This window comes from Anguilla rostrata, chromosome 5, assembly GCF_018555375.3.
Source record: "Anguilla rostrata isolate EN2019 chromosome 5, ASM1855537v3, whole genome shotgun sequence".
NCBI classification, from domain to species: Eukaryota; Metazoa; Chordata; class Actinopteri; order Anguilliformes; family Anguillidae; genus Anguilla; species Anguilla rostrata.
This window is the reverse complement of record NC_057937.1, coordinates 13,630,838-13,691,785: the sequence shown is the minus strand read 5'-3', so window position 1 is coordinate 13,691,785 and position 60,948 is coordinate 13,630,838. Positions and strand designations below refer to the sequence as shown.

General features: G+C 43.5%; 2 protein-coding genes across 7 annotated transcripts; one reads left to right on the top strand and one right to left on the bottom strand.

Annotated features, from left to right (window-relative positions):
• Positions 1-1,297: 1,297 nt before the first annotated feature.
• On the bottom strand, positions 1,298-22,689 carry alms1 (ALMS1 centrosome and basal body associated protein). Of its 3 annotated transcripts, none has more exons than XM_064335232.1 (20): positions 22,547-22,689; positions 21,653-21,799; positions 20,372-20,573; positions 20,001-20,121; positions 17,505-19,725; positions 17,074-17,233; positions 15,698-16,843; positions 15,075-15,196; positions 11,123-12,461; positions 10,889-10,996; positions 10,312-10,458; positions 8,629-9,623; positions 7,619-7,727; positions 6,395-6,601; positions 5,573-5,835; positions 4,888-5,053; positions 4,456-4,516; positions 3,903-3,968; positions 3,193-3,292; positions 1,298-1,602 (listed from the first exon to the last, which is right to left on the bottom strand). In XM_064335232.1, exons 1-20 carry the CDS (start codon positions 22,586-22,588, stop codon positions 1,558-1,560), a joined length of 7,767 nt encoding a protein of 2,588 aa, XP_064191302.1. In that variant the 5' UTR covers positions 22,589-22,689; the 3' UTR covers positions 1,298-1,557. The 3 variants fall into 3 exon arrangements, with proteins under 3 accessions (XP_064191302.1, XP_064191303.1, XP_064191304.1); XM_064335233.1 differs by having other exon boundaries at positions 15,698-16,840; XM_064335234.1 differs by lacking the exon at positions 3,903-3,968.
• Positions 22,690-24,887: 2,198 nt separating this feature from the next.
• Positions 24,888-41,465, top strand: LOC135254764 (uncharacterized abhydrolase domain-containing protein DDB_G0269086-like). Of its 4 annotated transcripts, none has more exons than XM_064335229.1 (18): positions 24,888-25,057; positions 26,830-26,873; positions 27,944-28,019; positions 29,093-29,292; positions 30,631-30,714; positions 32,538-32,606; positions 32,770-33,024; positions 33,156-33,374; positions 33,962-34,016; positions 34,176-34,266; positions 34,823-34,964; positions 35,252-35,356; positions 35,602-35,692; positions 36,053-36,272; positions 36,692-36,766; positions 37,121-37,223; positions 37,355-37,485; positions 38,397-41,465. In XM_064335229.1, the coding sequence occupies exons 1-18, from the start codon at positions 25,036-25,038 to the stop codon at positions 38,515-38,517; spliced, it is 2,103 nt and encodes a 700-aa protein (XP_064191299.1). In that variant the 5' UTR covers positions 24,888-25,035; the 3' UTR covers positions 38,518-41,465. The 4 variants fall into 4 exon arrangements, with proteins under 4 accessions (XP_064191299.1, XP_064191298.1, XP_064191297.1 ...); XM_064335228.1 differs by lacking the exon at positions 24,888-25,057 and adding an exon at positions 25,269-26,038 and having other exon boundaries at positions 30,634-30,714; XM_064335227.1 differs by lacking the exon at positions 24,888-25,057 and adding an exon at positions 25,278-26,038.
• Positions 41,466-60,948: the final 19,483 nt, after the last annotated feature.

The following is a 60,948-nucleotide window of genomic DNA, read 5'->3' as shown; positions in this document are numbered from 1 at the left end:
TGTTGTTGTAAAACAGGAGATAAGCCATGCCCTGATAGGATCCGAGACAATATAACACGCAAAGCCTGGACATCATGGTTTAAGCTAGATTTTTCAAGATTATTAGCCATGTACTTCATACTTGTGATGTGGTATTATTACACACAATCTTACCAAATGGTCTTGCCTAATCCTGAAATCAGATAGCTGCCTAAAATATTGCTCATTTTGAGTCATACTCATGATGTCATGTGTTTATATTACATACTGTGCAATGGAGCTCAGTACCCACTATAGTAGGAATTATGATTAGAAATATGGGTCTCTTGCACAGCAAGGCTGTTGTACATTATGGTGTGTTGTGAAAAAGGTGTGGGTAGCAGATGAAGCCCCCGCAGGTCAACTACTTCAGTTACATGCGCAAAAATTTAATTGGACACGCAAGCCATCCTATGAAGAGTTATACGGGGAGTTTGGATAGCCACCCACAAGGAGTCACTGAGAGACAAGTACACACAAAAACTCTATTAGAATTAGCATAATGCAAAGAAAAGTGCATGATATGCAAATGAGGACACTAGAACTAGCAATACGTTGAACACGTCAAAAAATTTATTAAGATGAGTGTATTTAATTTGCCTTTTGCTAGTATGTTCTGGGTAATTGATGGCTAAATGAAGCATGAGAATGTTATGTATTTGATGCTGCACTTTTTTTCTTCAGTTTGGCCCTTCATTTTCAATTTGTCACATAAAGCTTTCACACTGAAGTGGCAATCTGATATAAATGGAAAATAAGGCTCCAAGTGCCCCCTTGTGCTGATATGAGGTACTGATGATAACGGACAGGCATGCATGTGTACGGCCTTTTGCTGATGAACACAAATACCATGTGAAAGATGATGAAGTCAAAGGTACTATTCATTACTTAACTAAAACACCAGCCATGCCCATTGAAATGGTCAGCATTGTAAAATTTTGCCAGGTTTCAATTCCAGGTGTACAAGCCATGAACCGCTCAACTAAAGGCCATAATTAAGCACTGAGAACTTAATTAAGACCAGGGCTGTCCAACCTTGTACCTGGGGATCTACTGTCCTGTAAATTTTCATTTCAACCCAAATATGGCACACCTGATTCTACTAAATAGCAGCTCAATGCGATCTCTAGCCGTTGAATGACGTGTGCTTTGGTAGGGTTGGAATGAAAACGTACAGGATGGTACATCTCCAGGAAAAAGGTTGGCCAGCCTTGATTAAGACCCTACTGCACATGATGTGTTCATGGTTCAGGTTTCAACAGAACGAAGGTGTAAGCTCTTAAACCTTTGTCACTCAGTCAATTTATTAAATCATTATTACAACATCATTTATAAACATCATTAAAACATAATATAAAACTTTTTTTTATTAAAAAGCCACATCATTTCAGTAAAAACACACAACATTCAGTACAAAACATGGGTACATTAAGAGTAGGAATGCAACACACAAAAGAAAGAAAGAAAAAAGGAATAAAAAACTTTTCCCCTCCGCTGCACAGAAATTGCTTGACCTGTTGTGCAGCCTCATCCTCCTGCTCACTGCCATGGTGTCTTTCTCCCCAAGATGCGGTTGGTGATTTTCTGCGAGAAAGGGCGATTTTTTCCATTAGCTGTGCCCTTCTAACTTTCAGGCCGTGGATGCGGCAACCCCTCCTGCAGGAGAGGAACGCTGGCCGGTGGACCGCGGCTCAGCGAATGGGCATTACTCTGAAAAGACCAATTCTTAAAAACCTGACCCTGTCGCACGGGGCAGGTATGGGGTCACAAGTGCACTGAGTAATACTCCTGAGATAGACTACAGCTTCCTGCTCAAGAAGAGCTGACATTACATTCGATTGTGATGATGCTGCCAGTGCTACGTGTGCTCTAGAGTGACTGACCATTCCATAGGATGTGCAGAAGCAATGTTTGCGTGAAGTACAGCCCTGCCCTGATGCACAACACTATAACTGCTTATTAATGCGGTTTTGGTAACGTGCTGAGGTTTTCACAATGTAACCGTTACGTAGTGGGAATGGAGGCAGGTGAAGCTCACTTCCTTTTTTCTTTTTGATCAGCTGGTAATAAACCAATTACATCTTTGTGACCACTGTACTAAAATAGTGGCAGCTTTTTCATACCGTAAGTAGTGGCTTTTAGTTGACAATACCACTCATATTTTTTGTACCAAATACCCACACTAATGCACATACTAATTCACATATGTCAGTTTTTAAAAACCCTACACAATCAATTTTTTAGGTTGAAAGTGTCAATGAAACCAGAAGATAAATATTTTTTCTAATTTCTTGCAAAAGTATATCCAGGAAATTTAAAAGTATCATATTTCTAAAAACAAGACTGCAGGTCGGAAATGGTCTATCTCAGGGATCTCAAACTCAAATCCTGGAGGGCCGCTGTGTCTGCTGGTTTTTGATGTGTTCCTGCACCTAAGTGCTTAGTTTAAGTCATTGGTTGGCTAAAGAGTCTGCACACCTTGTTTCCAAGGCCATGATTGACTGCTGATTGAAAGGAAATCACGAAAACCAGAGACTGTGGCTCGCTGGGACTGGAGTTTGAGACCCCTGGCCTATCTAGTCACACAGTTGATTGGTTCAATGGTATATTGCTATGCTTCTTATACAAGAAACATATTTCCCCAATTGACCAACACCAAATCCTCCAGTATAAGAATTGTGTTGCTTTCTAAATAAAAAATCCTCAACTGAATAAAATACGCTCAATAATTCTGCAGTACAACATGTATTACCTCACACCCCTGGGGAATTAGTGGTGCTGGAAAGTAGAAAATTCTGGATTGAAGAACATGCCCCAAAGATAACATAGGAGCCGTATTAGTATAGTATTTCTGTAGTTTAAACTAATAAAATGTATTATTTTATTGCTCTAGGGCCCCACCTACTGGCTCTGGGACTTTACAGCACCTGCTACTTTCAATAATAATAATAATAATAATAATAATAAAAAATAGACATTTCATGTCTTCACAAATCTACAAGAAAAGAAAGGTACGACATCCTGCATTCAGTGTCAAGCTTGTGGCGTATTTGTTTAATGAGTTCCCAAAAAAAAACCAGCATTAGTAGCCATTCCAAATGGCAGTGTCACATCGTAGTATTTGCTTTCTATGGTATAGCGTAACTTTTGGTTGGTGTCTTTAAAGACGCTCACCTTCTTGTAGAGCTGGGCGTTAAGCCTGTAGGAGCGATACTCGGCCTTCCTCTTCTCCTCCTCTATCCTCTGCTGTACTTCAGGCAGCTGGGAGTATATCCTGCCATTGAGAGGAGGGGTGAACTCAGAGAAAAGGCCTGCGCATCCAGGGCCTTTAATACCTGATCTCCGTGCCAGCACTGCTCTTTAGCAACACCGCCGTTACTAGGATACAACTCTGCCACTTTATGCTGATAATGCACACCCCACACACTGGCGAATGATGAAATTGTAGGCTATTTTGGTCAACAGTAAGCAATGACGGTGTGGTTTCAATGCCTTATCTCACTTTTACCCAAAAGAAATCTCCCAGAGAGCCATCATTCTCAGTGCTGATGTACAAACACAACACGTGAACGCTACATGCTAGCTGCCAACAGCTCTTATCTTTCACATTTCAAGGTCTCATTGGATAGACCTTTACCCACAAATTGCTGATCACCAACCTGATACTATGACCGGACAAAAGCTACAAGCTATTCCAATTTTGGGTTCTTTTAAAATATACTGTTTTTATGGTAGATTAATCTCTCAGTATCGTATGTACTTGCAGACTTTGTATTTATGTCATGGATATAGTACACTTCCTTACATATAGAGGAAAATTAGGCTCACCTGGCTTGCAAGAGCTACTACCTACAGTGCACTACTGTGTCTCTTCTGAAACCCACCTCATAGCCTTCCTCTGACTGGCTACCTTGTCAGATCTTAACTCCTTTTTCTCATGATTAGACAGTCTGACAGATGGCATGCAAGGATGGAGGGAAAGATTGGAAAATGGGAGAAGAAAACATTCTGGTCATTGGTACCCTTAGGATCTGTGATATTCTGCTCATACACCAAGCTTTCCAAAGCTCAAAGCTGCAGCTTATCCAAAGAGCCTGCTTCGCTCAGAAATCTCAACAGACTGCGTTTGAAAGCTTTTTCTGTCCAAGGACAAGGTTTAGCTACAGTTTGTAGTGGGGGTTCATAGATCACCAACAGGCAGGTAAGTACTGACTTTGGGCAATCCTAGTTCTCTTTAAATCAATAATTCAATTACAAATGTTCATCATTTCTGCCAGTCACTTATCCGTGTACTCTATCAAAACTGTTTATAAAGGATGCACAGAATCCAATGGCAGGAAAACATTACTTAACTGAAAACCATAAAGAAAACTGAAACACCAGAGTAACAGCTGAAAGGATGAGGCTGACTCAAGAGGCAGAGATTATGAGACTTACTGCTTGGATCTCTTGAACATCTCTTTCCTGGGAACGACTCTCTTCCTGTGAGCTGAAAAATCTGAGGGAGACAAAAAAAAAAGGGGAGAATCATTCCACACAAACAGAAACTTAGTCAGGTTGCTTTAATAACTGTAACTCATTTTTCTTACTATTCCTACAGGATTACATGGGTAAGGAACTGGACCTGTAACCTAAAGGTTACACACACAGGTTTGATTCCCCGGTCGTTGTACCCTTGAGCAAGGTACTTAACCTGCATTGCTTCAGTATATACCCAGCTGTATAAATGGATGCAGTATAAATGCTATGTAAAAAGTTGTGTAAGTCGCTCTGGATAAGAGTATCTGCTAAACTGCTATGAAACCAGCGCAAACTGCAGTGCTCCAGCCAGTTTCCGTGTCGGTGAATGGGGACAGAGACGGCGGGTACCTGCGGGCTGGCTGAGCTGCCCTCGGCCCCCGGGCCGGTTGAAGAGCTGCTCCCTCTCCTGCTGGAAGACGGCCTGCAGCCTGCGCTCCTCCACCTGCAGCTCCAGCCTCTTCACCCGCTCCCGCGAGCGCGACAGGAAGTCCGGCCGCCGCATCTCCAGGGCCTCCTGGGAGCCAGAGGCAGGGCCGTCACGCTAACCCGCCCACACGCTACCATCCCGGGGAGCGCAACAGACGCGTATACGCAAGCGCAATAATTGGTACTTTACATGATTTGTGGGGGAACTAGTTAGTTTAACTAGTTTTGTTAGTTAAAAATAGTTCTGACAAACTGAAAAAAATAGATAATTCGGAAAAGAAGTTTGGTGACTTTTTTGTGTGCATACCTTTAGGAGATGTATAAAAATGATACACATTTCAGTCATAAGTGCAAGCAGCTCTGGTTGATTTCCTCCTTTCTCCTTTTAGCACAGCTCAGAAATGTTCAGCTACTGTACATTTTTGCCAGGATATGCTTCCCGAATGGCATTCATTAGAAAGTGCAGGAGAGTGTAAACATAGAGGTTGTGCAGTGGCTCCCGCTAAGTCTAGATAAGTTGTGTAGTAAAATATTTACGAGTTGTTTTCAGAGCCTCTGTGCAGTCCAACGCTCACAGATAACAGCGTAATGACCCAGAGAAACGAACCTGAAGTGTAATGCGAGCCAGGGCGGGAGGGGCTTTGCCGTCTGTGTCCGTTTCGGCGCTGCCGATTGGCTGACCCGGGCTCCTCCTCTTGATGCTCACTGGCTCCTCCTGTAGCTGCCTCTCTCTCAGGGGCTCCCTCCAGGGCTTGGTTTTGGTGTAGGGTTCGAACCACACCTGGCCCCGCCCAGGCAATGCCCCGGGCCCCGGCTGGTTCTCCTTGGCATTGCCTTTCAGGCTGTCCGCAGGGACGAACCAAGACACACCTGGCAGTTGGGAGAGATCACAGCAAAACCTGGCAGATAAGAAGCAGGTTTCACATGGCCTAAATTGTCCACTTATTGCTGCAAATGTAATTTTTTTTCTAATCTGTTTTATAGCTAGAACTCTTCTCTTATTGATATGTAATATAACTAGCTTGCAAGCTAATGCTACAGGTTTACATGTTCAGAACCCATTGTAAAAAATCTATTTCTTAATTACACATTGGTGCAGTCAAAACAAAACTGGAGTAGTGTGGAGAGAAGAGTAAATAGCTAAGCTCACTAGTGAAAAAGCAAGCATAGTGGTATGACTGAGTACGCAAGGCTTTGTGCATCCTACTGTTAGCCTGAAGAAACTGTACTGGCTCTTTGCAAAGGCACTATGACCTGGATTCAAGTAATGCTAATCTTAACTTTAACTGGCAAATAACCACTATTTGTGAAGAAAACAACTAACACAGAAATGTATTCAACACGTGCATTTAACTGAGTTAATGTTGATTGAATCCAGATCTTTATCTACCTACAACCGTTCAGTGCCTCAAACTCCCACGTCACACACCTTGCGGGTAGCGCTCTATTTGGGCCTTCCTGCTCCTCTTCTCGTTCATGAAGCTCTGCGTTTTAGGGGGGCTCCTCTCTCCACCCTGGCCTCCCCTGCTGCCGGCCGCCGCGCGCCCCGCCTCCCTGGCAGGGATGGGCGAGGGGAAGACGGTGCCCACGTCTCGCGTGTGCTTCCTGGTCCCGTTCACCACAATCTCCACATCACCTACGGATGGGGCAGAGGACGGTTACCGCACAATCCACCATATTTATTATTCCACTTTATTCAGACTGAGGGAAAGCATACAGGGTTACAAACTGAGATTGGCTCACAGTACAGGAAGTGCCACAGCAGGGAGACAAACCCTCGCCCATATATGGGCATTCATATACAGGTTGAGTGCGCTATGCCTTACAAACTGCACCACACGGTCTCTCCTGATATCTCAAATTTATAATAATGTCAGAGTTCATATCTTGCAATGTAATTTAATTTACAGTCTAACTAGTGCTGTATAGTTATTTATCAAATGTGGGAAAAATGTCAAGACCAATACTATGCCACGATGGTGTTGAATGTATTGAATGTGTTTTGTGTTGAAAGTTCAAGCGCTTATTTTGGACTGTATTCCGATCTCATAAAAAGGTTCTGTCTAAGCATTTGTGTAACACACTGGCTGGACAATTTTCCTTTCACCAAAAAAAAAATCAAATTTAAGTACTTGAATTAAGCACATTCTACAAAAGCAGATGATTAATACATCCGGGTATTGTGAAACAGGAGCGTCTGACAGCTACATAAATAATGAATGGAGAGTCAGAGGTGGCCTTTGTTGAAGGTAAGCTGATATAGAGCCAAAGATGACAATGCGCAAAGTGATATCACACAATGCACTAGCACATTTTTACAGAGTCTACTCGTTAAGTGTGGCAGAATAATGCATCTTACTTCTCCTCAAGGTTGTGTTGACCCATCTACAGCTCATGAATTCTGATTGTACACTTTTGTGGGTTCTTAAAAAATGAGTGCAATGAAAGCCATAGCATTCATTCATCAAATAATGAAGAAAAAAAAACCTACTCTATCTATCAGTGAAAGTTAATTCTTTATATTTAACTGTACTTGCGATTCAAGGACAGTGCTCATAGAGAAAAGCAATTTACAGTCACAAACTATTTTTTAGTGTCATCTACTACAGCGATGGGGTCATTTCCCGTCTCCTCTAAGCAGGGTTTCACTAACCTGCCTGGACTCCTTTGTTGACCAGCTTGACCGCCTTCTTCGCCACGAGGACGTCCGGCGGGCCCCGGGGCAGGTCGCCGTCCGACGACACGGACTCGCCCGGGGCCACCTGAGGGGAACGAGACAAAGCCGCGAGGTTCAACCGGGCCCGACGGCATCGAGAGTGCAGAGAGTGTTTAAGGGGAACAAAAAAGCACAGCTATCCTCCCTTTCCTGATGAAGGTGTTCAGTTTGCTATTTGGGGGCTTCAGTCCTGGTTCTTGCTCTATTTTCTGATGCCGTAAAGTGTCTTTGTGACAGTTTCATGTAAAAAGTGCTACACAAATAAAACTGATTTGATTTGAAAAACCTGATTTGACGTTTACGGGGCCGTTCGTGTGAGAAATGAACCAGCTGGCGCGTCCGCCAGGAAGAGGCGTTTCATTTCTAAACATCACGGAGGCCGAGTTGCCGGAAGGGCGGTGAACCCGCGGCGTTCTGGGTCGCTCAGGAAGAGCCCCCGCTTCTCTTGCCTTAACGACGTCAAAAGGACGATATTAACTCGCCGACGTTTATCTCAGTCAGCTGGAGGCGCTCTGCAGAACAACGTCTCAGGGCCACTTAAATCATGACTCATCATCTGATTCGCCACTTCCGACTTTCTAAAGCCAAAGAGAGCATCCCAGTTAAGCGGCCTCTGTTCTTTCAGATAAAGCCGGTGGGCGAACAGAGGGGGAAAAGAGGACCGGCACAAATTTCATTTGACCGACTGCTAACTTCCTGTTTTTTAGAGGCGGGGGGAAACACAGCCGGTAGAACCTAGCCCTCCGCTTCTTACATTTCAGCCGAAGATTAGGTCTGAGCTCTAATGTCAGAAATGAGCCTTCGGCTGTGAACTCTACACATAACATCTGATGCGTTCAGCAGCGCAACGGTGCTTTCTGCTTCGTCCCGAACACAATCACTTTCTGTGCAACAGGAAGTGTCCTCGGGGGCTAAGAGGGGTTTAATGGCGGAAGCCGCGCTCTTACGGTGCTGAGGGTGGAGCTGTCCGTGCTGTTGGTCTCGGAGGGGGCTGGGGGCGGGGCCGGGGGTTTGGGCCCGCCTCTCTTCCTCCCTCTCCTCTGCTCCGTGCCCTCCCTCTGCCTGCCGATGGCGCTGTAGAGCCTGTTGAGGCCGGGGTTGGCCTGGACCCGGCCCCGGCCGAAGGCGCGGATGAGGCGGGCGGTGTCGATGGTGGACGCGGTGCTGGCCGAGTCGCCGGCGTCCGTATCGCCGGACCGGCTCGCCGACCCGTCCTTCTCCGCCGGGCAGCGGTGTCGGCCGAACGAGCCCTCGGTGAGGGTGGAGCTGCTCAGAGACTCCTCCTCCTGCTCCGCCCCTGGCTCCGCCCAGGCCTCCCGGACCGAGCGCTGCTCTCCGTTCCCCCTCCTCCGGTCCGCCTCTCTCTGCTCCTCCTCCTCTCTCCTCTTCTCCTCCTTCTCCCCCTGCTTCCTCCTCCTCTCCTCCCGTCTCTTGGCGGGGGCGCTCGCTTCCCTCCCCCCCAGGGGCGTGGCGTTGCGGCTGCTGTGGATCAGCCGAGACAGACGCTCCAGCCTGTCCAGTAAAGGCGTTTCCCCCTCCCCGGGGGGGCCGGACTCCCTCTGGCTCCGCCTCTCGTTGAACCTCTGCCACAGCTCGTTCAGGTTGCCGCCGCTGCTCTGAGAGGACACGCCCCTGGCGGTGAAGTCCCGCCAACTGTGGGCGGGCTCCTCCCTGTCTGACCCTCCCAGAGGGCGGGGCTCTCGGACAGCGCGACTGTAAGAACGGAGGTCCTCCGTGCTGTAGGCCTCCTCCCCCTGTAGGGGTACAAACTCCACCTCCTCTTGGCCTCTGCTGGGGGGGTCCACGCCCCTGACATTCGGCCATGCCTCAGAACTCCTGGGTGGGTCACCAGAGTCGCCTGTCCTGACAGAGAGGGGGTACGGCCTGCCACTCTGCCGGACTTCATTAGTCTGAAGACCGCCAACCGTGTCCATTCTGAGACCTAGCAAAGGGAGGAAATAACACACGTTTTACATTCAGCTAGGAGGAAAGATATATTACAGCAGGGCTGCCCACCCCCGCTCCTGTAGGCTTTCACTCCAATCCTAATAAAGCACACCCCGTTCAACAGCTAGAGATTGCATTGTGCTGCTATTTAGTAGAATCAGGTGTGCCAAACTAGTGTAGAAATGAGAACCTCTGTTGGAAGATCTCCTGGGACAAGAACAGGCAGTCCTGTTTTAGGGGTTTACAATGCTCTCTTCACAACCAAATGGCACAACCATCAGAAAACTGGGACCCTTTTCAACTACCATCAACCCACTACCCACCATTGCAAGGATCACTAATGATAAATGAGCAAGCAAACCATTTCTTTTCCCATATCCTATCCCCTTGCATTTAACATACTGCAATACAACTGACATTTTGTAATTGTATGCCGACATGCATTTGTATTTTTTTTCTCAATTACAAATAATTTAACAATGTAAAATGTACAATAAGGTTTCTGAACCGTGCTATTTTTAAGGTTAAAACAGGAAAAGCACTCCCTGTATCACCCTCAGCTGAATTCCTAGTTTAAATAAGCTAGCTGGACTTTGAGCGTAGGGTAACTAAGTGGGCTTGTGATCTGAAAGCAGCCCTGAAGCCTAAAGCCTCTGTAGGCCCGGCCCTGCAGGCCGCCTCACCTCCGTGTCCTGGGCGCGCTCTGTAAGCCGCGGGCCTCTTGCTGTAGATCCCTTCGGCGTGTCTGCCGCTGACCGCCGCCCCTGCCTCCCGGTCTCTGGAGCCCAGCACCTCGGAGCTGAACCGCGGCGGAACGGCGTCGTCAGAGCCTGCGGGGGGGAGGGGGGAGGGGGGGGGAGAGAGGGCGGACCGTCAGGCCCGGCGCCACACTGAGGAGAGCTCCCCACGGCTCTGTCTCGCTTCCTGACTGCAGCGTGCGTGAATTATTCAGGGCGTTCAGCGAGGTGTACGTTTCACTAGAACACGACCAGTGCGTGGGTGTCTGAACGTGTGTGTGTGTGTGTGTGTGAGCGTGTGTATGTGTGTGCACATATGTGCATTTATGTGTGTGTGCACGTGCGTGCGTCCGTGCATGTGTCTGTGCCTATCGGTGCGTGGATGCATGTGTGTGTGTGCAAATGTGTGTGTGTATATGTGTGCGTTCACGTGTGTGCGTGAGCCTGTACGTGTGATGCCATATGGTGGGCCTGGGTGCCTTCATGCTTGTAATGTAATGTGATGTGGGTGCAGCAGTAAGACCTGGATGGGAGCTCTCTACGGTGGTGTCGGAGAGCGGTGCCTCGCTCTTGGGGATGTAGAACAGCTCTGGGCTCCCATGCGGTTTGTACGGAAGCAAAACAGGCACAGCTGCAAGGGAGGGACAAGACTGCATCACTGGCATACTGAACACCATGGGCAAATACAGGCATTAGGATAAAAAATATACAGCAAACCAAACAAACACAAATGAAACAGACTAACCAACGCTCTTACCTGGTGTGTGAATAGCTAAGGGCTCAGACAGACCCGACACTCTTGGCTGAGCAGTGAAGGATTGTGGGAAGCTTGTGACAGGCTCTGCCCTCCATGGTACCTCCTGGGACAAATGGGTGGTGATCTGGACGGACGCGTCAGCGGTCTCACGATTCTCCCTTCCGATTGGCCGAATAGGGACCCCCTGTGAACTCGCCCCATCCAATAACAAAGGTGTAGACCTCGGTTCCTGGCGCGCATCGGTCCAGCCGGTTACCCTGGGAGCAGGGAAATACGAACTCCGGTTCACCGGAGGACGACCGTCAGGGAACAGCTGCTCGCGAGCCGAAAATTCCGGAAGATTCCGTGAGGTCAGCCTGGTGGAAAAGTCAGGAGGTAGGCCAGCTGTGCTCTCCGTACCTCCAGCTCTCCTCTCCGAAGCCCAGTCCTGCCGAACAGGTGGCTCCACGGCGGACTCCTCAGACTTTCCTTTGGGCAATTTCGGGGACAGGGTGAGGTGGACGTGGGAGAGAACCTTCTTGTTTGGGGAGAGAATGGCGCAGGAGCCGGACGCGAACGTGGAGTTGTGTAAAGGGGCTGCCGCGGGCTCCAGGCTGGAGGTGGAGCTTATGTTGGGGTCTGACCTCGACCCCTGCCGGTACGAGGTGGGGTTCAGGTGGAAGGGAGACCTGGACCTCCCGCCGCCCGTCCGGCTCCCCTCTCCAGCCGTGGAGCTGGTGTCGAACCCGTATGACGTGGAGTACCGTGTCCCGAGGGTCTCAGTTTTTGACTGGGTTACCGCTTCTAAAGGAGAAGGAGACTCGGGGCGGTTGTCGGGGTGGTCAGGTCCCGGTCCCGACGCAGGAACGAGATCAGTGGGAGAACCGCGAACGTGAGCGACGCTCAGCGTTCCACCAGCCGACTCTGCTTCCAGAGAAATCTGAACCGCTGTATCCTCCTTGGTCTGAAGAGCAGGTTCCCGGCTCTCCGAGGTGCGCACCCCGGTGGCCGGCATGGGAACACCGTCTGTGGCGAGGTGAGCCAGACTGAGGGGCGTGGGCGTGGGGCTGCGTGGAGGGGCGGGGGACGGGCTGCGGCGGCAGGAGGCGATGGTGATGGACGTGATTGGCGGGGGGCTGGTCCTCTGGGCCGCGTCTCGGACCCGTGCCTCCGGGTCCTGGCGCACGGGAGGGTGCAGCTGCACGCTGGAGTCGAAGGCGTTGTGGTTGAGCCGCTGCAGCTGGTGGGACAGCTGGTGCTCTGCTGACTTCAGGGCGTCGAACTGGCCCGCGTGGGAAGGGGGCTGCCCCCAGGGGGCGCCGGAGTGCGTGCTGGAATCGGTGTCGGTGCTCAGCTGGCTCTGATGGCAGAGAAAACAGACATATATAAAAAGCTGGCTACGTCTGTGTCCAGTGTAAACTTTCCATTGGAATAAATTGCTTCTCACTAGGGTAAATAGCAGACTGACTGTTCCAGACAGTTCCCTTCCATTTTGGTTCAACAGGTATTGCTAGACCGTGCAATCCATTAAAATAACTGATCAAACACAAACGTTTTGTACAACAAAAAGTGTCGATCCTGCTAACTTGTTCCAATTGAGTTTGTTATTTGAATTCAGACATAGTCATTTAAATTTCATTCTTGCAAAATCCTTGCCTCCCTTCAACTTCCTTGTGGGGATATCACAACGAAGTGTGACATCCCCATTAATTCCATTATTTTCACCTGCACCACCAATCCAATCTGGAAGCATCCAATCTGTAAAACATCCAATAACAACTTAAGGAATTTCAGTGTGCATTATCCACCAACATTCCAGAAATTGTTTTGATTTAGAGCTGATAGCACTGCAGCTACAAAACAACATGAAAGATGGGAACAGTTTAATCCAAAGTTTTACAACATTCAAAATTGCAGCAGTATGGTTCCACGCTAGGGATGCAATTGCATTTCGGAATACGCCGATACTCGTATATCAGAAGAATATACAAGTTTTATCTTTAAAATTCTTATTCCAGTGGAAGTTTAATGTTCTGTCATTTCTGCTTGATAAATACAGAGCACTCCAAAGAAATCCAAACCCACACCGTTTCCATCTGAAAGGTTAAGTTTTTATCAGTTTTATTATTAGATTTCATTTTAAAGGTCATAAAAAATGATGTATTCTGACCCATTGAACACTGCTTGTTATCTTCTGTCCGATAAGGCCCGTCTGCTTACGCATGTGAATCAGACACCGATATATCACAGGCCAGAATCATCCACTCCCACAGACCTTGAGCAAACAGCCAAGAGGGAGTATCTGCAGCTGTGCAGTGGGGAACCGAGCTTTACTTTTATACCTAATGAGGTGGTTGTCCTTGGTACTGGCACGCACACAGTTGCAGTCTCTCTTTGAGGGTAACAAAGGATGGCTGTAAAAAACGCTTTTTTTTTTTTAAGTACGGCGTTTACTCTGTCAGCAGACGTGCGCTTTCTTCAGATATAAGGACCCTTACAAATGAATCAAGTGTGAAGTGTTTTTCTGACTGCCTCTCTATTACAAGAAAAGGGTGGACTTGTCCTTCTTAAACCAATACTTCCCTGAATTATCTTATGAATGACTGTGAACATTTCACCCAATTACAGGTTGTTCTACTAATTACTTCCATAATATCAGATTAGGCCAGAGATGACTAAAATGTTACAATAAGATGCTGCTTCCACTGGTAAGACTGCATGCGTCACGCGTCTTAAGTGGTAGCCTAATCGTACCGAGAAAGTCTCTACACGAGTCACCATATTACAGTTTCAGGGAAGGAGCAGAAATGAAATGCATTTCAATATGAGGCACCATCAGAGGTTTGAAAGCACACAAAGTCAAGGAATCCACTGCACACCCATGCTTTCATTAACAAAAAAGATAAAACAGTGACTAGTCAGCAGGGTAGCACCACTGCACTCAACACACCATGCTGATTTAAATCTTCATCATTACCTTCAGCAGACAACTAACCCAGTCCAGAAAGCGTTGACTTTCTACATCAAAAATGTCAGATTGTTGTTATGTTTATGATCTTATACCTCATGGACAGCAATCAATACCTTTTAACTGTGAACATTAGGACAGTTTGGACATTGGAGATTTAAAAAAATGAATAACATAATCTCAAAAGTTGACAAAAATGCAAAGATCCTAGATTGACTGCTTTTAAAACTTCAAATATTTCAATATGAAGCTAATTTTGTTCAGAGTAAACATTTGACAACAGAATAAAACATTTTTGCCAAATAACTAAGGCATGAGAACATGCATGTTCACAACCACCTGCTGTAAATCAGAACTACCAGTATGTTTCAGGTGACATGGCAAGCTTTGAGATGACAGTTGGTCTGTTTCTTGGGAAAGAAGCATACAGGCATGCCGAGACATATCTCTTTGTCCACACTGCCAATCAGCCTGGGGGTGCCAGGCAAACACAGCCGGTACGTTATGACTCACTGAAAAGGCTGTAAAGGATGTAAACTAGGACAGTGGTAACTAGGCTTCAATAAGAGCATCACACGTGAAGCTGGCTGCTTCAGCTCTGTGAGTTGTGGAAAGATGTGCTTTCCCAATTCGGTACTTAGACTGAGCGAATTTGAGTGGTGTGAGGCTTTCCACCTTGGTTAAGTGGTACGTGGTTACTGAGCTAGTATGAGTTTGTGAGAAGTGAAGATTTTTTTTAAACCATGATTAAATGTTTGATATTCAGCTTGGATTTATAAAAAAAAAATAATAATTCTATAGTGGTGTTTGTTTTTGAGATTGTGTGAATTCGGGAGAAAGAGGGTCTTCTAATTTGCTTACGCTTTTGGAATAGTACGTTTGGGGAAAATGAGGGTTTTCTGCCTTGGCTAAGTGTTCAATACCGAGCTTGTATGACTTTAGGAGAAGTGAGTAAGTGTTTGGTATTGAGCTTGCACGAGTTTGTGAGAAGTAAGGGTTCTGTACCTTTGTCATGCGTTTGGTGTTATGAAGGAGATCTCTCTTGATCTCTTCAATGCGCTGCCTGTCCTCCACATTCAGCTGCAGCTTTTCACACTGCTGCCCAGTGACCTTCAACTTGATCCACTCTGGGAATGAAATAAGAAAAAACTGTGTTAATGAACCAGTCTTTTTAAAGCCATGCAGCCACCGTGCTAATTAACAACATTACCTAACATTAGTCTAACAATTGCACTACTTGTTGCTGTTTTTGTTTCTAATATCAAGTTGTCTAGCATCCCAGCAAATAACAACAATAAGAATTATAGTATGTAGTAATACATTTTGTGATATTCAACCCAGTGAACATAGCATTTTAAAACTATTTTTCTAAAGTAATACACTACTTGACAACTACAACAGTTCGAAAACTAAACACATTTAACAGTTTTACACTGTTTTTACAGTTTTATAAGAACAGATCATATTCTACTTGCTCTTTAATGCTATAAATATCGTCACGATATTACAACTTCACAACAGCATTTTAGGATACTGTGAGATAGCTTAAGTACTTTTTATCATTAAATAGCTCTAGAATTATAAAAAACTTCAAGTCCTATGGTGCCTCTGTCACAGCTGGGAATTACCCCGTGCTTTGCGTTCCTCCTCATCTGCAGTGCTGCAGCTACTTGATGCCATGGTTGCTGGTGACTCATTCCTTAGCAGGGCGGCCACTCTTGTTGTCAGTGTGTCCGCACTGCTGCTGTCACTCTCCACTGCTCTCTCAGCCTCCCTAAGGCTGGGGGCCTGCATATTCTCTGCTGGGCCGCTCACCAAGCTCTCTGTTGGTGACATCACTTCCTGTGCCGGGCCCTGCTGCACACCTCCACTGGGAGTCGGTGGGTTTACCTGCATTATTGAAACAAACACTGGGGCCGCTCGGTCAGGAGCGGTCGCACTGCACCCTTCAGGCTCGGATCGCCTCACTGACTTAGTTGGGAAAGACTCAGACGCCTGGTTCGAAATTCTGTCCAAGGACCTCAGAAGCACACCTTTGCCTTGCGCAAAGTTGTGACCGGACGCTCGAGGAGACCTGCCGAGCTCGCCAGAGGCGCGTTCTTTCATCCCGTCTGAAGTCAGCGCAGACTCTGAGGAGGACCTGCCCCACAGGAGGGAGGAGGGCATCTCCTGGTTTCCCGTAGAGGAGGCGAAAGAGTCCTGGAAGCCCTCCAGCTTCCTTTTTAGACAGAGAAGGGAATCATCGGAGTCCCGCAGCGAAGGAGGAGAGGATGAGACGGAGGACTTCCCTGACACAATGCTTTCTGCCCTGCCCAGGAGTTTCCGTATCTCCTGCAGGGTTTTTGACCCCACGAAGGAGTCGGCACCAGGATCCATGCTGCTGTCCGAAGTCTCACTGGGTTTGGCCTCCAGAGGGGAGTCCCTGGCTTGCTGCTGTCTGGCTTCTGTTGAAGGCAGGCTGTCAGGCGTAACAAACACTTTCCCGGACTGGAACTTCTCGATTAGCTCCCGTACTCGCACGGCGGTCGGGTCGTCAGCGCTGTCGCTCAGGTTGTGGCCAGTATCCGGGCCAGGGGGCTGTGGCGAGCCCTGTGGGAGGGGGCCCAGAGGGTGGAAGGCGGTCTGCAGGCAGCGCTCATTTAGAGGTCTGTCTTTGGCATGTTGGGAGAGGGGCATTTTGGGCTGGAGGCTGTCTACACTCAGCGAGATAGACACACTCGAGCCAACAGACAGGAGGCTGCATCTCGAGAACTCTCCTTTGGCAGGACTGCCTGCTAATGAAAACACAGAAAGAAAACACCCAGTCATGTGTGCCACATAAGTCAGGTTTCATCAAAAAAAACTACCATGTACACTCTGACAATACCTTGCATTCCCTTACTTTTTCTTGGTCAGTATGTTTTTTTTATCTCCAAGAGCAAAATCACCATTAAAACACTGCAAACTTTTAATATGCATTACATCAGGCTATTCACCTGAAGAAAGAATATTTTAGAATGCTTACCCTCAGATGGCTGTGTGCTTTTTGTTGGTGTCCCTGTGGAACCTTTCAATGTGCAAAGATCAGTTGGGGAGAATTCCGGTTCTCTGATGGGTCCTCGTGGTACAAAAGGAGTAAGGATAGCTGATGGGGACTGGTCAATGCCAAGGTTATGGAGGTACATCTGCAAAATAAAGATTCGATACATGTAACATACTTATGCTTTTACTTATATACTTAACACATATACCTATTTCCAAGGGCAACCTGGTGAGTCTGATAAACAACAACCTAAAAAAATGTCTGCAGCACATTAAGAGACTACATTTTTGTGATGATAACCTTCATCCAAGCACTTTCCCCTTTTTCACTTCATGTTTTCACCATACTCAAAAAGACCATTTAGACATGCTACTATAAACTAAATTATTATTAATTATGACAATTATCCTTACCGGAATTCTTGCCTCAATATTTAGCTCTGCATCCTTTGCAGGTGACGGAGGACTGGGAGTCCAGTAGGGGACGTAGTTGTCCACTTCTAGACTGCCCACAGAGGACACTGCCCCGATGGAGGCTGCCAGCCTTTGTTCAACATGGTAGCTATCCTGAGAACAGGTCAGAGTGTTGCTGAGGTCTCTATTTGAGGAGACGTCGCTGAATCGGTCCAAGCCAAGGCGAGTTGTTAGTTGAGCTGTACTTTGCAGCTCCTCGGCACTTCCTCTCCCAGCACCGCTCTGATCTTTGTCAGTCACTACCCCCTGTTGACCGGCTGGCTCTGTGCGATCTAACTGTTGGCCAGTGTCTTGCTTATTCTGTCCAGGCTCCCTTTGTGGAGGGTCCATCTTGGGCATTCCTGAGAGGCACAAGGATTCAGGGCTTGCCAGGTCATTGCCTGGTTTCTCCCTCGGTTGAATTTCCCCAGTATCCGCACAAAGGGTTGGCTGGTTCCCAGGCCTGTCCAGAGGGGATGCTACAAAGCTCCCACCTCTAGAATCTGATCCAAATGCCGTTGTTCCAGAGAAGGAGGCAGCCAGGTTCCTCCTTGGACTGTGGATGGTGGGGCCCGGTGCAGATGCTGCCACAAACTGTTTGCTGCCCCCCTCCTGGGACAGCATGCGGTTCAGTGAGTCGGAGATGGCATCAAAGGCCTTCTTCTTAGGCGAGACTCCAGTGAAACCGCGAAGAGCTAAGTTGTCAAAATATGTCGTCCCTGATGTCTGAGTCATATTCCAGGCGCCGACTTTCTCCATGAAGTTCAGACTTGGTAGGGATTGTATCTTTCCAGTGCTCTTGAGTGATGCATCCCGAAAAGATCCCATCCCAGTACCAAGTCCACTTGGGTTTGTGACACTGATGTCAAACGTGGGAGCAAGAAACGGTTTTGAGGAGCTGCTTTGGACTGCCCTGGAGGAGGATGGCTGAGACACCTCGAGGTTGGACTCAATGGGAGACAGCTTGCCGATGGGTGGCTGCACACTGGCTCTGGGTGGCCCTGAGAACACACCTGGGGTGGACTGGGAAACCGGCTGGGAGAAGGTCCCCAGGAAAGATCCATCCACGGCCATCTGATTCCCGGAGGATGAGAGCTCTCTCTCTGTATGCCCTCTTTCAAAGCTGAAACCTGGTGACAACCGTCCCTCGGTCTTGTCAAAGTCTGTGGATACCTCTATGATGGTACTACCCCTTCCACTGTGTGTTCCTAAGGAACATGTGTTTGGGGTGGCTGACTGACTGCTCGGGGGCTTGGGCTGACCAGGTGCTTGGGGACTATCAACCTCTTGGGCTTTGGGCCTAGACTCAGACTGACGAGCCCTCTCAATTTCAGCACAAAGCTGCTCACGGAGTGCATCAGAATCATCATCTTGCTGGGTGCGGGAAGCCCGAGTGGTGATGTTGGATACCTCGGACCTCCCAGACGTGTCTAAAGCTGCTGTACCCCTGGATGTTTTCACCTGTGTCAGAGATGAGCAAGAGGCTACCCCCAGTGGTCCTTCTCTTTGCTCAGCTGAGGGTTCCCATTCTAAAGAGCTTCTGGAGTGATCCAGTTTTAGTCCAACCACTTCCTCCAGCTCTGATGTTTTCTGTTCAGTCACTTCTTTCAATCTGGGAGATGGAGCTGCTTCTGGCTTGATTGCTTTATAACCAGTGGAACCTCTTGAGGAAGACCCCTTGTTCATGGAGGTCGCAGAGGCAGAGGACACCACACTGCTGCTGCTTGACAAGTTAGCGTTCCTTTGGGGGAGCTCACGTAATAGAGGCACAGTGATGTCTCCACTTCGAAAGGAGCTGCTGACTTGGGACATTTTCTTCATGGGTTTCTCTTGGGGCCTAGTGGCGAGAGAGATTTGATCCTTCCCATCAGAATTATCGGTGCGTTGGTCTGCCACTCCATAGCATGGTTCCCTTTCCACCTGCATTTCCTCCAGGATCCCATGAATGTGCTCTACATCCTGTCCCCCATCTTCAGAGAAAGGGGACAGAGTGTGCTGAGAGAGGGAGCAGCAGCTGACCTCTTCCACCGAAGCCACTGTAAGACCCAAATGTTCCTGAAGCAGCACAGACTGGTCAGCAGGCAGGTCTTTGGACACCTTGGAGGAGCAAATTTGAGAGGCATCGCTGACCTGGTGTGGCATGGGAAACCTTTCTGACGCAACAGAAATATCTGGAGATCCCCTAAAGAAACAGCAAGACAAATAAAGCGCTAGCATCACATCAAGGTCAAATATTTATATCCTGTTCATGCATGAAATTGAATGAACAGGATACTAAATTTTGTGTTACTGTTTAAATATTCAAATGGAAAGCAATTTACATAAATATGTTGTACAGTCCGTTTTTTATGACTAAAAGCCATCATTTTTCACAGGTAGACCTGTGTAATTGTCTAAGAATTAAATCACATATATGGATTTTTATCAAATCAAAAAAAAAAAAAAAAAGCAACCTACCTGAGAGCGACAAACTCTAAATCAGTCTGATGAAAAAGGGTGTCTTCTGCAAGGCTGTGCAGTTTTCCAGATTTGTCAGGCAATAAAGGCAGAGCGGGCGAAAGACGGCTATCCTGAAATTCTGGAACCAAATGGCAGACTTCAGTCTCTCAGACGCCATTCAATTCAGATGTCCTCACTTTTATTTCAAACAAATATTAATTTAATTAATTCATTCATGTGACAGTTGTTTGTGAAATGTGCTATGAAAATACATTTTGATTTGATCTGTAAACTGGGTAAAATTATTTTCCAACACCCTTTAAATAACTGACTGTTCTGAAATTTTCCTAAACTAAACAGAAAATATGTGGTTAGTTTAGAATCAGTACCAAGCGTGAAAGAGCAGGTTCTTCCTTCATGTCGTTGTACTGTGGCGTCTTCAGCAACAGTGACCAGCCTCTCTTGGATTGGGTCATGGTGGATGTGGACCTCTTCTGGCCAGGATGATGTCTGGCCCAATCTGCTCACTGAAGCCATGGTCAGCTGACTCGCATCCTCTTCCATAGGCAGCTGCCCCCATGACTCCACCCCCTGCCACAACATGAACAGACATTTGAGGGCCTAATATTCCTCTAAACCTCAATTCATATTTTATTCTACAGCTTCGGGGCATCATGGACACATGCATACATGACCAGGCAATATATGACATATATGAGGTGCATATATGACCAGGCAAGGTGGTAGGACTAGATTTGGATGCAGTACAATAGCTTCTCACAGCCGGGTGTGCTGGACTGGTGTCACTTTGCCTTAATCATGCTTGCAACCACACCATCATCATACACATCCGAAAGGTGCCTATGTCCGCATTGGACTATATGTCAGTGCTGTCAACTTTGTCTTTGATTCACTGCTTCCAAATTTGACTGAATTATCCCTGATAATTCCATTTTCTACCAAAGATTTTGGAAGTTTAAAGCCATCAGGCATTTTGCTCAAAATCCCAAAATGCAAGCTAACAAAACAAACCAAGTTAAAACAGCAAGATGGCCTCATCCCTGAGTAGAAATACAAAGACAATATGTGGTCAGAATAGAATAGAGTGGCATTTATTGTCCACTTCTGTGAAAATTATTTGTTGGCCACACCAGAAGAACATACGCTACTTCAAAAATTAGAAATAACAATACACAATTCAGGATCATACATCTGCAAAGCACTTAACAATGTATGTGTAAAACAATCTACACCTTTTCTTTGTCAAAAGTTTTTTTAAAAGGCCCGGTAGAGGTTTGGTAAATCAATATTAACAGGGCACTGCACAGTGTGCATATGCTGAAAATCTGGTGGAGCCTTTTTTGTGTACAAGCGGTGGGGGAGTTGGAGTGTGATCACAAAAGAAAAAACATTGCTGCAGCCTAAAGGGCACTTTTACTGTCTCAGGGCAGTGGGTATATCTTTGCACATACCAGAATGTTTAGGATATTGGTTTTTATACTGTTTAGTAGTGTTGGTGGTGTGCATAAATTACACAGAGGGCCATCTCACTTGGAGAAAAGTTGCTTAGCGTGACATGAAACCTTCAAGATGAATAAAAAAACAATTTGTGAATAAAAAATACAAAATCATATGACAGAGAGGAGCATGCTTGTGTGACACACACGTACCTGTTTGGCCCGGTGCGCGATTGCCTCCCCCAGAGAAACGGCGCTGGTGCTGGAGGAGATGTGAGTTCCGCTCCCAGGGCTACTGCTCACGCTCCGTAGCTCGTCTGCTCTGCTCTGTCGGGAGATGGGTGGTGTTGTGACGATTGGCTGTGGATGCACAAGAGACAAGATAGCAGGCTCATAGTCGTGACACGTAACGTCTCGTGCAATGCCATTCAGCTGGCTTACTGACGTTACACCATGTTATCAATAGCTAAAGTCATACTGAATTAACGCAATTCAGCTGTAGTCTTCTACAGTTATCTAGTAAATTAGCTATCATAATGGAGTAACTTAGCGGAACGCTAGCTATATAATGAACAATTGTGTGCAGTATGTATTGCTTTAGTCGCAATTACATAACGTTAACACCAACAGCCACAGACATGCAGGCGTTTAAAACGGACTGCTGTGTTTTAACATTCGGTTATACTTTTTTCTTCCCCCAAGTGAATGTCACCTGAAAATTTAGCTATCCTAGTTTACTAGCCAAATATCTATGACGATTTAAGCCGTGTTTTGACAGCAGCCACTTGACATCTGGCAAGTCAATTTGAATGCATGTTGCATTATTAGCTATGCTTTTATAACGTTAACTTTAGGTGTATACCCACATGTAATTAACCAGGTAGTCTAACTTATTGTTGTAGCCAAGCTAACGTTGGCTAGCTAACTCGACATCTACAGTATGCGGACAATGTATAGCTATTATAGCAGCATTAGCTAGCAGGAAGCTGTCTATCTGGCCCACGTTAATTGCCAAATAGACCGACAGACTGATTGCACTATACAAGTTTAAAGCTTCTGTTCTTCTTTAAATGCTAACTGATATATTGCATCGTTATTTAAACTTACTCTAATGACAGCCTCCTCATCTTGTACTTCAACAGTCTCCATGTTGTGGCTCTGTAAAAACAAGCGCCTGCGCTTTCGACTCGCAGTTCGTATCTAGGCAAGGTTGCTAAGGATGCCAGTAAAAGCCCGGAAACTAGCGCGGGAGATTCAAAAATACAACGGGACATTGAATATTACAACGGGACATAACAATATTTGTGACATCTGCTGGTTTGGAGTAGCCACAGCTTTCAGAAGGAATCAACACAATGGGCCTCATTCACGAAACATGTGTACATCACGTTTGATCGTAAACTGCGTGTAATAACGTTGCCAAGAACAGCGTTGGAATATGCACAAAAACAAACGTCTGCACATGTGTCATGAATCTCATATTGTTTTAAAGAACAAAATTAAGAATAATTTTTAAAAAAGTTTTGTGAATGAGGCTCAGTGTCTGTACCTTGGTCTGTACACATTTATAGAGCCTAACTGAAAGGTGTTTGGATGCTCAAAATTTTTATTTCTTTGGCTTTTTATTTTTCCCTTTCTTTTTTTCCTTCATAAAATCATGTTTTACAGATTTGTTTGGAAGGATGAACCACACATCAACATTACTTGTTTTCACAATTTCCCTTAAATGTAAAAAAAAAAAAAAAACAAGTTTTGCTATCTGGGATAACTGATCACAATGGTATCTGTTTTGTTTTGTTTTTTTTTTTGTTAAGATTATCTTGAAATGATGGATTTATTGCACAACAGAGAACCATGGAAGAACAGAGAAAGAAGTGAAGGAACAGGGGATACTAGCTAGCTATAGTATCAACCTTTCCATTAGCTGACATCCTTCAACCACACCATCATTCACCTCTAACCTACGCATCTGTTGATAGTAGTCCTCACCCCCATTTATTTTACTTTGTGTTTAGTTTTTGGCTGGACTGCAACAGCGAGGCCAGCCCTATAAACGCGAATGTCTGTGACTGAGTGATGAAGTCACACCATTGGTCGGCCGAGTTATGAAGTTACACCATTGGTCGGCCGGTCCAGCCATATACTAGGTTTTTGACCAGGTCTTGTTTGTGCAGTTTCTAAAGCTGATAGTTTCACAGTCAACCTTCTGTTGCCGTTCCAGATGCTGTGTTCCGAGTCTAGATTCTGTTGCAAGGCCCCCTGTCTCAGTCTGCTTTTGAAGGCTATTTTTCTTTGGTTCTTTCTTGTCATTTCTGACAATGTAATCTTTCTAAACTAAATCTTCTGCTTCATATTCTGTCTTTAACAATTTATGCAAACAGTCCCTCGGTCCGATCACCATACAAACCCATAAAAACCTGATTCTGTCTGCTTTTCTATGGGGTCCTAAGTTGAACCATTCAGTTAAAAAATAAATAAATAAATAAATAAATAACACAAGATTGAAATTGAACATAAGGAACCTGCCTGGTTAATACACAGATTGAATGCTGTTTAAAAAAAGTCATAATGCCAAGAAAAAACATTTCAAATTTGGTGTTAGACAGCTAAAAATAATATCAACATACATACATACATAATAACTGAACTGGTAAGCATAACATAGGCAGTTGGCAGATGCTCTTATCCAGAGCAACTTATAACTGACACTCTTACATACAATCCATTTATGCAACTGGATATACTTAGTGAAATGATTCAGGTTAAGCACATTGCTCAGTAGCAGCACCCCACCTGAGAACTACAAACCTGCAACCTCAGTCACTAGGCCATACACGGACACTCCCATTTCATCATGCACCAAGCTGATTAGCTGCATATTTTGAGCTGTGTAAATAATAAAATGCAATAACATACAACTAAGCCAGGAATACCCCTTTTGTTTTCATAACTTGAAAAAAAAGTCTGTTTTACCTTTCTTTTCACCCATCAAAGGTTTGTCTTGCTTAAACCACTTAATTCCCATATAAATATTTTTGTATATCGCCAAATTAAAACTGGTGCAGATACAGGCATTGTATATGCCTGATCATGTGATAATAGAAATATGAATGTATGTGCGTGTGTGAAGCTGCGCCACGATGGCGCTGTGTGTGTACACGTGTATGCTTATGTAATTCATTTATTTATTTTATTTTATTTTTATTTATTTATTTTTTTTGGGGGGGGGGGGGGGGTACTTGAAGCGTTTTTCCATCCTAATGCATGCCTCTGATTAAAATTTAGACTGTAATATTTATTGTAATGTACCCATGGATGTTAGATGTAGCCTGATGGAGTCTGATTCCAAAAGTTTTGGAACAAATGTGGAAAGAAAAGACAGTGCTTACTGGAATTAACAGAAAAACTGGAAAAGCACCCAATGAAAAGTCCAGCCCATCTATTTAGCATAAGTATGCCGTCCTACAGAAATTGAGAGGATTTGACCCGCCATCCGATTACTTGGTCATGCTTTGTCTGATCCCATGTGGAAAAGAACTGGACAAGACAGGCTCTTCGCTTTCACTTGATGATTTTCACTTGAGATTTCCGAAGCTATGAACCAACAACTTCAAATACGTAAGTAGGCTAATTTTGCAGGATTGCATCAATGTTGAATGCAATACAGAATTTGACTCAAAAAAATATGGTAGTTATTTAGACAAGCACACTAGGAATGTGCTGTAGTTACAACGACCTTGAATTGGATAGCCCTAAATGGTTAAAGTGCATTTAATGTCTGAGCAATATTTGTGTTAGTTTAAAGCTAATTTCGTGTAAAAAAAACAAAAAAACAAAAAAAAACAAAGAAACGCTAAATTCTACATTTCCGATCGCTGGCCTACTGGTTACCAGACGAGTGTAGACAAATAAAGTGGCGGTACATTCTACAAATCGCATTATGAAGCTCGCGGCATTTAGAACATTTACAGGGGCAAAATGCATTAACATAATTTAAGAAGGAAACGTAAATACGCGGTTTCCGCGAACTGCGGATAAGACTGTAACTTCAGAAAGTCGACGTGCGGTAAGATTTTGGTTAGCACATTTGAGGACGACGCGTCATCATTTACGGCGTGTTTCTTTCCTTGAATGACCCCGGATTATATCATAGGCAGGGTATCAGTGCATTTAACTTTTTTCTTCGTTGATACAGTTTGTTTTCTACACATAAGCTGGTTTGCCATGTTTATTATTGTTGTTTATTATTGTTTACGTCCTATGCATAGTTATTGACTTCTGGTAGAGTTCTAAAATCGGTTTATTATTCTAAAGTTAGTTCGCACCATGCCCGCTTTAGATTCCAATAATGTATACTAGTGCTGTGGTTTGGGTTTAACTTGTCTGTGACATTTTACGCAAAAATGAGTGTTCACGCATGCGTGTTTTGTGCGGTCAGGTCATAGAGGAAGTAGTGAAAGCAAATTAGTAGCTGCGGTTGAAACTGCGCGATTGAAGTGAACTGTGTTTTATTATTTAAGATTATTGAAAATAGGTCTTCTTAAGTTAACGGTATAAGGACCAGAGGACAGATGTCTAACAGAAGGGAGTGGGAATCGGGTAAGGCTGTACATTATTGAATTCCAAACTCTTTTTCTGTAGCTAAAAGACACGTATCGATAACTGTTCTTTAATTTGTTTTAGCTGGGTAAGTATATACCCGCTTTCGCAGTATGAAACCGAATACTTCTATGATGCTAAAATGTCAGTGTTTGCTTGATTTCAGCTATTCTCTTGGCTGCAAGCTAGCTGACGTTAATTAGCTCGTGATGTCCAATATTATTTTGTTTTTGTACCGATTCAGTGGTCTTTGTACTGTAATATGTAATGTTAAATAGCTAAGTGACTGGCTTTGCACACGCAGATTCGCCAGTAAATCTCATTTATTCACGCGGTGACCCCGATTTTTGGGCATACAACAATTTGTGAACTAGGTGGCTACCAGGAAGTTCATTCTCGAAATATCTATCAAACTAGCTGCTAGCTGCTCACCATATGCAAAGTTCATGGCGTACAGAAAATCATTACCGCACCCCGCCGACTGTATGTGTATCAGTCGACTTTCTTCGCAGTATGATTTTGCTGAGAGGTAGTAAAAGGCGCAATTGGTAAATTGCGTATCGTATGCTTTTATTATATATATATATATATTATAATAAGCGACAACTCCGTGGTTTCCAAAACTCATGAACTGGGGCTTCATTGATATAAGCCTGCAGTACCTGGAAAAACCATAAGTTTCACTTTTGAATTCCTGGCATCTGTAACAGGCAGCTGTTCGGTAAACAGTTTAGACTAGGTAGTCGGCAGACATGCATCTTAAGCATCTTTTTTTCTCCTTAATTTTTCAGTTATGTTCCAGCTACATCAGGAACGTCAGCTCATGCAAGTCCATGTAAGTATTGATAATTTAACTTTCAGCAGTACTTAAAGGAGTACCATGGTGGTTGAACGTGACACTTCCCAGTTGTCTTCAGGCAACAACAAAACAAATGTGCATAATTTTTTTATTCTTCAGTCATTTCAATATACTTTAAAACGTATTTTTCTAAGCCTAAATTTCCCACTATAAAAATTCACCCGAACCGTCTGGGCGTGGTAATGAGAACTGTCAGTTAGCTATGATTGACAGACCGTGCCCGGTTACCATAGCTACCCCCATGATATGCGCTCTCTTTGGGAGACTGAATTTTCACAAGCTAGCTAGCTTAGTAGTATATCAAGTATCGATAGATAGCTAAGGTAAGAACGTTGACTTATATCCAGTTATAATTTTTGCTATCTAGCTAGCCAAGTTAAGATGAAAGCACAACTATAACGTCCTCATAAAAGCAAACTAGCAAGCTAACGTTATCGATAGCATTGCCTTATGAAAGCAAACCTCCTAGCTAGCTAACGTTAGCTAGCTAGCTAAATGAATATAACCAGAAATAATCTAAAGGCACTCTAATTTAAGTGAACCTAACGTTAGTCAAATATTTACATTGTCTGAACAGCAGGACGGTGTGTCCTGTCAGATTTCTTTATGGGGCGTGGAAATAGGAGTGGTTACTGTATTCGTGACGTAGAAAAATGACAACTTTCTCAACCGGTTGAAAATAGGATGATGAATTTAAAACGCACATTTCTCCAAAAATACAGAACGGACATATTTAATACTTTGCTCATTGTGTTTCTTCAATGCCTCTTGTGCAAATAGCACATAAAACCGAGAAAGTGTGAAAATCACCATGGTACTCCTTTAATGCCAGCAGTGCAGATTCCAGCTGTCTATATACTATATTCCGTGAGACCTTCTGTATGACTCCATACTATGTCAACTGGAAGTGTGATTTCGAATGATTCTAATATTACTGTATGTTTTATGAAATGATGTTCTTAGAATCTGCACTTAAACTTGTAAATGCAAAATAAATGAAACTGATGCACTGTTGAAGAGTTCAAACGCATTTTTCCTGTCTTTAGGGCACATTTGTGGATTTAATAAGTGGACATGCTTCCAGATATAATGGATTAGACCCTTTTAACCATGGTTTTTTTGGTAAGTCTTTTAGCAACCTGTATCTAGTAGATTTGTATGTGCTCTAGGGAAACATGAATTTTGACTGCATTTCTGTATTTCCTTGGCTAAGGTTATAGTTTTAATTGAATCTAGAATAGGATGTCCAATACGAATGATTTACATTTGGTTTAGATTTTTGTAAAGTGAGGCAATGTTGCCCTCAAGATACTACAATGTGTTGTACAGCTGTTCTATTTAAGTGCTAATTATTTTTTAGATTTAGGGTGTGAATAGTGCCTTAATGTTAAAGGTCCAGGCGACTAGATTCAAATTGTGGTGATATTCCCCGGAAGTGACAATTGATTGTCTTAATATTTTTTCAGTATTTTTCCAATTATAACCATTGAATTGTACCCACTGAAAACATGGAGTTGCATTTAGCCAAGGAGAAAGTGAGCCAATTTCGGCACAAGCTTTTATTACATTACATTACATTACATTACATTACAGGCATTTAGCAGACGCTCTTATCCAGAGCGACTTACACAACATTTTTACATTGTATCCATTTATACAGCTGGATATATACTGAAGCAATTTCGGTTAAGTACCTTGCTCAAGGGTACAACGGCAGTGTCCTACCCGGGAATCGAACCTGCGACCTTTCGGTTACAAGTCCAGTTCCTTACCCACTGTGCTACACTCCGTCCGTTATATTTTTTTTTGTTAAAAAAAAGCATTACAAAATATTTCTCTGACGTTTCTTAATGCAATATAGTATTAAAACAACATATCAGTGAATAATTCACAGATTTCAGCTTTCTGGACCTTTAAGGTGTTTGAACTTCCCTTTGTTCAGACGCTTCCTTATGATGTTACCTTAAAGGGATTATATCACTGGTGGAAACTGCAGTGTCCTGTTCAAATGCAGAATCTATTTAAATCATGTTTTCTGGAAGTGTTGGCAGACAAAGCTCAAATGGTACAGGAACGTATGCAGTCATATGCCTGTCTTAAGGCTTGGACCTTTTCATATCGGTGTCTAAAAAGGAAGTGGTTGTGGGATTTCAAAATGACCTTTCTTCCTCAACGTGTCTAATCATCCATTTCAGGTCCAGGCTTCGATTTTGGCGGTGGCTTTGTAGAACTGGAAGAATATACAGATGATGACAGTGATTATGAAGGCTGTAAGGATAAAAAAGAATTTTGTGGGTTCCAAAGGAATTTCCTGGATCATCATCCACCAAGGTCTAGGAGTCCTCGTCTACTCCATCCACCGTATAGAACAGGACTTCAACAAATTATGCGTGAGGTAAGTGGTTTCTGCAGACAGAGTGGACGCATTCGTTAGTTTTTTCACAGTGGTGCTGATTGTTAGTGGGGGAAAGTTCCTCAGTCAGGCTCAGACATAGATTGTTCTAAAACTTATTTTTAGGTTTTAGCTTGTAACTGAAGCTTAGTTCACAGACTGATGCTGTCGTGTCTAGGAACCGATAGACTTCAACGCCAATCGCCAATCTGTAGAAAACAATTTCACGAGGGAAAAGACACAACAGCAGCAAGCTCTTCAGAAAGCTTAGACTTTATTGCACAGGTGCACAAAGCCGGATCAATTCAGCCGAATTGAACCTCGATTGTCAGTTTTGCACACATTTTATACACAAATTGTGCCCCACAACCCCCCTTAACACATTTCTAAAAATACCAGCCATCTGGTCTTTTTGGCAACGTAAGGATCTTTTTGGCACCGTAAGGATTTTCCTGCTCGTGGGTCAACCTGACCTTCTTGGCGCCAAAATGATTTTCTGTTTTAAGGTGATCTCATCATAGTGGAAATATCAATAGAAAATATCAGTCTTTTACTCTGTACTTTTCCACTATGCATACACGTCATCGCTTTCTGTAGTTTTCCATTATGCATACAAGTTTGCAGAGGTATAGCCTCCTGTACTTTTCTACTGTATTCAGGTTACACAGGGGTCACTGTAAAATATTAGTCTTCTACCACTTCTATTTGGCAATAATTTTCTGCTGAGTAAGTTGGCTTTTTTAAGCCTCCTGCGTTTGCTTTTTTCTACAGTGTACACTGGTTTCTTGCGTTTCCATAAGCTTAGCTGCAACTACTGATATAGGTTTATTGGATTACATATTGATTATATTAGTATATAGTTATACATGTGATATATTTTTATCATGCAGCATCAAGAGTTTGGAGGAAACAGTCTGATCAACATTGATGGGAATACCTTAACTTTAACATGTGACGTCATCACAATCATGGGGAGTCTCAAAATTTTCCTACAATGCCCATCAGTACATTTATATTGTGGGGGGTGGGGCGCTTCTAGAAAGGAAAAGATTTTTGAAAATGTTTGACTGACTAGAACTTTGCATTCGTGAGATTTGTTTAGCTTTGTATTGAGAGAGCAGTCTAACACAAATGAGTGGTAAAAGCTTTAAGCGAGCTGAGTTCTGTATTGACACAGGGGAACCGCTCACCACCCATGACTACACTATATTGTGTGTGTGTGTGTGTACACATATATCCACACATGCACGCATGTTGTATGGCCATGGCTGTAGGTGCCGACATGTTCTGCAGTGAAGTGGGGAGCAAAAATATTGAAATTCCTACACTGTGTTTTTTCAGCAGGCAGAAAAAAATGCCAAAGAATTAGTAGAGGAGGAAGAAAGACTTAAAGTAAAAGCAGAGAAGAAAAGGCTTAAGAAATTGGTGAGTACCTGTGTAGCCTATTGCATTGTAATGCCCTCCTCTTCCACAATGTTGTGTTTTAACATTCTGTTTACCAGTTTTTGGAAAGGACTGTTTCTCACACACATGTAGTTGTGAACTGGCAAAATGGGGCAATTGTATGTTCAGTCAAAAAATCGGGTGCAAAATAATTTAATATTATTATTATTATTATTATTATTATTATTATTATTATTATTATTATTTGAATTTGGTGAAAATCTGCCCAAATGCCAAACCCAAAGTAAAATCAACAAACAAGTAAGTCATGCTATTGAAGAATGCTTCTGTTTTTCTTCCTAATTAAAATTCTGTTAGCTACTGTTGCTTCCAATTGCGTTCAGGAAAGAAAGAGTCTTAATACAATTTGATGGTGAAAGACAGTTTAGCTCTTTGACTCTTGGTTACAGATCTGTGGTCTTACAAGCTTCTCCAGTCTAACACAACCCATCATTGAAAAATGGCACAGCTTAAGTACAATCTCTAAATAATGGGGTCTAGCCAGGAGGACAGGCTTCATGCATGTGATAATTCACTCTTTCCCTGGTTCATTTTCCTGGCTAGATCAATGACTCTTCTCATATTATAATTTCTGTTCACCCAGGAATGCTTTCCAATGGCTCTCGGCACCTAAGTCTCAGGGGAGAGCTTTCATTTGAAAACGGCACTCAACACCCAGACGGAAACGGGATGGGTGTGGGGACTTAAACAGATTATAACTCTGAAACTTTAAATAAGATATGTTACTAAAGAACACAAATCTAACACTATTTTGCCTTCGTCACACACACACTCGGTTTAAGCTCTGTCTCACAGCAACACTAGCATTCCTTTGTAGCTATGCTCAGTCTTTTGGGCGTCCATTATTTGGAATATCAGTAGCTATGATGTACATTTTTGGAATGGTGCCTGCCAGTCAGCTTACGGTGACACACCCTGCTGTTGCGTCCTGTCGGGGCATGAGAGGGTAAATGATTGGGCACCAAGACTTCGTTTTATTTAGCGATCAGATAGCAATAGTCTTTTACTGTTGCGTAATGTATTGTAACTGCTGTGATTGACGTTAGGCAGTTTTGACCTGAAGGTTTGTTTAGCTGTAGAGATAAAGGCGTGTATGGGAGTGTCAGGCTGACATGGTAGCTCTGATGTTGTTGCGTCATCGGCAAGGTCATCATGCAGTGAAGTGGTGATGTGGCTCCCAGTTGTGTAAACAGTTAAGCGTTGGGCTGTGGGTGTAACGGGTTTAAACAAAATATTAAGAACCTTGATCCAAGGTCCTAAGATACACTGTATTTTTCATACAGAAGCCTTTGTAGCTTTATGTGTAGTTTTGTCAAAAACAGAAATCCCTGGGGTCTGTGTTTGGCTAAAGCCAGTTTCTATTTCCTTAAATCATTCTTTTGAGCAAACAGGATTTTCTTAATCATGAGCTGAAGGTTTTCCAGACCGTAAATGACATTTAATTAATCATCCCAAAATCAGATAAACCCTCTTGTCTAATTTGTGTTGCAACACTTGGCTAGACACCAAGTCTTTTACTAAACTATGGATAAGTCAGGTCGTTTAACATAGTTAGGTTTCTATTTTCAACAGATCTTTACGTACTGTGTGAACCCTGAAGGTATTTGTATTGTAATGTGTGACAGCAAATGTCAGCAGCTGTTAGCTGGCTAATTATTTGAAAGGTTTGCCTCTGGTGACAAAGATAATTGGAATTTATTTTTTGTTTATCGTCGCGCCGAGCAGATGGCTGCTTTCAAACACGACTAATTTCAAAACATGTTTTTTTTTCTGTTTCCCGACAGAAACAAAAAGAAAGAAAGCGTAAGGGAAAAGAGAAAGGGCAAGAGAATGCGGTTAAAAATAAAGATGGGGTGAGTGGCATTTCTTTTGAACCGTCAAGTTTAGCCATTGGTCATTAATTGCCTTTTCTACACTGTTGAGCTGCTTGGCCTTTAGGAACAAGGATTTTGTGACTGCATTCAATCTTCCATCCTTACTTTAACCATTACTGTTTTTTTTCTATGTTTCTTTTAGGACGGTCATGATGTAGAGGAATCTGTTGTGAAGTCTAAATTCTCAAATAGTGAGAGCGTAAATGAAAAAAGTGATAAAGCTACAGCCTGTGTATCTACCGATACTGGACCAGCTGTTCCTTTAAAGAAGACTCAAACCAGCACTTCTTCAGTACAGAGTAAACCCAACAATAATGAACCCTCTGAGGATGAAGAAGAAGATGAGGATGAGGAGGGGGAGGGAAGCGAAGTGGATAGCATTGCCAGTGACCTAGAGGTTAGCATTCAGTTGCTGACTAGATTTTTTTTTATTGCCCCCCCCCCACAAAACTGAGTACAGTGCCTGACAATAAAACTGCACGCCTCCTCTTTTACTCTTCTCATCCTCCTTTGTCTATGTCCTTGCAGATGCTTGATATGAACAGCTGCTTTGTGTCCAAGGCAGCCACAATAGCAAAGCGTAAGCTGGAGCTCAAGGCCAAGCCGGAGAAAAGGGAGGAGAAGGGCCGGAGTTTGAGAAAGCAGGAGCCGAAGCAGCAGAAGCAGCCGCCGCAGCAGCAGCGTGGGCAACGGCAGGTACCGGACCCACACCAGAGCAGGGCGGAGCCACAGCAACAACAGCAGCAGGTGAGCATTGAAGTGGGGGTGCGGGGTTAACCTGAGTTGCACTGGGAATCTGAATATTACTTAATCTGTTTTTAGAACCCTGGTCTAAAACTAAGATATGTTTTAAACATTTTTCTCATATGATGTGACAATGCACAGCATGGGTCCAGTTTCTGTCTGTATAAAAAAATTAGATGCCCTGTTAGAGTATGCATTGCTTTCACAGTATATACTGTTCTATCACTAGTGGGAATTGTGCTGACCTAGAAACAGTCCACAGTTTTGACACACATTTTGCAGTGATGCTTTTCTTCTTTTCCATAATCGAAGGGTCAAGAGTATATCTATGGTGGGTTACGTTTGGCTCCCCAGTTGCCAGTTGAATAAGCCAGTTTTTTTAATCGCATGTAGACATGGCTGGCTAAGACGCACTCGTTATTCATTGACCATTTCAGCTTCTTCCATTAGTGTGTTTTTTAGCACAGGATCTTGTATCTGTCAACTGCATCTTGTGTTACTGTAAGTGTTTCTGAATGGTGGCCTCAAAGCTGGTGCTACTAACAGTGCTGCAGTTGCATGACAAACTGAACTGTCTCATGAACTCACAGAATTCTGAGGTGGCCAGCATTGAGGATGTTGTGAAAAGAAGCACGGAACTGGCAGGTGAGTCATCTCTGGCACGTTTTTCAGCATGAAGTTATTGGAGTTGTTGTTGTTTTGCTAGTACATTGCATTGCCTCATGTGGCTTTGTTGTTGTTTGAGTAACTGCATGAATTTCAGGTGAGTAATAAAAAAATAATAAAACCTTCTTCTCTCCCCAGTTATTGGTAACCAGTTGGGAAATTCTGGACGCTTTGATATGGCAGTGATGTATTTTACTGACGCAATAAAACACAATCCTAAAGATTTTCGGTAAGAACTTTCTTGGTAACTGCTGTATATCCCATAAGTGTGGCTTAGTAAACTGGCAATTTTTGAAATGACACTTGGTAAAAGTAAAAGCGTGAAACTCCATACATCTATCGAAGGCTGACATAATGTTTTGTTGGCTTTCAGCAACATAAAGTTTGAAACATTTTTTTTGAGAAATGATGCCATAGTAGTTCACTTGCATTTGAAAAATGCAGAATTTCTTAATGAGACTGTACTTCTCAGATTAATACCAGAAATACTTTAACATTTGATTCTTAAATATGTTTTGGCACATTCTTTAAAGTCTAAAATAACATAAAATTCCCCAGAGAAAATTATTCATCACTTATACTATTTTGTGGAAATAGCAGAGCATTACCTGCCCTGCAGCCAAGGTTCTAGGTGCCCTGTGCCTGGGTTTTTACCTCCAGAAATGTCTGCCAGCTCTTTTTTAAGTACTGGACTCTTTTATGAATGCTTATAAGAAGTTGCTATTGAATACTCTCATGTGAGCTGCACATGATATGTGATATGTGATGTTTGCCCCATCTCCCAGGTTGTTTGGAAACCGCTCCTTCTGTTATGAGAAGATGCAGCAGTATGAGAAGGCCCTGATCGACGCCGATATCAGCCTGGCCATGAGCCCCGGCTGGATCAGAGGCTTGTACAGGAGGGGGCGCGCTCTCGCCGGGCTGAAGGTAACCTTCCTCACTGGCTGTGTTGTCACTGATCTCACATTAATTTGTGTTTCTGTGTGCGTTTCTGTGTGTGTGCGCATTTGTGTATGTGTGTTTTGTCTGTGTGTGCGCATGCATGTGTGCTTGTGTGTGCGTGCGTGTGTGTTCTTTAAAGGAAATTTGGCAGTACGGGTTACATTTATGCATGCACTTTTGCTGAGCAACTTAAGTTGCACTTTGAGCATAGGGGCATTTACAGCGGCTGACATGTGATATGCTAACCCCCGCCACCGTCACTGCCCCCACAGAGATACAGCGACGCGGCGGCCGCTTTTAAGGAGGTTCTGCAGCGGGACAGCTCCTCTTCCGACGCTGCGCAGGAGCTGATGCGCGTGCAGATCATGCAACTAATGGTAACCAACGCTGTCACCCCCCCACGGACTCCTCCTCTTCACCTGCTTTAAATCACATCTGCCATGATAGCGCACACTTGTGCAACATTGACTGGGGGTCGTGTTGTTTTGTATTCTGTCCACTTATAGCTGCGGTCGGATTTTCCTTAAATCGGTAATTTATTGGGACCTCTCAGTTGTGAATTGTGTCAGTTCTACTGCTTGACAGCAGGGTCTTGTTGACACTGTTATTTTTTATCTTACAGGAAATGGGTTTCTCGCGAGAGCAGAGCTCCAACGCTTTGATAATCCACGGAACAGTAGAGAAAGCTCTGGAAGCCTTTTCCAATATCCAGGGTAAGGGCGCATTTACTTTCGGTCCATCACATAAAGAGTACAGTGTACCCAAGCAGTTGTAGGTCTTATTGTAGTACTGGTATTGTGGTCTAGCGACAGGATTTTGGTGCAGGGATGTAAGATGGCCCTGTAGAAATGGTGATTTGGAAATGGAATTTGGGTAGAATTTGCTTGGTCAGACCTCTGGGAATGCAGGTTTTGGAATCTGTGTCATGCCAAATTAGTCTTTTAAATCTAATAACAGTGATTGGAACAAAAGTGCAGGCTGGTGGTACCTTATGCTACAGGTTACCTTCTGTAGGCCCATAACTGAGAAATGCAGTGAGTCTTTTCCATAGCGACATTTCATTGCGCCATCAGACTTTACTGTGGCTCCTCGCGTCTTCACAGATGAAAAGTTTGGCAGGAGCACCCCCCCAGCGGCGAACGCCAGCCAGTCAGCTGGGGATGAATGGGTCGTTGCTGGGCAGAAGGCCCAGCCCCCAGCCAACCAAGCGACCCAGCCGCAAATCCAGCCCAAATCCCACCCCAGACCTCCAGTGAAGGTCGGCCCTGCCGTAAGAAAGTCGGAAGCGACACCGTAAGTCATGGTCCACTTGCACTGTCTCGTGGAACGTTTAGTTTTTTGTGTTTGTGTATCTGGTAATAGCCTCACTCTGGGAGTCACTGGGCAGAAATGTAATGGCGGATCAGTATGGCAGTACGCTTATGTTTTATCTTAACTCCTGAACTGTTCGTTATATCATTGCTAATCAATTAAAAAACATTTTTTTAATTAAAATGTTTAGAGCCTCTTGTTAAGATCCCAAGCAATCTTGTAGCCCAGACCCACTATAGATTTCCCTTCAGTCGGTCTCAACTACGCCTGAAGTACGGCCAGAGTGTTCTGATAAGCAGTGTATGTAGGGTTAAAAAGTGTGTGCACTGTTGGGTAAACCTAGGCAGGATGGAAGGTGATATTCCCTGATGTTCACCTGTTCCTTGTTTCCTCCTCCATAGTGAACTGTTCCCAGTGTGGGTTGGAAACCTGGTCCCTGCTGTATCCCAAACAATTGTGCACAAACTATTTAGCACGTAAGTCCCCGGTGTTGACTCGACACCTGACCTGTTACAGTGAGTTAACGAGGAGTTGAACAAATGGACAGGACTTGCATGTGTGTGTGTGTTTGGAATAAAGTCTTGGTCTACCTTGTGTCAGGGTTGTGCTCTAAGTCCTGAAAAAAATCTTCAAAATTGATTGTCTGTGTCATATGATACAATGCTACACACCCGTGTGCTGTAAGCCTGCTAATACTACGAGTAAACGTGTTCTTTTAATTGATGGGCGATGCTCCCATGTTCAGTGTATATTGGTTGTTGCGCTGTCTCGCTCTCTCGCTCGCTCGCTCGCTCCTTACCGTGCCTCCGTTCTTATTCACCCCCCCCCAGCGTCGGGCCCGTTCACAGCGTCAAACTGCTGCCGACCCGGCGATGCGCCTTCGTCAACTACACCAGAAAGAGCGACTGCGAAACGGCCATCGGCGAGTTCAACGTGAGTGTGCGCGCGCGGGTTTCCTTTGGGTGTTCCCAAAGCACAGACTTAAGGTCAGCCGAAGAACCCTTCCGTCCGCGGCGCTTCTCCTCACGGTCCCTGCTCCCCCCCCCCCCCACCCCACCCCGCAGGGCATGGCGCTGGAGGGAGCCGTGCTGTGCGTGCGCTACCCCGACCGGATCCACACGCACCTGGGCGCGTCCACGTCAGCCAAACAGTCCGCCAACCTGGCCTTCAGCGCCGCGCCCAAGACCGCCCCCGCGTGAGTAGGCATCGCCGAGCGCTGCGAAGGCGTGGGAAACGCGCGGAACGTCAGCGTTTCCGAGCAACACGACGGCGGCCGGGTTGTTCTTTGCAGTTATCGGATGCCTCAGAATCCTGAAATTTCAGTCTCACTCATGCATTGGTTTCGTGTTTGATTCTGCATTTGATTTAATAAAAAAAGAACAATTAAATAAAATAGAAAGACAAGCCGTGAAGTATTACCGGGGAACGTTATTTGCTGGATGTGTATGGTTGCCATCTCAGCATTTGCTCTCAGCAGTGTTGACACGACCAGCTTCATTGATCCGTAGCTTAATGGAAGGAGAGACCCTCTCTTTTAATATTGCCGTACGGTAGGTGACAAAATGGACACCGGGTGTAATGTGTTTTAACTGTCAAATTTTTTCATATTAGAAAATGCCTTTTCACGATGGCATTTTTGTTGCAGTATCGATTCAATGTGTTTGTGTTTTGTAATTGCTCCTCTATATGCTATTTTTGCTGGTAGTGTTGGGTGTGACAATCCTGCCATGCATTCAAATGCAATGATGCATGCACCGGAATCCAAAAAGCGCGTTTAAAATTAGATTTGATGTGATATGTTTCTCAGTATTACCGTGTCAGACGACATTGTTGGTTGTCTCTAGGCTTCTTTCTCCAAAATATACTACCGCTGGATTATCTTCTGAGAAAAATAAGCACTCAATGTGCTCCTAGTAATAGCTTTGTTTTGAATGGAACTCGTATTTGTAGTGTTAAAATGGACTTTTGTGATCAGTCACCACCACCAATGTTGTCAAATCCACTAAATCTGAATAATTAAAAATAGACACTAAGTCTTTCCTGCACAGATGGCAGCTGTCGTTATTTTGCTTGCTATTCAGCACTTCCTCTCCCTCGTGTTTGCAGAAGTTCAGGCGAGTGCTTCTTCTGGAGGAACAACGGATGCATCAAAAAGGAGAGGTGCATCTTCCAGCACATTCCAAGCCACAAGGGCATCGATAAAGGGAAAGACAAGCTGGCTCCCTGAGCTGTTTTTCCCTTTCCCGACTGACAACGTCAACGCCAACCGTCTGTCTCAGTCCCAGTCTTCACGATCATGTGATCTTCAGTCCTTTTTTTCCCCTGGAAAAAACAGACCTGAGTCAAATAAGTATTTGTTTTGGATTCAAGTACTTTTCTGTGCTCTTGATCTTGCCTGGTGTAATTTGGCCTGCCAATATGACCAGGATTTGCACTTTTTGAGAGTATTTAATTGGTTCCAATACACCAGACAAGATCAGTAAAGTGTAGAAAGGTATTTGAATCGAAAAACAAATACGTATTTGACCCAGGTCTGGTGACTGTGAATAGCAGCTTGGAATGATGTATTTTCTATTTAATAGGCAACAGGCTTTCGACCTCTGCATTTGGCTTACTTTTATAACTATTTTTAGTTTTTTAGTATTTCGCTCAGCATCTTACCTGCACGTTCAACTAACTAAAACGCGTCCAAGCGGTTCAAGTACTTTAAAAAATAATGTACTTGCAAAAACAATGCTGTATTTAAAATGCCTTTTGGACAACTATTTACACTTCACATTTAAAACTGACTTTTATTTACCACCGGGTTAGTCAAAGTAAAGGAATGTTGTCGAGTTTCTGCAGGTGTACACAGAGTAACGCGGCTCGGTTTTTGTTTATGAGCAGGATGTCCTTAGGCGTTTGGCTTTCCATAACCCATGTCATTACTGTAAACACCAGATCAGCAGCTTCTCCAGTCTTACTGTTAAGGTATTATCAAAGGGAATTTCCTGGGCACCGCTACATCCTGTAAAGGGCTACTATTGATAATATGCCGTCTAATTTTTAGGCGGCATATTAGGTATCATATCTTAATGATGCTCGAAATCTTTTGAAATCCCCCAGTTTTCTTGAGGGGATATTTGAAAGTGAAGGCGCAAGAAAGAACAGCAGAACGTATTTTGTAAATGGAAGCTAGAGGCGTGTCCCTCTCACCATGCCAACCATGTCATTGATTCTAGGTATAGATATCACTTTGTACAAAGCTAGTATGTTATTCTCCTTAAAGTAGTGTACTTCACCTGCGAGGTGGGAACCTTGTTCACAGTTTAACTGAATGAGCTGCTAATGACAAATCCTTGAGTTTCTCCACTAAAACTAAATTGGAAAATGACTTTGAAGATATTTGGGATCTGTGATGGTTCTTACCTTTTGAATAATATTTTTTTAAAGCCAGCTAGAGAACATTTTATTCAAATGTGTTAATTTCCACGTTGTGTTATATGTCACATCTGGTGTTGTAATATGTTTTGGATGACGTTGACCCAAGTTTTGTGTTTCTTGCACAATTTTTAGGATCACTGAAATTTTGCTTGGAGCAGCAGTGACCTTTTGAAAACTGAATGCAATTTAAGTCAGCCCTGTTTAAGTTCCTTAAACTTCCCGTTTCACATCACATTGACAAAAATAATACCTTTGTTCTGCACTAGACATTTTTTGTTCCCTGTAAATGGATGTTAAGACATTGTGCACTAATTTCTAAAAAGCTAATCATTTGTTTGTGATTAATATTAAGGCTTGTACTTTGACAGTTTTAGCCTCGGCATCAAGGATGTATTTTTATTTTTTATATTTAAATTATGTAGGCCCTGACTTATTTTAAAGACCAGTGGTCAGTGTTAAGATTCTGTTTTTAGAAGTGTTTGCCAATTGAGTTATTGAAATGGTTTTTTTTTTTAATCAACCCCTCCCCCCCTTTTTGCAGTAAATGGGCACATGCCAGTAAGTGCCCCCAAGTAGTCACAATGAAGTGGTGAGACCTCATGGGACCGTGAAGTTTGAACCAGTTTGAAACTTCAGTGGTTTTAATCAGTAAGCTATTGATGGAATTTTCGGTGTCATGATACCTTACCTACAGTAACAGTTATTACTAATAACAGAATTTTGCCATTTCAAATGTCATGCTTTTTTATGATTTTCATAAAACGCCATAGAATCACGCTGGCAACAGTTAATCTAGAGACCTGTACTGTAAATGAGTAAACTGCAGATTAAGCCATATAGTCTCATTTCTTAACAGCAGCCTTTAATGATAGTATTTTTCTTGTGTATTTTGACCAAATTTATATGGATATTTTATGTGAACTTTTTCACTCTCTTCCTCGTGGGTTGTTAGTCTGCCCTGTTGTGCAACGGTGCATGTTGATGCATTTTGACGCGCAACAGGACTAGAGGAGCTTTGCTCAAGATTACAATATTATTCCAGTATCATTCCTGAAAATCCATGGATATTGTAGGAAGCAGTTTCAAATAACCCTAGTGTTCTTGAAAATCCGATGGAACTTACTAGAAAAAATAGTATATGCAAATGGAAAAGGTACTAAACTAAAAGTTGAACTTACTTGTAAACCAAAGTTTTTAGGGCATCCAAACATTTAAAAACCGATAGTATATTAGCTACACCGGTGAAAAAATTGGTATTTACCAATGGCATTTTTATGTGGCCACTTATTTTAGTGGTCTTTTGAGGTCTAAATGCTAATCTTCTCTAGCAATCACTCTTGCGTTCCCATTACCTAGATTGGGAAATGTGGACTAGTCTTAAATCCAGGTTCACTTTGTGACTTTGGCCTTAATCTTGAGTCTTGATAACATTCTTGCACTTTTTTTCCATTCATGTTGGCAATCACTGAACTTCTGATGCCCAAGTATATATTTCTTTCTTAACAACAGATAAACTTGAGTGCCCGTTATTTATAGTGTTTACTTTAGAATTATTCTCGGAAGATCTGTTTGGATGTTGAGTGATTTATATCAGCCACAGCTCCCATGCTTATAAAATGTATCAATTTGCCAAAAGTGCCAACAGTTTTTCTTTTCTGGTTGTTTCAAGAGTTTCTTCTTAAAGAATGTTAAAACTGAGAATTTATTCCAATGTAACATGCAAATGTTCTGCCAATAAATCTGTTAATCTTGCACTTGTGGATGACTTTCGTGCTGGGTGTAATCTGACGTTTGCGGAAATGACACGACTAGGTATTTTTGAGGTATTTGTACTACCAGTTTCAGCTTTTAAGTGAAATGATGAAAATTTGAGTAACTTGATCAAAACAAAAATAGCCTACTAAAAAGTGCTGCAGTACTGTATGCCTTCGACAAGCAAACTTACAGTAAGTTTCATAGAGTAAATGGTTAGCTGAGCTAATTATAACATTGACCCTAACATAAAGACATACCAATCTATTTTCTCGGATCACTAGCCAATGTTAGCCAGCTAAAACAATTAATACAAATCAGCCATACCTCCCCACAGAAGGTTATGCAGTCTTATGGGGTTATAACAACCAGTCAGGGCTTGAGTCTGTGGTGTGTGGTCGCTGTGTGAAGGTATGAAGTTTGCTGGCTGTTGTATTCAGTTTTTCCAGTACATTCCCTAACGCATGGCCACAGTGTTCAGTTCACCAGAATATTCCAAATGCCTGGCTGAATTGGTGAACCAGCACCTTATCGCACACAGTCCGACTTTCCTTACCCCCATCCTCATGTAACTCTTCATAAATATGGCTCCTCTGAGTAACAGTAATTACTCTCAGTAACCAACACGTTAACTGTTAACTTGAACACTGGTTTCACCATGTAGGATTTAAAGCACTATTTATACACAAGTTGTGTGGTTTGTATATAACAGTAATTGAAAAGTTACTTGTTTTATCTTTTTTAATTTGTTAATATAGGGGGGTGGGGGACTTGGGACTGAGCATGTACAATTCCGACCCTGTTTTGCATGAACCCCAGTGCTAATTCGGGAGAGTGTACACATCTGAATTTAAGTCCTTGGTGCTTGCATACCAGGCAGCTAAGGGGTCAGCACCAGGGTACATTCAGAGGATCATCAGACCCTACACACCAGCCAGACCTCTCCGTTCTGCCACCTCTGGACGCTTGGCACCTCCCCCTCTTCGCGTCTGCACTTCCCGCTCCCGTCTGCTGTCTGTCCTGGCCCCTCGCTGGTGGAATGACCTCCCCGTGATGGTCAGAACAGCAGAGAATCTCACCACTTTCAAACGCAGACTGAAGACTCATCTCTTCAGGCTGCACCTCTCCCCACCCCTCCCTAGCCTATAGTTCAGCTCATTGTACCTAGCTAGGATAATTTGATTATGTTAGTGTATCTGGTAGGATTGTTTTTGTATGATTAGGTGTGATTCCAGTGCTAGTTTGTACTTTGTACTTGGTAGGATTCTTGCTGCTGAACAAGCTTACTCTACAGGGTTGGAGTCCTGATCGATGTGGTCACTTCTGGCACTACGATCCTTACTTCACTCTAGTGTTTCTTTTGCGCCTCTACATCTTGAAACCTATGCACTTGTTGTACGTCGCTCTGGATAAGAGCGTCTGCTAAATGCCTGTAATGTAATGTAATGTAATCTGCAGTTCCCCTCCAAAGCACATGGTGTCACCTGCTGCTCTTTTTCACATATAACACAACTGAATTATATTGACCGTAATGTTAAAAATATTTATGCAGTATCTTCTCGAAGAACTAAATATGGAGCATATTACTATAAAGCTACAAAGCTGCCTATGATTGAATGTATTTATAAATGTGAAACATTACAAATTCTTTATGTTTCTGGTGTGCTTCTCATCTTCAGGCCTACTCAGTTTATGAATGCGTCAGATATGCCCAGCAGATGGCAGTGTTTCATTAATTTTGACTTCTGTGTCTTGAATTTCAACTCTGTTGTACTGAAATGAACATCACGGATAGCCCATTATGCTTTGCCTTCATTTTGTGTGCCACTGCTGAATCTCAGGACTGTTTCAACTGTCAGCTATTTCCTTGTATCATTGCGCCTTTACACTGGAGCAAAATTGCTGGCAAACTGTTCTCCAGCTCGAGCTCATCTGCGTTGTTATTTCCAAGAAAATTTATTGGGATTAAAACAGCTTTAGCTCTTTAGGACCCATAGTTGGAGCTCGTTAAGGCTCTGCACAAGTACCAAACTGATTTGTTGGAGGGCTGCAGTGCTGCACTGATGTGATTGGATAGAAAATATCCAATAATATCCAGCACCAAAATGCCTGGCCTATCATCAGTTGTGTGGGGATTGCGATGGCAGTTGGCAGTACACATTCCACAAGGAAACGGTTTAAGGAGAGTAAATCCAGAAACACATGCCAACCCTTTTTCCTATTGGCAATAGACTCATGAAACCTCTGTACTGCAAAGTGTTATGAGGTGGGCAATCAGGGAAGACAAATTGCTTCCTGGTTTTTCTACATCAGGAGGCAAATCAGAGGCGAAGCAATGCCTTAGATGTTGTTTTCCTTGGACTAATGTGAAATGGGCCTCATGGCCCTTGAACGCCGCACATTAACGTTAATGCCAAGGAGCGATTTGTTACCGAAGGCCCTATTGTAGTAAATTAAGGGATGAGACGCCATTGCCTGCAAGAAGAGCAGTGGTGCGAGAGCCACTTATTTGCTGCAGTAACTCATGCCCCAGATCCTTTTTTTTCTTTTCACTTCAGTGAACACAAGAGCATCCAGGTTCATTAAACCGTTTTCTTGAACGTAGCGGTTAGCTGGCTAACTTCAGCGTTTTGGACTCGCACCATCTTAGTACCTCATCTGTTGTTCTGGTGCCATTTTTACTGTTGCCAGAAATATTCCGAGACAGAATTAACATGTCTTATTTGCTGTTAGAAATGTTGAATGTTCATCTTTAAAAAAAAGTTTTGAGCAGTACCAATCCTGGGTGCATAAAGCCCCATCAAGCCAGTGTATTGGAGTAGTACTGTTCTGAAGTGTTTGCTCAAGTATGATGATGAGCTTATGTTTGTTGTTTTGCATGGCTTGAGCTACACTACGTGGCCAAAAGTACTGTATGCGGATACCTGACATCCAAAATATCCAAAATGATGGGCATTGATATGAAGTTGCTGCTATAACAACCTCCTCTCTTCTGGGAAGGCTTTATACTAGGTGTTGGAGCATTGCTGCAGGGATTTGCTTCCATTTCCATTCAGCCAGAAGAGCATTAGTGAGGTCGGACACTGATTGGGCGATTAGGGAACTAACTAAGGGAACTAGCCCAAACCATGAAAAGCAGCCACAGACCAAGGGGTGTTCACATACTTTTGGTCATATAGTGTAAAAGCGGTCAACTTTAAGAAAGTATCTTCTTTTTAAGGCTCAGTCTTATTTTTTTGGGTTTTGCAACATAAACAATTCACCTAAATTTGCCTTTTTGTTGGGCCTTCCTGCCATGAGCACACTGAACTATCCAATGCGCAAAGTATTGAGAGATAACATCCTGACAGAGGATGAGGAAAAACATAGAACGTACAGTACGGCATAGAAAATCTAATAATCATATACACATTTGTATCCATTTGTTGTAACATAAACCAACCTTAGTGAGAATATTAAGGAAAATGCAATGTTATTAAGGTATCATTTCCAGTTTAATTGATTTAACTTGACCTTTGTAACCATTGCCACGGAGAACAACTTGTTGTTTAGTAAAAAAAAATACATAAATAAACCTTTAATTGGATTTAATCTGATAGTTGTTCTGCTCCCGTGACCCGCTTTTCAATAAATAAAACATCTCGGTGATACAGAAAGGTCTAATTGCTGTTTTCCTCTGTGAGTCATACGAGTGACTTATGCTGTCAGTTTATGGCTGTGGGAGAGCTGCAGATCAAAAGACTAACAAAGGCACCGTAAACTCAGTCCTAATGAGTCATAGCATCCCGATGGATGGCTTTGATTTGAAAAACCAGAAATTACTTTTCTTAAGTTGCACAACAGCGTTAACAAAAGAAGGCAAATAAGAGAAGAACAAAATTATCACGGCTTATTTTTTTGTTCCCGTTCGTGTCTGCCGAGGCACAGATGCACAAATGCCGTGCCTCACAGGAAACTGCGCCGAGAGCTCGGAGTCGGGTTCGGACGCTGTTGTTTCTTATTCACCGTCGTTTTTGTGGTTCTGGATCGCCGCTAGGTTTCGGGCATTGTTAGCATCGAGCTCGGTTGTGGTTGTCGCATTGTGTGGCTTCCCGCTGTGATGCTGTTTCAGCCTGTGCTATGGAAGCAGCTGGAGGTTAGGCCACCAAAGTGCCTCTGAGAAGTCTATCCGCTCTCCCCCAGCCTGTTTAATGTGCGCGGCTAGTCGTGCTTCCAGTGCGAAGCTCGAACGCTCGAGTGTGGGAACGTCGCGGCGACTGTACTGTGCCATTCTCTTCCATTCATTACTCCGAGCTGGGACTTGTCAGCCGAAGTCCTAGAGGACCGCAGATTTCTGAGTGACCTTTTAGCGAGAGACTGATTTAACCTGGTGAGCCAGGTCATGTGATTATTTCTTCTGCTACGTTTAATTGACTAGCTGAGACTCTACAAGGCTCCATCATGCCCCTGGACATTCCGCCTAATCCAGTAGGTTTTTTTCCTCACTTAGCTGCTGGAGTTCAGTTCTGTCTGCGGTTAGTATTCCTGAGGATAGGGTCACTTGCACACTGTATACATTTTTGCTGTATTTTGTCACTCTGTTGAAGTTGTGCCTTTTTATTTTGCTTTGGTTTTCCCAATACCCCCTCTGCTACCCTGCGCACCATCATCAGGATAGGATCCTCTCCCGAGCTCTTAGCACCTACCTAGTGCCGAGGCCGGCTACTGTAGGTTCAGCCCCGGCTTGGGGTATCATTAGCGAGCCAGGACATCGAGACGGAAAACGGGAGCCTTGGGGAAAAGGTACAAAGCACTTCCTGGAGAGCGAGTGTTTAACCTCCCCGCTCCACCTCGGCTGTGGGACGGTTAGTCATTTAAGGAGGGTTGCGAAGCCCTGCCGGGTGGCAGCCCTTGCCCTGGAAACATCAAGGGGCCCACTACAAAGGCTATCGCCGGTGAATGAGCCGCGGGAGCGTGCTCTGCCGCGAGAGGGCCCGTACCCCCCCCCCCCCCCACAGCTGCCAGGCGGCTCTGGGGGATTGTGGGAAAGCTCCGCCGACCTGTCCGCGAAGCGCTCTGATAAATCGGAGCACCTGCGTCGCCCCGGCCCCGGCCCCCGTTTTCACATTGGGCCCCTCCATTTTTTACAGTGGGGTCCAAATGAGCCTGTTGACAAACCGACGTGCCGCTCCGGTTCCTCTGGGAGCCCCCCTCCCCTCCCCCCACCAGTGTTGCACACACGTGCAAACCAGAAATGCATTTTCACATGGATCCCCCTCCCTCTGTTCCACTAAACATGGCTGGGGTACTTCTACAGATCTAGCCTCTCTCACAGCTTTGCAGGAGTTGACTGGAGCCAGCCTGTGTATGTGTGTATGTGTGTGTGTGTGTGTGTGTGTATGCATTTAAACATGGACTTTGACTGTATGTACATATATGCTTGTGTATGTGTGCATGTTCATGTGTGTTAGTGTGTTTGTGTGTGTAAGCATTTACATATGACGTTTTTACTGTGTATGCACATATGCTTGTGTATGTGTGCATGTTCATGTGTGTTAGCATGCGTGTGTTTGGCTTTGTGTACGTGCCCCTGTATACTAATGTCTATGGATGTGTGTGCGCAGTGTCTCAAGCATCCTCCCTGTTTGCGTAGTGTCCGTCTCCAAGGCAGCAGCGGGCTTTGTGTGCGCGCGCGTGTGTGTGTGTGTTGGGGGGGGGGGGGGTGGGGGGGGGGAAGAGACGGCAGAAAATGAAGATAAACGGCAGGCGGGAGACAATCGAGGGCCTGCGGCTGGAAATTGAGTCTTCGGCAAAGGATTGTGGGAGCGGGCCGGAGATAAACGAGCGGGGAGCCTCGGAGAGAGCGGCGGACACAATCAGCGAGCTGATGAGAGGCGGGATGGATGGCGCTGAGAGGGGATTTATGATCCCATCGCCGCAGAGAGCAGATAGAGCGCCGGGAGAGGAGGGCCTCGCCGCGCTGCTAACAGCCTCCGGATCGCTCGCCGGAACGCGGGAATTTGCACGAGGCAACGCGCCGTCTGCGGCGCGAAGGCTGCAGCTGCGTCTTCGTTCGGTCGCGGCGGCCTGATTTGTTTCGCGGATGGTCCTCTTTCGAAAAGCGTGGGCTTGCGCAGTTGAGAAAACTGTGCCCGACAGCGAGCCGAAACACTGCTGTTTAAGCGTACATTTATTTCTTATCCTGTTCATTCCAGGGCTTGCATTGCTGGTTATTATTCAGTTGACGTATTGGTTAGGTTAAATAATGCTCATGTAATTCCGCATGAAAGTATTCATAGGCTTCAGTTCATACTGTGTTTGCCTTCTTATAGTTTTACAGCAACCACTGGAACAACCATATTCAGTCTGCATACAAATACCCTGGCTTGAGTGAAAGCTAATCTGAAGCATTAAATCGCTAGCTGTTTCCCGAGGTGGTCTCAATAGAATTCTGCAGTAAGTACATTCTGGGCAAGTAGAGTTCTGCACTGCTTACAGTAGCTATAGAGCAGCACCAAGTGAATTGTATTTAACCTGCTTGACAAATGTTTCTCAGACCTCATTACTTACATAGTGGAGGGGGCTACGCTAATACTACCCACAGTCAGATTGTGAGGCTAGCCGGTTAAAGCTGAAAGCTGGATCAAGTGTGCACCTAAAGCCTTCTGCCATAGACTCAGACTGCTGGCCAGTTTGATTGTCTACCGATTGACGTCAGAGGTACCAGTGTCACACTAAGCCCCGCCCACACAACACCTCATTGGTGTAAAGGTCATACCGCCAGGAAATGATCGTTGGTTGCCTCTTTATTTTGATGTAGTAACCTACAGCAGAGCGTGAAGAATGACCAACGGTGCTGGATACACTATTTGTGAATAGATCCACTTCACACAGTCGAAGGCAGTTTTTATTTTTTCAGAGGGGCACTTGGTCATTTCCCTTATGCCTTGTTAGCACGCTCAATTTGTTTCGCGGATGCGTTTGAAATCAGTCACGCTGTGGATAGGTTGTGCCCCCGGCAAATCAACCACTTAGCGGTTATCCTCTCGCTCGTCGCTTCTCATCGTCTTTATCCGGCACCGCGGACTTCTGCCGCATCCTCAACACAGGTGTTGCATCACCCCTCGACCCGCCCGCGCGCAACAGGGTTAAATCGCAAGGAACCCAATTTCACGGCTCCGTAAAGAGAGGCGACGAGGTCGGGACGGGGCGCGGGCTTAGTGAACGATGGTGGGCTGCACGCCCGACTCCGACGATGGCGGCTACGGGCTCAGCATCGGTCCTGTTCAAGGGCCTTGCGCCAAATCGCATGTCATCCTTGAGTATGCCCAATAAAGGCGTGGCATCTTATTACATCCTGGCGTACTGATGCTTCTGTTTTTAATTACTACGACAAATGTTGCTTATATAACAGTTTAATGTCTGCCTGCTAGATAGAGGCGCCTCACTGCCAAGATAAAGATTCTGAAGAATACTGTACACTTGTACATTCTGCGTTGCCAGGGTAACCATCATATAGATGGCCTACCACACACTGGCTTGGTATTGTACATTTAACTGAAAATGGAGTAAGCATCGGAAATAAACCATTCAGAAATAGAAGTGGAGGAATTATTTTGTATCCTATTTTACAGGTGTCCATTATTAAGAGGCAACTGCTGTAATATGTTCAATATATCTAAAAGTTGCACATGTGAGTGATATATATCCTAATAAAAATCTTCTGTTGTATAACCCCCAGTGTCATTTGTATCTAAATAATCCAGAAATATTCCGGGAGATATACAATGTTTAAGGTGTAATTATGTCTGCCTAATCTTCAGACCAAATATAATATACTGTGTATGCATTACAAGAACATACTTGGTGCTGCTTACGTAAAAGAGAGTTTTAGTAATGTGCATGGACGTGACGTTGGAGAAACTGCAATATTTATTTTGTGAAATCAGATTCTGAAATATGGTTTCTGAGGTCTTTTCTTAAATTGTGCTTATTTTAAATAGGAAGGAGGTGTATTCTACAGCACAGTGTATTCTACTGCTTAATCTGTGCACCAGTTTCTGGGATTGAATAATTAAATTGTTAAACCAAAATGTCACACTAAAATAACAGATTTCCAATATTCAGGCTCCAAAATGCCCACTATTGTGCATTTAATGACACCTTTACTAAACATGGATTTTTTCCCCCCCTGAGCCAAAGCCTGCAGTGCATTCCTATTTATAAGTACGGCTTCACAAAATACAGGTCACAACAAGGCCAAGCACATTTTAGTGGCATTTATTGTGATGAACCACAGCAACAAGTAGTAACAATAATAAACTGTATGGATGATAGAGGTCTGTTGAGAGGAAATAGCAAGAAAATAGCAATTTGGATTCAGTGGAGTCCATTGGGTTGATGCTGCCAGCCTGAAGGTGGTCGATTCCCTGGATTTAGAAACCTGGATATTTAGGGAAAGTGGATAAGACGAGGACAGATGCAAAGATTGTAACACACAAAGGAAGATGGTTCAGTTATTGAGTGCAGCAGACATTGCTTTGGTTGGTAAGGGAGTGGAGGGGAGAATACGGACCTTCCTCTCAAACCTAATTAAAATTTGCATGAACTGAATGTGAACTGACTTGACAAATTAATTAATTCTCTTTATTCTTCATCTGCAGGTAATTCCACTGAAACAATACTATGGTGGTGTTGGAGGGATGGAGATGAACTTCATTTGCATATGATTAATTATTCATTTTGGTGCTGCATCTTCTTGTAATTTGTGGTTATAGTGCACACAGTCTTTGTAAGTTGTCTTCCAAATTGGTCAGAACCATTTGTACTGAGGTAACAGGATGACTGACATCTTGTTTTGGTTCCTGGGTGCTTCAATTGCCTTTTTCCTGTTAGCTTCAAAATTATCCATCATTCTTGTTTTAGACCAATGCCATTATCTTTGTTGTATTCACAGTGAAACACATGCTTTTTATTTGTCAGGTCACAGGTGACTTGTACTTAAGTAACTTAAAACTTTATTCGTTCATCAAATAGGCAAGAAAATTATTGTTTGTTAGTTTTTTCCCCCCACACAGCACCTGCTACTGACTTTATGCATTCTTGGAGCTGCAAGACACTGAGCTGATACAGTTAAATGTAGAAGCACTGGGTCAATTTTTGTACTGTATGTATTCCACACATTGGATTTGAAATTAAACAATTAATATGAAGTTAAATTTCAGATTTTTCAGCCACATGACAGCCTGCTTTACTGGCACTGACACTTATTTGGCCCTCATGCTGAGAGACAACAGCAACAAACAAATGTAAATTACACAACTAGAGTCAACACTAGACCTTTTGTTAGCTTCCTTGTGCCTGAACTAATGATGCAAAGACACTCTGCTGGCCAAGAAACATCTGAGCAGCCAACTATTCAATTACTTTTGCTCTCCTAAAATGTGGGGACTATGTATAAAAAGGGCTGTAATTCCTACATGGGTCACCTCTTATGGATGTAAATACCCGTACATAAAAGCTGACTGTCTGGATTTTAAACCTCATATTCATTGTTTTATTTAAAATCCAATGTGCTGGACTGCAGAGCCAAAGCAACATAAAATTGTGTCGCTGTCCCAGTACTGTTGCATTTAATTGTATATATTTTCTCTACTTTGAATTATGCAGTGATTTTGATGCAACTTTTTTTCTTGTGAAGAAACAATTACCCAGTTGTAATATAATTTGCTGTCTGACAACCGATATGAAATAGCAATAACAAACTCACAAAGTGGGCATTGAAACAAGGTTGCCGAGCGCTCTGCCCTGAGAGCAGGCTCGGCCCCTAAACGGATTTGACAAGCGTCAGAAAAAGCACCTCGAATTAGCATGCTTTAAACGTGACTGACGGGCCCGAGATTGGAATTACCCGCAGGAGCGGCGGGGACGTCGTCGCTCATGAGAGACAGATCCATCTTCATCAGGGGCCCCGGCGGCGGCGGCGGGAACAACCTGTCCGACCGCCGTTCCCCCAGCGGGGACGCGTGGCCCTAGGCCGCGCCGTCCCTGCGGTACCGCGGATGCGCGGTTCTGTCCCTTTATCCAGAGTGAATCGCCATCCCAACCCCCCCACCCTCCACCTTCTACCCCGTCTCCTTCAACAGTTCTCTTATTCAAATGTCGCTTTCGCTCAACTCCCAAGATGCATTTCTCCGAGAATGAATCAATGGGATTTAAATATCTCGCCGCCCCCTCACCTCCGTCCTGTCCCGATCCCACCGCTGTCAATCACCAACTCTCGCTCCGGCTCTCAGACTCATTTGCTCATCTAACTGGGAGCGCTCTCGCCTTTCCCCGCTTCGCTGTTGGGCTGTCGGAAAAGAGGATGTGCTCGTCTCTTGGCTGATCTCGCGGCTTTAGCTGTGAGGCATGGGGGAGGGAGGAATGGCTTTTCTCGGGATCATTGGTTGTCTGGCCGCACGCACATGTGGGCATTTCCTCAACCAAACGGGAGATGCTCACTGTGACGTGCCCCTTGTCTTCAAGGCACGTCCTCGTTGCATCGAACGTATTATTTGCTTTGGGGTCACTTGTGATGTAATCCACAGATCGGTTTTTACTTGAGGAACTGAAGAAAAGGACATTGTGCATGGTTAGTGCCGAGGGACTACATCCCAAATCCCCCAGAACAGTTCTTCAGCCCAGTATATAAATAACCAGGGAATATCGCCACACTCTATATTCTCACTTACAACACTTATCACTTACTGTACCCCCTGTGGATAGTAACCAATCCAATTTATATCCACTCTGTCCTGGTGTCTATTCTTATCATAGTATTGATCTTGCTACTCAACAGGACAAATACTGTATGAAGGATAAAACCATAGAGTAAACACCACACACTAGGTAAGTGGGTGGGATTATATGTGATGGACTGTTTGCACCGTATTTGGCTTTAAATTAACTGAGGAAAAAATAAAAAAAACGCTTACTGTGACATGGAAAGCTATCTCTTTCCATATTTACACCTCCTACTCTTCCCTGGAAGTGTCTTTATCCCAAGCACGTCATTATAATTCATAATAAATTATATAAGATATCAATGATATAATGATATCAATGATAAATTATATCAAATGAGTCAATCATGTAGTTCTTTAGTTAAAACAAGAATGTCACAAGGCTGTCTTCCACAAAAGAAATGCACTGGTTTATACACCCTGAAGATTCTGGGAAAGAATACATATGAAAATGACACTGAAAGAATATGAAAAGGCCAAATAAACAGACAGACATTGCTGGGAAAAAGCATAATTGACATAATTGACCTCTCTGCTCACCATGAAATATATACTGCGTAAAGGTATTATTATTATAATCATATTTAAGAAATATTTACAATGTGAACTCTCAATGTGAAATAACCTCAGAGTTCACATTGTAAATGGGGGTTGTCTGGAGCTCGCACACAACTTTGTTCAAGAGACTTATCTCATTCTGTAGCTACAATCTTTGTATAAGTTAATAATAGTTAAAAAGCTACATAGTAAAATGTTCGGTGTTAAATTAGTTCTTACAGAGTACAGATGGTCCCTATTGGAAGAAAAAAAAAAAGTATCTTACCTTCTTGCACTCTAGGAAACTTAAACAAAACAAACTGTTCTTGACACATCATAAAAATGTATGTGTGTTGATTACAGAGAGGATACAGATACATATTGTTATTCCAGTTTGTCCTGCATATTAAATGCACCTATGGGGAGGCTGGGTGGCTTGTCCTGTTCAGGCACTGAGGATAGTTCATGTATCTTATTTTCACATAACCAATCTTTAATCAGACTAGTTAATTGAAAAAGTTATCTTTTACAATAATGGTAAGGCCAAGTACAATAAAATAATGAAACAAGAATTTCAAATACAGCACTGACATGAAATAAAATCAAGACACAATAGTCATGTATGAGGATGGTCCCCTGAATCAGTGTCAACTTGGCAGCAGGGGTGAAGGAGGACTCGAAGCGGTCGAGGTCTAGTATGAAATCCGGACAGTTTCATCCGTTGAGCTTTGCGTGAAGTGTCTTCCTCTGAGCCACGATCACTGCAAGCACTCAAACTCTTTGGAGGATAGCTCATGCTTTTCTGTGCTCTCCTGAATCAACATCAAAGACAGTGACAAGCGTTGAAGTGTGAATATGATTGGGCCTTCCAAACCGGGGAGAAAAGCATTAAAAAGCACGTTTCATCGTGTCTTCTGTCAAAAGATCTGCAGTTATGATGATAGGCCTTTTAGACTGCTGGCAACTGATCAATAGCTTATCAAAAACAAGTGTTACTTGATGCTTCAGCGTTTTGCAGGCTTCTCTTCAGCAATTTTCTTCTGTCTGGGATTTTGTGAGGAAATTGATAATTTGGTTCATTTGACCACTCTTACCTTTAAAATGTTTCCCAGAAGCCAGGAGAAGTATCATTTTCTTTGAGCACTTAAACTGCATCCATTTTGCTGAGGGAAGGGCTTGCTGCGTTTCTGGCCATTTGCAATTACCGTCTCAAGCCACTTCCACTTATGTAGCATTTTTTCTGATATCTTTGATGATGACAAGTCTCTTTCTTTTCCTTGTGATTATAAATTTGTTTTCAATGCACTTGGCTTCAATGATTATCAGTTTCTCCTTCAGCTCTTGCGACTCCTTGGTGATGCCTTTAAAGCCATGTGTTAATAAATATTATTATTATTATTATTATTATTATTATTATTATTATTATTATTATTTGTAGTAGTAGTAGTAGGAGCAGCAGTACCAGTAGCAGTAGCAATAACAGTAGTAGTAGTAGTATTTGTAGTTTCCTCAAGTGGATTTCTTGTGAGCATGACCGTTGCACTCCCAAACATCTTAAAAATTTTAACTTTAACTTCTTAGTTTAAATCAGTCCACATCCGATTTCACCTTATTGCAATTTGGCTTTAAATGAGAGCAGACACAGATTTAAATCCATGAAAGTAATTATGTGATTAAGTGTGACAGTGATTTTAATAATTTGAGATAAAACTTTATTAATATAGACACTATCTTAGGACACACCATTGTGCCTCTGCATTTTTTTAATTGAGAGGGGAACAGATTTTGCTCATGCAAAGGCATCCTGACAGATTTTCTATTACTGACTCCTTTAAGGCATTAAGGTATATCTAGAAATTCTAGATATACGGAGATATGGAGAGCTCCTCTGATATACTAGATATAAAAATGCCAAAAAACGGTGTCCTGGAAACTGAGAATAGCCATCTTGTGTTTCAGAAGATTTTTTGCCTGTCCTTGTGACACACAGTACTATGTCCAGTGTTAACTCTTAACAGTTATTAACTCTAAAAAGTTATTCCATGGTGGGAATAAATGTTATCTGTTAAGAGTTGAATTAACACTAGACATCCCACTGTGTACTGTACACCTTGAATTTGCTCTTTTGTCAAATAATAATCATTCTGCTAATTTTGTTTTGTAGCTAAACCTAATCCTGAAATTCTATGATTTTTTGCCAATTTTATTAGTCAATTTTTAATCGGTGACATGAATTGATATGAATAGATATCTAGTTATAATGCGCAATTAAGGGATTCACACATGCAACGGATATCCAACCATTCCAGGGTACCAATATCTTTACATGTGCTCCCAATTTGTCACACAGTGTACCTCTAGCATGAGTGACCATTCAATTACCATTCAAGGCAATCAATTACCGTTGCCTTATTCTATTTAGGCCAAAGACTATGGGATTTAAATCAAACCATGTCAGACCAAGGGATAACTAGTCAAATGAATCATACTTATTAAACTCCAGTCCTATAAGACATCACACTGTCAAACTTGGCTCCCATAATTCTCTAGGAAATTACAATACTGTATCTGTCTCAGGAGTTTGAAAGCCCCCCAATTACAAATGATCAGAGCCTTCCATAACCTTTTGGTGACCCTTCAAAACATCGGCACCTTCTAATTATTTTGTTGTCAAAGGAAGGCGAGAAGGTGGGGCCCTGGGTGAGAAGGCGGGGCCCTGGGCGCAGTGCCTGATCTGCCTAGTGGGAGGGACGGCTCTGCCCACGATACATGCAAAGGGAGCTTAACATGCTGAAGCGTTATCCCCGAAGAAGCGAAAACAAATTTCGAAGCTTTGACAATGTTCCGTGTATCTATTCTTTCCTACAGTTTATTGCAGTAGTCTGTTTCAGCAGATGCTTCTTAGCTGTACACCAGCTTTGCCTCAGATACACCATCATTGTGCTCTGCCTGAATGAGCTCTTTTGCAAAGCTGACAAAAGGGGGATTCTGGGAAAAAAAATCGGGAACAACGGGATCAGTGAGGCTCAAGCAGCTTGAGGTGGGTGGATTTAGGCCGCGCCTGCAGCTTTTGTGCACAGAGACTCGGCGAAGAGAGCTTCCGTAACATCCGCTCTGCATCGGGCATGTCGCTATCGGTATCGGAACAAAAATCAACCTTTTGTTTCAGATGATGTGATGCTAATGACCATAGATATGCTAAGGATTCAGAACAGAGATCTGTGCAAGGCAATATGTGAATTTTATGGATAATGCATTGGGAAACCAACAGGGAGTGATAAAAATGCCCGTCATCAATGTTTGAAAAACATGTAAGAATATCATATGCAGTAAATGTTCTAAATTTGCTTCACCATAAAAGTAAATAAAGGTAAACCCTTCTGTAAACGATTGTGACAGAAAGTGCCAGCCACACTGCTCCTGTAAACTAATTTTTATTTTTTCTTTATTTCAGCAGGAAATTCCATTGAAATAATGTCTTTTTTTAAGGCCTGGCCAGGATAACTGCAGCACATGCATATTGGCTTTTCTGACTGGCTTGTTGGCTATTGACGTGATTCAGTGGTTCTCCCGTGTGTGTGTGTGTGTGTGTGTGTACCACCAACATAAAGTGCAGAAAATGTGTTGGAGAAATATACAACTGCTTTTTGGCTGAAACTTTACTCTATAAAATCATTTTGAGTATGTCATTCAGCTGATTAAAAAGAGTTCTTCCAAAAAGCAGCTATATTTGGCTATTAATTAAATGGTTAAACACTGCCTTATGCTGAAGACCCCTAGAGAGACAAAATTGGGGAAATTAGAAATCTGAGATCTCACAAGTCTTGAGAAAGATAAGTACTCTGTTATGACATGCTTTCGGTACATGGCAAAACATACTTTCTCTGTCATCTACACATTCAGAAATTGAGTAACGACACTCATTACTACTGTGACTAGTATGCTATTAATACACCATTCTAACAAGATGTGCAATTTATTTTTGGCAGGAAATCAAACTCTGACTTGGTAAATTAAACTCAGTGGAGAGGAGTTTGTCAAAAGAAATCTCAAAAGGAACGCTCAGGTCTGAGCCCAACATGACCAGCTCAGTGCAAAACCATACATACACACACATGCACACACACACATACGCACACACGCACACACACACACATACACTCACACACACAGACACAGACACACTCACACATGCACACATACACCCACACACACACACACACACACACACACACATACACTCACACTCAGTCGTTGCTTGGATTGCAATCGAAGGAATGTTCTGACTCATTGAGAAGGAAATGAGAGTGAGGGGCCAGCCAGCAGAAAAAAGGGAAAGCTATATTTCTTAGTTTCTGAAACCACTGGCATTATAGGGGAGTGAATGGACATTGATGGCACCGAGGAATTATCCAAATATAGAACCCAGCGGCTTTCTGGAAAAGCACTCAAGGGTTCTTTTTCATCAGCCCTTCTCGGGAACTGAAGAACTGACAAAGGGAGGCTTTATTTACTGCAGGAAGAGATAAAAAATGATGTGGGAAAACCAAATAATTACACAATCCTGAAGTACAGGCTCGACCAATGTTCAATGCCACCCTCTACTTCTCAAGAAATAAGGTCAACAACCACCCCCCCCCCCCTTCCCAAAATGAACCAGATACTCAGAACAGTTGGAAAGAAAGAATCTACCGACTTCAAAGAAAGCCTTGTACAGATTAGAGACTTCTGACTCCTATGGGAAATACAGTACAATTGAGAAAAAGGGCACTTGTTAGTGGCTAGGATGGGTGGGAGAGCTTGAAACCACTTTTTATGGAACTGTGTGCTTTCAGAATCATTTGTGATTGAGCATAAAAAGAAATCAACTTGTTGGTGTGAGGGATTGTTTAAAACGTGAAATCTAAGTGATTGTTTATTGTTTAAAACATGAAATGGTGCTACAATTCAACAATGAGACTATTCTACATTCTGGACACACACATTGTCAAAGTGTTGAACACTACTTGAATAAAAAAAACAATGATAATTATTAGTTCATTTTAGTTAAATGCATTTAGTTAATATCATATTGATTTATTTGGGATACTCTCTTTTCTAGCAATAAATAAATAAATAAATAAAAAATAGTACTTTGGGTGCCAAACCCATCACTTAAAATAGCTTGACAGACCACACAATTTTACAGAAGAACTGGGGTTGGTATCAAGAAGCAGGATTGCTGAGTTACAGTAGCTGGATAAAAACCCAGAACAGTTTTTTTTTTTTTTTTACTTTAGTCCATTTTCCATATTTGGGAGAGTTCTGGGTTTTACTCAGTGCAGCTATCCAGCTAACTCAGTAACCATTCTTCATGATGCAGGCCCTGGGAGTCAATCAAAAGAGGGGGTATATATCTCCCTAATGACAGAGAAGCCAGAAGGACCGCCCACTTTCTTGATTTGTTGTATTTCTGTGATATCACGACCAGTTCATAAGTACTTCCAACTTCCAATGTTCAAAACAATGTATCAAATTATAATTGTTCGGTGAAGATAGTCTTTTAGAGAAAAAATATGTCAGAGATGGAAAAATAAATTCCTTTTTTATTGAGACAGGAAGAATGAGAGCATAACCTGACACAGAGAGAAGAGGGGAAACTAATTCCAGGTGTTTTCGTCCATGAAAGCTCCCGTCCTCCACACCTGGCCAGGCGATAAGGTGGCGGCATCGCCTTTGCCCTCCCTCACCCCGCCCCAAAATAAGAACCATTCAGCGTGTGATATGATTCGATAGGCGCGCACCTGCTGCTACCTCGTGAGGTCATCCTTTTCTTTTCTTTCCTTTCTACGCCGCGGAGCCCGCCGATGACAGCGTCCTTTCAGGGGGAAGAATAGCTCCCCGTATCGATTTCTACACCTTCCACTGTATCTCATGTCCCTCCCTCATCAAGGCTACAAATCAACCGGATGACATTCACTGTAAACAGAGCTCTTTTGTGAAAGTCTCCCGTCTCCCTCCACTGCGTTTAAAGCCGGGATTGGATATCAGTCCGAGCGTCCATCGTGCAGACTTTTTCGAGCATCGAGGCGATGCGCTTTTGTGTTACTGAATGCTTCGCTCGCTCGAACAAATATCCTTTCTACCTTTCTGCTGGCTTTTGATTTACATAAACCCATCATCCCTGTTGATGTATAAGCTTTCAATTTCACTTTCATTTGAGCAACCCTCAGCATCCTTTGGACCACGCTTTTTAGTTAATTTTTTTCCCCATAGTGTACCAAGTTGCACTGTAACTGTAGCATTGCTGTTGCACTCAGTTCTGATCTTGTTCAAACAAAGCACGCTGTCCTGGCACAGAGGAATACAAGTGGACGGAACATTAATGAACGTGTCCTCATTTAGAAACTGAGGCAGCGATGACACAAACAATACAGGAAGCCACCCACAGCTTCTCTTTATCTCCTGAAAGGGAGGGAGACTGTGAAGTGGGCTCTCGCCTCATAAAAGACATCAAAATACAGGATCTCCACTGAGGCAGAGAGAAAAATGATCTCTCCTGCTCAGTATAAAAGGCTTTTTGTGCTGACACTTCAAACATGAGAAAAGTAGGAAATTTATTCTTAATTGAACTGTGTCTTTGGACCTTTTCACTGGGCTCTATTAGCCTAATCAAAATAGTTCTTTTTTTTTGCTTGCAACAGAAAAAAATACAGGTAAATCTGGTGTGCATTATCACTTCAATGCAGTACAGCATTCATGAAATGTTGTCGGCACGTTGTAGCAACAGTGACAACATTGCTGAATTGAGACTGTAATGAAAATGTGGGGTTTCCAGGCATCAGTTCACAGTCTATGTGCATTCATGTCACATTTATTTTGAATTGGGAAGTCCATGGCATAGCATGCAGCAACAAGTGTACTTATGCCTCAAATCTTACTGACTGTTCCAGATTAAGTTTACACAGATAAAGCAAAACTTAATATTGTATGTATGAGGGTTTCCACCAAGCACAATTTAGCATATTTTTGTCGACAGATGCACCTGAACAGGACTGGGAGTTACAAGCTGCCTTTTGTAATTTTTCTCCAAAGCCTCGATACACAATTCTGACAAGACAAGGAGATAACAAATAAATCCCCCTTCCTGCACCCCCCTTGAGCTAATGTTGCCCCAATGGTACTTTTTTCCGTGTTTTGTTAAATTTGGCAGACACGGCCTCTCCATCTCTCTTCTCCCCATTGTCAAACAGTCGTGGATGTTCACCCGCACCGCTGAAACACCTCGATTTATCACAACCGCCCCCCCCCACCTCCACCCCCCAACCCCCCAGCAATTATCTCCCAGCTGCCTGAACTCTGACATGTGGATTAATGTACATTATTCATGTAAAAGGAGAGCGCTTTTTCCGCCCCACTGCAGATCAAAGCGGGAGCCCCTCGAGCCAGCGGGGGCGCCTTCGCCGTGCCCCCCGAGTGACGGTTTGTTACCCCGGCGCTCTCAAAGCGCTGCGCCGCGTCGCTGGAGCCCAAACTCGAGCGCCTTGCGGTGCATGGCCTGCATGCTTTCCTTCCTCTCCGTGGAACGCTGGTGAAAAAGTTGTTTCAGGTGTGAGTTTTGAAAGTTGCTAAGGTGTGTGTGTGGGGTGGTGTTGTGTGGTGGGGGAGGTGAGGGGGGAAAGGAGCAGTGTTGGAAAGAATGTTAAACATATTAGGTTTTTCTTTTGTGAATGGAAGTGATAACAATCATGATGCAGTTAGGAAGCCATTGTGGAATTTGTGGTAGCACACATACCAGATATATCTAGTCTTATGTAGTCTGAGATGCAGAAGAGTTTTAAGTGCTAAATCAATTTAATAGAGTACTCAAGACTATGGAACTGAAATGCATACCTAGAATACATTTGGTACATATTGGACAGTCCAAACTTGATTTAAAACTGATTGTGCTATGCAGGTCATGCTGGCTATCCACCCTCCACTACCTTTGTCTTTCCTCTTTTCCCTAATTAAATACATGATATTGAGGAGGAAAGTTCAGCCAAGAGTCGAAAGCAAACTATTCTGTAAGAACTGTTTACATTTATATTTACAAAACAAAACGCGTTGCCTTCGACAATCCTGCATAACAAATAAAGATCTGGAAAAACAGATTTGATTATGTTATACCAGCATTCAAGTCACACAGGAGGAATGTATTGTAA

Coding starts and splice junctions, on each gene's coding strand:
- alms1 (XM_064335232.1), bottom strand. CDS start 22,588: ATGGAGACTGTTGAAGTACAAGATGAGGAGGCTGTCATTAGA. Junction 9,624..10,311: donor AGCGCGCCCAGGACACGGAG/GTGAGGCGGCCT, acceptor TCCCTTTGCTAG/GTCTCAGAATGGACACGGTT. Junction 1,603..3,192: donor ACGCCCAGCTCTACAAGAAG/GTGAGCGTCTTT, acceptor CCTTTCTCGCAG/AAAATCACCAACCGCATCTT.
- LOC135254764 (XM_064335227.1), top strand. CDS start 26,011: ATGTCTAACAGAAGGGAGTGGGAATCGG. Junction 35,357..35,601: donor TGCAGATCATGCAACTAATG/GTAACCAACGCT, acceptor TTTATCTTACAG/GAAATGGGTTTCTCGCGAGA. Junction 35,693..36,052: donor AGCCTTTTCCAATATCCAGG/GTAAGGGCGCAT, acceptor TTGCGCCATCAG/ACTTTACTGTGGCTCCTCGC.